Here is a 72,089-nt window from a genome sequence, read left to right on the forward strand (position 1 = left end):
GGCTGCCTCCACCCTTGGCCATGACCACCTTCCAGAATCCTCGAGCAGGATCTGGATCCCAACCACGTGACTTCCCTAGCCCTCACTTGGGGCCCCTTTGTCAACTCGCCCTTAAATAATAGAACAAAACAAACAACCCGTTAGTGTGCACCAACAAATAAATACTTCAACCCATCTATACAATATATACAATATATACAAAAACCGATGAGTCTTTTATCGAGTCCTTGTGGCCAGGCTCCCAGGAGAGGTGGGCGTACTCTCCTCGCGGGTCGCAGGGGGAATTTCAAAATGTCCCATCGAGCAAAGAGCAGTCGGCCGGGCAGACGAGCCTTCCGCTCCCGAAGCTTGTTAAGACGGCGCAGGTGGCGGCTTGGGGGATGTTAAACGTGCGGCATCTGAGGATGGGATCACATGACTCCCCTGAGGACCAACCTCAGTGGGTACACACCTCAGCTCGCCAGACACATATGACACTTGGCCCCTGTGTAGTGTAGATGGGATGAATTCACACAGCGTGATGAAAGGCTTGAGGCGAGAGGGATGTACAAACCAACTCCGCCGACCCAAGCAAATTTTTTTCACACTGGAGCCAAACGACCCAAATCACGCCAAACGGCCCCCTCCAGGGTTTAAACAATTTCGGTGATGTACCCACCAGTATGTGGGGACAGTGCAGCCAGGCTCTGTCGCCTGAAGCCCACTCATGTCCGGAAAGATGGAGACCCCTCAGCTGCTCATTTGACAATTCGCATGAATTGTAATTTTCTCTGGAAGCCTCGCGTGCTTCTGAAAGCCTCTGAAGAGTAAAGCGCATGGACTCCGAAATTTTTAATATTTAGCCTTGTTTAGCTCGGCTCATAATTGGACATAAATCTGGGGGTCGTGTTCTTTTCCATACATTCAAAAAATGGTGGGAAGCCGGTGGATGGGTGAGGGGCCATTCTATAGGCAGCCAGGACCCCGGTAACATGCAAGTCCCAGTCAAGCCGGGACTCGCTGACTTGATGGCTCAACATGGAGGTCAGAGTCCTCTGCAGCCGCTCCACCATTCCATCCGTCTGAGGGTGGTATGGTGACGTTCGTATTTTATTTGTTCCCAACAAGTCATACACCTCCCGCAGCAATTTTGAAGAAAATTCATTGCCCTGATCGGTCAGAAGATGCTCAGGGCCCCCCTTGTCCATCACATAGCAATCAAGGAATGCCTCGGTGATGGCCACATCCGATTGGTTGGGCGGCGGCCAAGCCATCGGCCAAAATATTCGATGCCCACCAGTAAATACTTATTGCCACGAGGGGTGGTAGGAAATGGACCAAGGATAACAAGAGCGACCAGCTCATTTATGCGGGAAACCTGAATGGATTGCAATGGTGGACAGCAGAGTTTGGACGGGGGTTTCCGCCGTGCACACTGCACACACCCCTTGAATACAATAGCGACATCTTCCACCATGCCAGGCGAGAAAAAGTCGAGCTTAAGTGTGGCTAGCATCTTATGCACCCCAAGGTGCAACAGTCGCTCATGCACAGCCCAGATGACTTTACTCCGTAGGGCAGTAGGCACGACAATGTTGTAACGTGTCAACCCTCCATTCCAATGCATGAGCAATCTGCCTCTGAGGATGACAGAGGCTACACCCCATCGATTCCAACCCCCGTCCACCTCCTTGACACGGCGTTGTAACTTGAACAGGGAAGCGTCTTCCACCTGAAGGGGTCCGAAGTCTGCATGGTTCATGCCAATAACGGCGTCATGCGCCACAGGACCGTCGGCTTTCCTCAGAGATGTCAACCTCAGCCAATGCCGGAAGGGGATGAGGCGAGTCCTCAGCAGGTGCCTTACAGCGCCCCAGCCCGAGAAACACGTTCACCCGTCGCTCGTTGGTAATCGCGACAGGGCATCCGCGTTCGTGTGTTGGGTACCTTTACAAAAGGAAACAGTAAAGGAATAGTCCTGGAGGACTTCCAACCAACATGAAAATTGGTCAGATGGTTGCTCAATATGCAGCGCGTACTGTAGCGCTGCATGGTCAGAGAGCATCTCAAAGCGTCTGCCATAAAGATAGGCGCGATACTGTTGCATAAAAAAAACAGTTGCCAAAAGTTCCGCCGGAGACATCACTCTGCTGCCATATACTACAACACTTTCCATGCCATAACGACTTGAGACAGAACAGCACCAATTCCGGAGTTGCTAGCATACGTATCAAGGATGAACCGCAAGGAAAAGTCGGGGTAGTGGAGGGGAGAGGCGTTCACCAAGCCATCCCAGAGCACAACAAATGTGCCCTCCTCCTACTCCCCCCAATGGAACTTCTGACCTTTTGCCGTCAGGGCGTGGAGAGGTTTGGCGATCGTGGCAAACCCGGTGACAAAACGGCGGTAATAGGATGCAAATCCATTGAAACTCTGCACCTCCTTCCCCACCGACGTGGGGGTCAGCCAAGTACGGACACATGTGGTTTTGTTCAGGTCCATCGCTATCCCTGATTTACTGACTATGTGGCCAAGATACCGAACCCAGTTTTAGAGCAGGTTGAAACTTCTGCAGTTTAAATTTGAGATTCGCCGCAGGCATTTTAAGAAAGACAGCACGTAACCATTCCAGATGTTTTTTAAACGTACGGCTAAAAATGATAACATCGTCCAGATATATTAGGCATGAGTCCCACTGAAGGCCTGCCAGAACTAGTTCCGTCAATCGCTGGAACGTAGCCGAGTGGAGTGAAGACCCATCGGAAGCTGATTTAATTCAAATAAGCCTTCTGATGTGCAAAAAGCTGTCTTAGGTTTAGAGGATTCATTCAAGGGCAACTGCGAAAATCAAGATAGGTCAATAGTCGAAAAATAATATGCCCCTGCGAGAGCGTCCAGGGAATCGTCCATCCGAGGAAGAGGGTACGGGTCAGCTACAGAGATCTTATTAAGCTTACGGAAGTCAACACAGAAGTGCAAACTACCATACTGCTTTTTAACAAGAGCAATCGGGGCTCCCCACGGGCTGGTGGACGGTGAGATAATATTGGCGGCCAACGTTTCATCAACTGCCAACTGTACGTGTTCTTTTTCCTTAGGGCTCAGCCGGGAGGGGTTCTGCTGGATGGGAGCGGCGTCGCCCATATCGATGTGGTGACTCTGGGACTCATACAATTCCGAATTTTCAGAACAAAGCGTATCCATCCATTTTCATAAGAAACCTGTTGCGGCTTCGTATTCAACGTGACCCCCACACCGCCAACGATGTTTCCCTCGTGAAGCATGGACGACACGTGAGCTAGCACGGTGCCCTCCTGAATGACAAACATGTCCAACCCTGCATTCAGGACTTGAATGAGCGGTTCCTGGTAATTGGATATGATAGTTTGGGCCCCCACCAACGGCAAACCACGAATGTCTTTGTTTGAGGATCCTAGAAGAATTCCCCCCTCAGTCGCCTCCTGGTCTAGCGGCCTGCGCAATCGTAAAGGAACTAACATTTGTGTGCCGGGGGGAATCTTTACGGTCTTACTCGCAAGCGCTTGTACAGTAGTGTTGGCAAAGAACAATCGAGTGGGAGAAGGCAAAAGGCCATTCGATGACCCAATGGTAACTCAAGGGAACCTTGATCGATCAAAATTTTCAGGGGCATCTTCCTCAAGAAGTCAGTCCTGAGCAAGCAAGGAACAGCAAGCGACGTTGATAAAAGAACTGGCCCCGTCAATTTGATATCTCCAATACACACCACCGCTGTTATTTTCCCAGTGAGGCCCAATGAGCAGCCATTTGCATAAAAGCACGGAACTCTGACGGGACATAGGGTACGACATTTAGGGGGCAGAATGTTAAAAATCAACTTGGAAATGATAGTCGCGGATGCACCAGTATTGACGAACATTCTGATTTCAACCCCCTCTATCAATCCGATAATAGCGGATGAACCTGCGGTCACAGCAATCGCTCTATGGACCAACTCCGATCACCGACCCGGTCGGAGCGGCCAGTCAGCCTGAGCAAAATCTGAACCCTCATGCACCGACACACGACGGGAATGAAAACCGACCGAACGTGATGAGTGCGGTGGATTCAGGAGCCGAAGGCGACTTGCCTTCGGGTGCAGTGGAGTGGTGGACAGTCAGGTGGATGACTGTGGTGCCCGCTCTCAGGATGAGGAGAGGTATCTTGCCGTCAAAGTTGTTCATCCTGTCACACCATGCCGCCCCCCCCCGCCAGCCTCCGCCTTGGGTTGAAGCACAGGCTTGGATGGGCTCTACATCTTTGGGTGTATCATGCATCTCACTAGGCACAGTATACACCGCCAACCCCTCATGTCGTTGCAAGAGCAGGTGCGCCTGGATGCATCTTGCAACTTTGAGAGAAGACAAGTCGTCTTTGTCGACGGATGGCAGGACGATGTGGAGGTTGTTGTATATGTGGGTTATGAAAATTTGATGAAAATAAAAATATTAAATGAAGTTAGAAATGTGCATAATTTATCTGCAATTATGTTAATTTGGGTAATCATGCATATAAATTATGCTAATGTTGTATTAATTTATGCGAGTGGGTGTGGTTATGTTAATGACAGCCTTTATGATAATCAGGCCCCGCCTCGTTGACGAGGGTTGGTTATCAATCGGGATAATATAATTAATCGTATGCAGTTATGCTAGTGTGATGCGAGTATGCCAGAGTCAACTCGGCTTCGTTGTTTAACTTCGTATTATCGATCAGTATAATACAATTATTCTTGCTTTAACATTTACTGAGTATGGATTAGAGTGTTTATGTAAGGTCACCAAGTTCATATCTCAACGCAGAACCAGTTTTTATGCATAGATTTCAGGAAAGAATCACACAATCACTTATGCGTTAATCAATTTTATTTTCTAACTAAACTTTAATTCTAACATAATATGCGAACTCTCGATCTTGGAATTTCAACACATTATCATCACAGTAACCATCACGACTGCGTTGTTTCACTTTGACAACAGCACCTGTGGTTAATTCCGCCGCATAACGCGAGCTCAGTTGGTGAGAGAGAGAGTCGTTAAACATCTAAACAAAACAAACCTTGATAACTCTATTATGAAAGATTATACTGGAATTTGCACACACAGTATGGCGTTCATTCAGAGATCCATAAGAAACCCTTATCACGTTGTTAGCACATTGGGTCATGGAACAGTTGAGTATTCTGTAGAGTACGCGAGTACGTGCGGCGATCATTAACGAAGGTGCTTAAAGATTATATGACGAAATTCATACGAAAAGGCGATCAAAACAGTTATTATTCCCAAAGGCACAAATATATCAATAGATCCATTGGCAAGATCAGATGATTACAGAAATGGCTTGGATTGAGGTTGTGTGATGGGGTGCATGCTGTCTCACGGGAGATTATTTAATTCGTGGACGGAATTGTTTAAGGAAACCGGTTTAATACGATTTCTCCCCGTGAGCGAAGCTCCGTGGCGAAGGTGTCAGGAATTAATTCGGATTGATGGATCTGTTGGTAATTTATGCGATTAGAAGTACAATCCAAAACAAATAGTTAAGATGGAAAAATTATTACTATACTTATAAACGACGGATGGTTATCACTCGGTCTGTCACGATACCTTCACGGCCACCGATGGTTCCCGTCTTGAGAATTAGGCCTTTGTCAATGACGCGTGTGTTTTTAGTGATATGGATGGTGTACAGTAGGCCAGTGTTTCGCCACGGAGCTTCGCTCACGGGGAGAAATCGTATTAAACCGGTTTCCTTAAACAATTCCGTCCACGAATTAATTAATCTCCCGTGCTGCTGCTGCTGTCGCGGTCTCCGCGTGGCGCCACGGCTCCCCCCCCTCCCGCTCCTGGCCCCTCGTCCCTCCTGGCCCCTCCCCCTCGTCCCTCCTGGCCCCTCCCCCTCATCCCTCCTGGCCCCTCCCCCTCGTTCCAACTGGCCCCTCCCCCTCGTCCCTGCTGGCCCCTCCCCCTAGTCCCTCCTCCTCCCGCTCGCGACATGGAGTGATCTCGCCCCCCCACCGCCCATTGCAAGAATGGCGGGAAGCGGTCGCGGGGCCGACCGTGCGCCGCCTCTCGCGTGATTGGCTCGCTTCGCGTCACGTGGGGCAGGCGGAAGAAGAGTATGGGGGAGGAGCTGCGCGGTTAGGGGCGGGGCCGTGGAGTCACGTGGTTGGCAATGATTGACAATAAGTGGGCAGGGATGACTGTTACGTCAAAGCGTACGTCACATCCGGTAATGAAGTTATATAAATAACGCCCCTTCGTGACTTGCCTCACACTTGCTTCTGTCCCGCGTGCCGTCAACACGAGCTGAGCATGGCGCTGCTGATCGTTGGCGTTCTGCTCTTGGCCCTGCTTGGGATGGGGATCTTCATTTATCTTCGTTTTACGCTTGCCATCTCAGACTTTCACCGCGAGACCACGACGCCCCATCTGAAGCTACAGCAGCAGCAGGAGGAGTTGATGGATAACCGAGAGACTCTCCAGAGAGAGAACAGGGGCCTGGTTCAACAGCTTAAAGAGCACCAGTTGGAGCTGGAGTCCACGAGAGTGCCTTGCTGCGAGCGTGCGTCTCTCCGTGCGGATTTTCTCCAAGACTGCAATGCAGCACGGCGGCAAATGTCGCTGCGCTGTAAAAAGGAAGGTCTCCGTAGGTCGCTGCGCATCCACCTGAGGGAGTTGAACTTCCTGAATCCACAGAGAGGGCAGAAGCAGTTTAGGCTGCGCGGGAAGCTGGCGCGTCACGAGGAAAAGTGGCACGGCGAAGAGAAGATGCGCAAAGAGTGCCGGCATCTCAGTAGACAGCTAAAAGAGCTGAAATGCGCCATTTCTCAAATTTACAAAGATGCCACCACCACCAACGCCACTGCCACCGCCGCTGCCACAGCTGCCACCACCGCCACCAAGCTCAAGAAATGAAGAGATGTATTAATTGGGTCCGAAAATGGCTGAAACGCAAGTCGACCATTTAAAAACATTGGGGCAATTTTGAAAATGACACCGCCCCAATTAAAACATTATTCACAAAGACAAACGTTCCCCGTATAGAATCAAGAGACTATTGGGGCAAGTGCTATTAGCAAGGAGCAGCACCGAAGAAGGCCTCCACAATACAATCACAAGCACAAACACAAAGGTCCCCCATGTAGCCTCAACACACTGTTGGGGAAAGTGTTGTACAATATATATTTATCTATGTTTGACTTATTTTGCATCACATGTAGTCAACCATACCAATGGGAGGTGTTGTTAATGAATAGTACAACTTTTGGATTCCATTACAGAGAATTTTTTAGTAAGTCGAACAGTTCATAAGTCTGAATAAAATAGTGTACTGTATTTAAATTCACATACTGGAAGTGTTGTAAAATGTATTACGGTTTAACAAAAAATTGGAAGCATTGTTAAAGTCATAACACTGAATATTATACATTTGCAAATAATACTGTAATAAATACTGTATGGTAAACAAAAAATAAAGTTACGTAAATAGAAAAAAAAATGTTTTATTGTCACTTACCTTGAGTCTGGATGTGGGCCCGTTTGTCGGGAGGGGGCATAATGAGTCCCCATAACTGCACACGGGGGGGTTGAGGGTGAACGCCTGCAAGCACACACACACACAACAGCGACAGTCATCCCCCGAATAGCCTAACCAGAATGTTGGGGCAAGTGCTGTTAGCCAGCAGCGCCTATGAAGGCTGGAATGTCGCACGAGGGGGTGCGTGGACAGAACCACGCCCGGCTGCCTTTGTCTCGCCAGTGGTGATATCTACACACCACACCAGGCACTTATTTGAGGCTGAGTCGATCGACGGAAAGCCCAGCAACCATTAATATAATCGTTAAAGGTGTTGGTCGTGAGTGGGAATCGAACTGGGATCGGTGGGATGGTAGACAGTGTTCACCATTGCACTATCTCTCCCCACACACACACTCACAGGGGTATATGTGTCCGTGCACACACGCACAACAAGAAGACAATAATCGCCGTTTGCCCCTAAGTGGCAGTGACATCACCACAGCACTTTTGTGCGGTGCTTGGTGCATTTTGAGGTCACTTGAAGTGTCGAAGGATGGCTGGCAGGAAGTCATGAATAGACACAGGTACCATGGGTTGACTTAAGGTGATGACGGGCAGATGGAAAAGTCGTGCTCCCCACTGTGCCAACTTTCAGTGTTTCAGTCGTATAGCGCTCTGCTCATTGTTATGAGTGTCGCTCCGCTGCCCTACGCTATTGCTGGAGGGCAACTGCCTCCACCTCCCCAGTAGAGTCTTTCATGAACCTCCTCCACATAGGCCTATCGCGACACTGCTGCTACCAGTCATCAGCAAGTTCAATCAGCTCCACATCCTTCTGTACCACATCAGTCCATCTCTTCTGTAGCCCATGCCGCGCCTGTTTAGCATGATCTATCCGCCCAAATTGAAGCTGCTTGGGGATGCGGTGACAGTGCATATAGACTTCATGACCTAGCCAATGGAGCCTGACTTGCCGGAAGAGCCCACTGATGAGCCTTTGTCCAGATATTTCAGGAAATTTTGGCCTCCTCACAAAGTCCAGTCTGGTTAAACCCTGGATAGATCGTAGGCAGGCTAGACCAAATGTTTCAAACCATTGCAGATAATCCTATAGAGAGAAATAAGGGAAGGCATAACTGTGGTCCAGAAGACATGAAGGTTTGTATGGAGTAACAGATCAGGTAGCTTCCATACAATGTTACGCAGCTGATGAAAATATAATGCCGCTCGAATGAATCGAAGTGAGACCTCGGCTCCCAAAACAGAGTTGGTCATGAGCACACTGCCCAAGTACGGAAATATCTCCACTCTCTCCACAACTGCCTCAAAATACATGGGGAATTGAGGGAGGGGAGCATTTTGATGATGTAAAATACCCAGGGAGGTGATTTGATTTTGTGGGGCTGATGGTAACGGCCCATATTTTTGTAGCATGTTCCGTGTTTAGATGGAGTTTCTCCAACTCCTTAGAGTGTGCAGTAATCACCAGATCATCCGCATTCATAATATGGTTTAACTATAGAGAGCCATACCATGACCGGACTCGTGCATCGATCAGCCTCCCATTATATCTATACCAGATATAAATTCTACTGGTACATCCATGGAAATCGTCTCATTACTAAGTAGTCAAAGAAAATGTTAAGTCGTGTAGGGGCCAGAGGACATCCATGTCGCACATTACTCACATATTCTATCATCCCTTAACTCCATTATATCGATTTCCCATGAGACACAGCAGTTGTTTTTCTATTGTTTATATATGCTTTTCATTACTGTAACTCTGTGTTTTTATTTAGCTTTTGTTATTTTGGTGATCCAGGTCTCTCTTGCAAATGAGAATCATCCTAGTCTCTTTAGTTCTCGCCTGTTTTAACTAAATAAATTACTACTTACTCCATTATGAACTCACCCACTTCCCTTACTTTATGACTCACATAAATACGTCCTCTCCTTCCTCATGAGTCATATATTGACCTGATAACCCAGGCAACCACCTAATCATTCACTGTGCCAACATCACTCACGCACTATTTCACAATCTCACCAACGACCTACTCATCCCATCACTCACTACCTTACTCACCATCCGCTTCCCTCATTGACCCACTGGTAAAATGGAAATACGCAGTCTAACACTCACGTGTTTAAAGAAGCTCCTTCGCAGGTTAGATTGTCTAGATGATTTATTTCACGATAACGTATTTACAACGCAAAAGTACGACTCACATGAACCTTCCCTCGTACAGTACCCTGCATCTGTTTCCACCCATCAACACTGACACCACTATATCCTTTGCCATCTAAGAGAAAGGAAGTAGAAGACGGTTGAGTCTGCTGGAAGAATGTACCAGGGAAACTGCTGGAAGCTGCCAGGGCGAGGCTGAGTGGGTAGAAAAGGGAGAGCGAGGCCCGCAATTGGGGCGCTAGCTCGGAGACTGAAGGACGACTGCAGGTGGATGACATCGGGGCCGACTGTTGTACATGGTGGAAACCATTAAGAAAGATTGTTCGAGATGAATGTAGTGGAAAACACTGGGGCTGCAGATAGTCATACCCTTGTGAAGCGTGTGAGTTGCACTCTCTTCTCAAAAATGGAACCTGCAAAGAAGCTTCTGGTGGCAGTGGTGGGATACAGTCTACAAGTTCAAGAAGGAAGACCCGCCGAAGAGCTCCTGCAGAGGACGAGTTATCAACCCTAAGCGCTCCAGGTTTTTGAGACTCGGCAAATGGCGGGAGTGAGAGCCGGACCCCGTTGGCAGCCAAGTTCCCGATGGAAGTGGATGCTCTGCCAAAGACCCAAGAACCAGCATCGCCGAACAAAGAAAATTGGCGGCAGCTGTTGGACAGGTTGGACCACCTTACCTCAGTGGTGGATCGACTGATAATTTCGATGATGAAGAAAAGAGAAGAGGAAGGAACAGGTAGTGCGCGGCTGAAGCCAGATCCATCTCCACCATGGACCGCAATGGCGAGGAGAAAGCGCCATAGGGCAGCAGCCATCGCTTCCCCCCGTCGAGCAGCAGGCGGGAACCAATCAAATGACTCAACCACAACTAGAAGCTGTTCAACAGACCTTGACCACCATGCATAAAAATACGGGAGGCGATTGGATTGCATTCATCAAAAGATTTGAAGCAGCTGTCAGAGTCAGCCGATTGATTGACGATGAAGTGCTACGACTGCTGCCTACGGTGTTGGATGACAGAGCACTATTGGCCTTCTTTATGATCCCGGAAAATCAACCTGCCACAACCCAACAAGGTTGTCAAGGGATGGCCGATGTTTTCTGTCCTGCGTCCAGCGCAAGGCAGCAATTTTCATCCTGGAGAAGAGGAGATAGCGAGCCACTGATGGCTTATAGAAGTACCTTGCATGCGGTTGCAGATGTGGCATTTCCAAGGATGGACATGACAACCTGAGACGTGCTAGTGGCGGAGCGGCTACAAACTCTCCTCTATCAAAGTGGCATTACATTGCCGATTTTGCCAGAGAGTGAGCAAACTTCAATGTAGTTTGCTAAATGCCTCTGGGCACACACAGATCCCAGGGCACCATGTGAAGTAGCAGCCCATGTGACAAGGGTGATGGAGAATGGAGGAGCAGAAGGACCAATGGAGCCAACAGGGACAGCAACAACAGGGACCGCCGCAATGCCCAGCATGGAGGGTGATCTGCAGGCGACCTTGGAAGAGATGGCTGTGGCCATCCAGGGGTTCAACGATTCAAGGTGTCAACTACAGCATCAGCGACCATGGCACAACCACGGAGGAATTCAGGACCATGCGGTGATGTACTGCTACCACTGCGGGAGGTCGGGCCACATCGCGAGAGGTTGCCGAGGGGAAGTCATCCCGAGACAACCAAGAAACACCCAGGCGTGTCGCCTGTACACCCAGCCAGTTCACACGTGCACCTCATTTCCAAAACCCTCATCACCAACATCACTAGCACACCACTCGATCACATCGACCTAGAGTGAAACAACAGGGAAAATTCGGCCAACATCTCGGGCTAAGTGGAAAAAGTTAGTGAGATCGGTCGTAGCAGCAGCGACAGGAGCAGCATGGTGTAAACCGACCCTCCCTGACTCGCCGAGACAGGTGATGTCAATAAACACAGCAACCTTAGAAAATGATGTACCATCCACAGATCATGATCTTGGGCTGATAAGGACCGAATGAATCCGATTGCAAAAACAGGATGAAATTATACAGTCATTGGCTGCACAGGCAGCTGAATGTGCTCAAACTGGTCAAAATGGGGAGCCATTCATCCCATGGCGAGGACTCCTGATGAGGTGGGACATGAAGATGCAGCGTTGTTGCCTAGTGGTGCAAAAACCCTTGCAAAAACAGTTGCTACTAGAAGTGCACGCCAAACAACAAATCCACTTGGGCCACCGAAACACATTGCTCACACTGCAGGCTCGATATTTTTGGCCAGTGATGTCAAAAGATGTACGCGAGCGGGTAATCATTGTCAGGAGTGTGCAAAAAGGAAACCTGCTCCCCATCCTATACAGGCTCCACTGCAGTCGATCGCAGTGGTGAGGGTAAACGAACTAGTAGCGTTGGATATCCTGGGTGCATTTCCTAAAACAGCAAGGATAAAATAAATATTTGCTCGAGGGGATGGAGTATTGCACACACTGGCTCGTTGCATGGCCGATACATGACCAAACGGCTGCAATAATAGCAGAAGCCTTTCTCCATGGCTATGTATTGGAGAAGGGCCCCACTGAGAAACGTCTAGCAGGCCAGGGTCAGAATTTTTCTACTAACCTGTTGCGAGAGGTTTGTAATATCGTGGGCACTAAGAAAAATTCGAACGCCACCATACCACCTGCAGTGTGATGGACAAGTAGATAGGCTTAACCGCACGCTGTCCGCAATGTTGTGCCATGTTGTAAATGGTGATCAGATGGACTGGGACTTGCACATCCCAGGGGTCCTAGGGGCATATTGTAGAGTGCCACATGCATCGGCCGGGCTCTTCCCCTTCTTTTTGATGTATGGGAGAGAACCTGAGCCACCTATTGAGGACCAACTGGTGGCTTTCCCTGCTAAAGTTGTGTCGTCACCAGCCTCCCTCAGACTGCCACTAAAAAAGCTCTGTGAAGCTCGTGAAGCCGCGATAGCAGAGTCAGGCAGATCGCAAATAGCAAACAAACGGTTGCGGAAAAGAACGGAGACGCCTGTACCCTTTGAACAGGGTGATCGGGCCTGGTTACACTGTCCTGAGGTCCGGGTTAGAAAATCCGCCAAACTACACCATCCTTGGCAAAGCCCAGTGGAATTGTTAAAATCCTCTGCCCGCAAAGTGTTCGCATCCAAATGGGACGCCAGAGATGGGTGGTTAATCCGAGTCGCCCTAAACCATATAGAGAACTGACGTCACAAGGGATCGTTCAGGCTCACAAAGCCGTGTCCAGGGGCGTCGTGATGAATGCCAGGGAGGGGAGCATCCTCCTCACAGAAATACTGCCCCCGCACTCTCCTCTCAGGATCGACCGGAATGAAGATGGCCACGATGAGGGAGGCCGACGGACTAATTTAGAGAGGTGCCGAGAAGGAGTGTCACCGGGTCGAATGTGCTGCTCGACCACACCTACAGTACATATTGATGGCTTGTTGTAAATGTAGGGCTAATGATGTTGCGTATTGTTTGCCTAAGAATGTACACCTTCAATAGGGCAGCCCACGTAAGAGTTTGGTGATGATACTGAATGGTCAAGTTGGGTTGTAATGCCTTCCCCCCCTTGATTCAAGCGCCTATGTTAAGCATTAACCCAGAGGTTAAATGTTTTGTACTCCATGCCCACATCACTGAATCCCGTGTGCGATCCCATTGATTCCCACATAGAGTTCCCTATTACTGGTAGGAACGAAGTTGTAAACTGAGTGTACCAGCCTGCAATAGATGAGTGTACCAGCTTGCAATAGATTAATGCGTCCGTCCGTCCCCTTTCAATACTTTAACGAAGTGAAATCTCGTGCTATTGGGGTGTAAAAATAAAATTGCGCAAAATTCCAATGTTCCTACCAGCCCACCCTGCAGGGACATGTTAAATTAGAGTTTTAGCCGGGACAGATATTTTTTATGGGCAGAAGAGGGTGATGTAGGGTACTGTACATGGCAAAAGTTATAGTGGTGTCAGTGGAGATGGGTGGAAACAGGTGCATGGTACCGTACGAGGGAAGGTTCGAGGTAGAAGACGGTAAAGTTTGCTGGAATAATCTTAAATTAAAGCTTTCATGAATGCAGGGATTCATACTCTTTGGTGGAGACGATAGCACAGAGTGGTGTACCTTCTTTATGATTCTGATATTTACATCCTACCTGCCTATGTCAGCTGTTATTTCCGACTCTTTGTGTCTCTCTCTATGCCTCTCTCTTAGATCTCTCATGCTTACATGTCCTTTGGATTGCACTCTCATGCCTTTGGATTCCACCACTCTTCGATATTACTTTAACATGCTAATCTCTCACATTAACATGGCCACTTTGATGCCCTCTACGAGGAGGCCGCTCTCCGTTCTTACATTTACATGCTAATTTCTCACATTAACATCACTGGCCCCGCCCACTTATTTATGGCCCTTGGGCTACACCCATTTCAAACTCTTTTAAACATTCTGCCTCAACAGCAGATCATGCTTTGCCATCTCATGACGGACGCTTGTGTTGCACCCGAAACGTCGTGATTTATTTTATTTTATACCTACGTGACTTTACCGAAAGAACCAAAGAGTATGGAAGATACCAAGTCAGCTTCATCCCAATGGTGGTGTTTAGGCGAAAGTTTATCTATGAGTATATATAGGCTGGCTAACAGGTATGAAGTTACTCCTTTGGTGGTAATGTACAACAAAAACAATAATAAATGTATAACCATTGTCATGGGTGAAGTCTTCCCATACTGGATCAGTCATGGAGATTGTTTCACCATACGCCATCATGCTTCTCAACGTGGGTTGATAACGAAAAGGCTCATGGCCAGTTTGTTTGATGTTAACTATAACCGAGAATCAAACTCAAGTGGCCTGATTCATAGTGCAATGCACAAACCATTGTGACACCGTTCCACTCGTATGTACAAGTTAACAGGGAAATTAAAAACTATGCCATGTTTTTTGTTTACTGTCAATAAAATGAGAAAATAACATTGCCACGTTGGTCAACCCGTCGTCTGAAAATTACGAGATGTACAAGTCAAAAGTCTTAGGTATAATGCAGACAAGGGTTTTGGTAGTTGGACGATTTCAGAATGGGTTGCAGGTGACAATCCTAATCAAATGCCATTTTCAAGATCGTGTGCATACACTAAAAAAAATGATATGTTGGACTAACTTAACTTTTTTATGTCAACAGGATGCACACAACTGGGTTATGTTGCATTTAAGTAACATTATTTATTTCGGTAAACGTAAGTGAATTACTTAAGGTAAATGCAATGTTGTTTAGTTGAATCAACTTAACAGTCTTGGTTTTGTTTTAAACAATAAAGTTAATTAACTACAATGATCCTAAAATTAATACTTTTAAATTCATCCAAAATAAATAATCCATTTTCATTCTGTTCCAGTTTTTTTATTGAATCCATTCAATAACAATTCTGAAAACTTTCACAAAAAAATTAGGGCTAATGGTTACTCCGACTATACAATCCGCAAAGCTATCACTCAAACCATGAAGAAGAACCCTCTTGAGGAGCCTTTCAAAACCATCACTTTACCCTACATTGCTGGGATCACAAAAAAGATCTCCAAAATCTTGAACAAACACAAGATCCAGGTCCGTTTCAACACATTACATAAAATCCGTGATCTGGTTCCGTCTGTAAAAGATGTGATTCCGGACATACAATACCCTGGTGTTTACAAACTAAGTTGCCTCTGTGGTAGTAGTTACATTGGAGAAACCAAACGCCATATCTCGGACCGCATTCGTGAACATAAAGCAGACCTTAAACACGGTAGGACCAACACCTCGGCCGTAGCAGATCATTGTTCTAATTCAGTAGGCTCACATGCCATTGACTTTTCTAAGACGGAGGTTCTTTGTAAGCCATCTGGCTTCCATGAGAGATTCGTTCATGAGGCTATCCACATATACAAACACAGAGACAATTTCAACCGAGAAGATGGATTCTATCTTAGCAATCATTGGAAAGATTTGATAAATCATTTCAGTTCTTGATTGATTGTTCACGCTTACAGTGGCTTTCAGACAGCATACATAAAAACAAATTTCGTCTCCCCCCTCCTCTTTTCAAAAAATAGATGGACTAGTCCTGGGCAAACTGCCAATCGTTGCGCGTGACGCAAACGTTATTTTTTTAAATATATATAAATAAATAAATATGCCGTTTTCTAAATAAATTTATGCAAACCGACACACCTGATGATGACCGTTTGAGTTATGGTCGAAACGTCGTGAGAATTTTTTATTGTTTTATATATATTTTGTTATTTTGTTGTTTCTCTTCAACGTGACTTTACCGAAAAAACTAAGAATATGAATAAGAATAACTTGCACAAAATCTGTAATCTAAAAAAAACTAACTTTACTTTTCAAAATCAAAGGGATCTACTTTACACATTTTTCCAAAAAGAATAACTGGTACAAAATCTGTAATCTCAAAAGACTAACTTTACTTTAAAAAATGAAAAGAATCTGCTTATTACAAGAAAATTAAAATAAATAAAAGCATACTGTCTTTAAATTAAAGGATTAATAAAATATGCACATACAAGTATTATACTTGAAAAATAATAGCAGTCTTCTTTTGCTTCCTTTTAATTGCACAAGAACAAAAATAAAAAAACAGTATTATGTACATAAATATATGTACTGCAACAGCCAAACCAACAGTGCAACATTATGGAGAAAACATAAGTCCTGGGTCTTGGTCCTGACCTCAAGTTACAGCGTTTACGAAAGGAGTTTATTTTTCAGGACCTGGACCTTGTTTGACAGCTTGTTTGCATCTAGCTCCATAAAAATCTTTTGAAATACTTCAAAAGTGTACCGCAGGTCTTGTGGGTAAGCCAAGTTTAAAGCGTAACTTAGACCAAGCATCACAGAACAAGCATTTGCCACATTGTTCAGGTCTTCAAGTATTTGGACGCCTTTAATGATAATGCCAACATCTTCATAAGGGTCTGTAGCATCTGCCCCTTCATGTACGATGACATGTCGAGGGTGGTGTTGCACATTGAAGTTTGGGCTTCATCATGTTCAACGTCCTAAAAAAGTAAAATACAAATATAAACAATTAATAACAGATCAGGGCTGAAAGTGGGAGTTGGTTTTAAAGAAACATACAATAGGTTTTAAAAAAAGTAAATAACTTACCAAGTACTCCTTCACAAGGTTTGAGGGGTCTTCGTTCATCTAAACAGTAAGGGCTTTCAAGATGCATTCACGTTTTTTTTCGATGGTGTCATTCTGAAAAAAATTGAAATGAGCATTAGTTAGCACTTTGCTTTTTAGACTTGTTATTGTACCATTATAAGTAGCATTATACAGATTATCCCACTGTGTTGTTTTCATTCAAGTCAAGTTTGTCATTCTTGTGATTACATGAAGAAACAGAAAAACTGAAAAAGATTAAATCCAGAAGAACTGCGTCAACATCTCCAAGACACCTGAATAAACCTTCCTGCAAAGCTACCTGAAAAACTATGAGCAAGTGTACCTGGACAAAAGCTTTTTTAAACGCAAAGGCTGGTCACACCGAGTATTGATTTTATGTAGTTAATAGAAGTTAAGTAAATAAAATCTATTTATGGCATTGTTTTAAAGCAGTACAAAAAGTACTGTAGCTTCGCAGGAAGGCTTCTTCAGGTGTCTTGGAGATGTTGACGCAGTTCTTCTGGATTTAATCTTTCTCAGTTTTTCTGTTTCTTCATGTAATCACAGACAGACTTGATGATGATGAGATCGAATCTCTGTGTGGATCATACTGGCTATTGTCAGACTCCTTGTGTATATAAAAATGTCACTGGATTATTACAATTAATGGCAAAAGGAATGTTTGGAAATGTAAAACGATATTTTGTACTGACACACTGCAGTAAAAGATTTAAATAACTGGCTTAAAACCATTTCTTTTTGGGGTGAAAATATTAACATGCCTAAGACTTTTGCAGAGTACTGTATATACCAGACTTTAAAGGGATACTTAACCCAAAAATTAACCACCTCGATAACATGAGGCTATACATAATGACTGAATTTCCATCTTTGGGTTAAATATTCTTAAAATATAATATTAATTATTGTCAGATTTAAAATTATGAATTTAGAGAACATACCCGATCCATAACTGACAGGATGTTTGTCATCTTCTGTGTTGCTCTTCCTCCTTTCTTTCTGAAGATTCTGAGGAGCTGGGTTGAGAAATTATCCAGCTGACCCATAAATTTGGACACCAAAGGGATAGTTGTAATCCTACTGAATTCTGCAGATACCTAATACAATTTTGAAAGGACAAATCATGTTGGCTGCTGATAAACATGTTTTAAAAACATTGAACATTTTTTTTCCAGCACTTACAGATGACATACAAAATAACAAATGAACATTTTCATATTTTAGAATTATAAAAACCATCCAAGTATTTAATCATAACTGGCATTACATCAAAGACTTACCTCTCTCTCAGTAAAGAGTGCTGGCCATCTGTTCCTAAACTCAACGATGAACGGCAAATCTTCTACCACCTCATGCCTCCGGAGCACAAATGTTCTCTCCATCAGGACCTTGATAACCTGCTCATTGTTTATTTTAGTCACCTCAGACAGTAGTGTCATCCTTTGCTTTTCAAGCGTATCCTTTGTTCTACCCAATGGGTAATCTGGACAGTAATTAACCGCGGCTTTTCTAGGTTTCTTCACTTGGTTGGGACTTCCCATGGATCCTTTTCGCTTGTGGGAGTTGATGTTTAACTCAGAACATCCTATGTTCCTCAATTTTGTTCTGTAGTTTGCCATCTTATATTTCAGACTTATTTTCCAGCCAAAGTAGCCGCTCACAGAGCCTTTTTCTTTGAGGCATGGGTGCTTCTGTACCAAAGCAGCAGCAACATCATCAAGATCTGCACTTGTAGGGTATGCCTTGTACTTTATTATTTCTGAAGCTAAAGCATCCAAAATATCAGACTTCAGTTTGGCATTGGGGCTCAGGACAATACCATCAGCCTGATGAGCAAGTTAAGCTTTTTGCAGTTGAATCTCAGCATCAAAACTAAACTGTGGTATTGGGAAACGTTCAGGCCATGCCTGACTTCTGAGGACACAGATTCTGGACTTGAAAGTAAAGATGACTGTGAGTATGAGATTATGTCTGTGTCACAGGATGATACTGAAGAGGTCTCATTTATTTCTGGCACAGATGAAGTATTTGGGAAACTTGTAGATGAAGGTAACTGAATGACCTTGAGTGTAGCTTTATCCTGTATGTCTGAAGTTGAAGTGAGGTTGACAAAATCATTAAAGTCCGGATCTTTGAATTGAAGTCGAAAATCTTCAAGTACTGTCAGTTGTGTTTGGATTTCTCTTTTAAGTTCATTCAACGAGTTTGGTATACCAGTTGGGAGATTTAACCTTTCACAATTATTTTCTCCCAAGATTACTAGAAGTTTGGCTGGGGTACCCATCCTGTCAAATTTTTCTGAAAGAGAGATAGAGGGGATGAATATATGAATATAATACCAGAAGACCAATCCAAACTATTGACATTAAATAGATGTTTAGTATAAAATGAAATATACATAAAATATACAAGTCCACAGAGGACTTCAGTGGCTGGTTATTACACCTCATCTATTAGTATGTGTCGTTTTAGGGTAATCATTCGGACACCGCAAACCTTATAATCTGCAAGAGGGTATGTGTCTTTCAACTCATTGAGGGTAATTAAGCACATTTCAAGAGTTGGTACCAATTCAAACGCCCTGAAGTGCTCTCGATACCATGAACACATTTTTTTGGCAATGAAAGCAAGGTTGTCTTCGATTATACAAATTTGAGCAATTTCTGCAAATTCTGGAAGTCCACCAAGAGACCCATGGGCAATTATCATGCCATTTCGATACATAATGCCATCATAAGAAACATTCTGAGCAACATTGACAGTGGTGATGCCAGGATATCTAGAATTAAGGCAACGTACGACATCCTCTTTCATGACCTCAACCGTGATGGTAGAGACACGTCTGACCTGTAAGGTGGTCTTTTCAGGGCTGGGTATGTGGAGGTTATATCCAACCATCAATTGGTGTTTTCTTACCAAAGTTAGTGTTATGTTCTTGAAGCAATTTGTGTGCCTAACTACTTGTTTGAAGTAGCTATGCTTAGCTTCAAAACGCAATGTCCAAAGAAAAACTAAAGGACCAAAGCAGCGAATCATTTCTGGATAGTGCTCCAAAAAGTGATGCTTTGGAAGCAGCTGTTTAAGTGGGAAAAGCTCCTGATACATCTGACGGTGTTCAGAGATCTTGCATTCCAAATATGCAATGGTCTCATCTGTATGAACTGAAGACACAACCAGTTCCACAATATCCTTCAAGTTTAAAATCAAAAGCCACACAGGTTTCATCTGCAGGCACCAAATGCCAAATAATAAATGGCAGCAGTCTTAACAGACACCAATTTTCATGCGCATTGCCATCAACTGATTTTCTCCTTGCAAATATCTGTGGCACCAATTGAGGTCGATTTGTCTTATCACCCCACTTGTACGGAAAATTATGGATGAGTTCATTGAGCAGATCAAGAGACAAGATCTTATTTGAAATAAGTACAGAAAAGCACTCTGCCAGCTCAACTGGTACTATGCCTTCAAAAAGATCATGAGCCAAATCAGGAGGATAGCCTGTTGTAACATTAAAGTAGCTAAGGCTGTCACTGAAAACACATGCTTTTTTCACAGCCATGACATTTACACCTTTCTCCTTTGCAAGTTTCACATGTCCCTGGTGTTCTTCTGCAGTCCTTAGTGTAAATTCACCTGCCTTCACTTCATTGGTCTGAGAATCTGCACGAGAAGCTGTACAAAATCGACAACAGTACTCTCCTGAAAAGTTCTCAATGAAGCCAGTCATTGAATGTGCAGCAAGATTATCGGCCACAACAAATTGAACTGTTCCTTTAAGGAATGTTCCCAGCTGGTGGACAAAAACACCTTGCTGTTCCAAAGTTTGGAGATCTTGCAAAAGAGGTTGCAAGATTTTCTCAAATCCGTATGTTATCACGTCTTCTGTTTTGCACAAAACGGTAAGATAAATTGAAGACAAAGTTGACTGAAACATGGATGGTGCATTACCCAAAATCCAGTAGATTGCACAAATCTTGTGCTTCTTTCTTGATGTCCCGAGAGGGTTGCAAATTTCAAAGTCATCGACATATAAGCACAGATATCTTCAACTCATCTGAGAAGAAATTATTTGCTTTAAAAAACTGACCATCCTGAATTGACCTGTACTGATGGACATCTCTTCTTAACTGTTGAGAACTGTGACTTTCGACCACTTTGTCTAGTAGGTCATTCTGACCAAGTAGATTATGTAAAGACTCAAGTATTGGAACATATTCAAAAGTTGTTTCCCTTGGCCTCAAGAACATACTCCACGGAGTCTACAACTTTAAAATGTTCCCTGTAATATTCTTTACGCTTAAATGCAGAGGCGAGTGGACCACCATGCTTTATTGCAGTGAGTAAAGGATTTGTTGTACTTAAAGATGTAACAAGGTCTTTGACTAGAAACTCATCATTGTCAATCCTGTGCTTTTGTAAGGTGTCTACAATAATTCTGTATGACAAATAGAAAGAAGCATCACTCAGTAAATAATGCAAGTCCTCCAACAACTCATCGACAGCTGTGCCTGGGACATGATAGTGATTCTCCAGCTTCAACAGCAAAGAAGCAAATTTAAGCTCTACCAACTTTGGCAAGTTCTCTGGAACCTCTCCTGTATCAATACAACTGGAATCCTCCTCTAACTTAGATGTATTGATTTCTTCGTTTGAAAGAGTGTCATCAGATATTCCTCTTACCTCTTGTTTTCACTATTCCTTCCTTAAAATCAGTCAACGAACACTGACAATGTTTTCGCCTCTTATGTGATTTGAATGTGCTATACACATTTGATTTAAACGAGCAGTCAAACATAAAACTTACTGTCTCATGACTGCGCAAATGCTTATTTATGTGGAGAAAGTAATCATTTACTGAACGAATGTCAGTAACACCACAAACATGACAATTTATCTTTGTACTTTCACTAGAATTTTGCTTTTGAGGTTGCTGCTCACTACCATGTGATCTGCATAAGTGGGACCGCAGTGCATTCCAGGTTTTAAAAGTGCATGGACAGTAAGAATATGCGCATGGATATGCGTGTCTGCCGCCATATTGTCCATGTACCAACCTTAAGTGTTTTAAAAGTTTTGATCTAGATGTGAGACGAGCCACAATCTCTGCACAGCCACATGTAGGACTCTAGAACTCCAAAACTCTGTGAGAAAAAAAGATGTAAGTCACCAAAGAATAATAATATAAACAACACTGTAACACTTTATAATAACGTTCAGTTATAAGTGACTTATAAGTAATTAGTTAATGATAAACTAATAATTTACAAAACATGTCTACATTCATAAATGATTAATAAGTAATGTGCTAACATTTTATGAATGTTTTGTTAAATTAGTTGTAAGGTTATTAATGATGAACTAATCATTTACAAAACATGACTATACATTCATAAATGACTAATAAGTGATATGCAAAATTTTTCTATTCTTTTGTTAATTCAGATATGTCATTTATAAATTATTAGTTAATAGGTTAATAAATTATTAATAAGTGGTATGCTATACAGTAAAAATCTGTATATATCCTTGGTAAATAGTTTACACTTTAGATTAGGCCTAACCGCTAAGCTTACATTACTTGTTAGCTAACATCAATGCCATTTTATTCATGTGTCAAATGTGTTTATAGCTGTTATTTGGGTCTTCCAAAGTTTGAATGTTAACATTTTACATTAAATAAAAATGCTCAACACCATTATTTGAGACAGTTATTAAAACTGACATTACTAAAATGTGAAAAAGTGCTTTGCTTTATACAGTAACATCACACACAACAATCCGTTAACACATAAGTGGAGAAACTCTTATTAACTAGCAATTTAATAAGTAATTTGTGTCTTTGTGTGGGGAAATTCACATCAAAGTTCAACAAGCATATATTATATAAGATCGAAACACACGAATGTAACGTTATAGGCCTAACAAAAATGCGAAAACCACACGAATGCGGCAACTTCATTAAAATACCATACAAAACACGATATCCGCGATAAACCATCTACTGACAGCCTCTAGCCTATATAAATGCATAAAAAGTAAAATACCTCACCTCTGTGTCCACAAAGACAAAACGTTGTGAAATGTTGCATTTGACTGCACAAAATGGCGATGAGGGAATTTGAGTGAGCTGAAGGATCAAAGTTGATCGTTGGATGTGCTTTCCATCTGCGCATGCGCATATATCGCTTCACCTGCTGACCAAAGTGCGGTACTGCAGAAGCAACACAACTGAATTTCATTCATTTAACACAAGTGAGCTGTGTAAATGGGAAATATCACTTTTTCCAATTTTGTCAACACAACTGTTTTAATTTTAATGCACAAACGTTAGAGCATTATTTAATTTAAACATAATTACATTCTTTGGACCAACAACTACCAATTATCATTTTTTTGAGTGTAGGTCTGTTGTAGACAAAAACAACGGCCTGCTGATAAAGCATGTCCTGCATTCTTACATGTGTAAAGAAGCTCCTTCGCAGGTTTCATTTTCTAGATGATTTATTCCCGACGATAACATATTTACAAGGTGAGAGTGCAACTCACACGTTGCACAAGGCTATGACTATCTGCAGTCCCGGTGGTTTATAATAGAGTAGGTTAATCTCGAACAGTCTTTCTTGATGGTTTCCACCATGTTGGTTTCCAACAGTCGGCCCCGATGTCGTCCACCTGCAGTTGTTCTTCAGTCCCCAAGGCATCACCCCATTTGCGGGCCATGCTCCCCCTTATATACCCGCACGGCCACGCCCTGGTAACTTCCAGCAGTTTTCCCCGGTAGATTCTCTCAGCAGACTCTATTGTCTTCTACTTCACTTCTCTTGGATGGCAAAGTTTATAGTGGGGGCAGTGGAGATGGGTTGAAACAGGTACAGGTTACTGTACGGGGGAAGGTTCGTGTGAGTCGTACTCTTGCGTTGTAAATACGTTATCGTGAAATAAATCATCTATCAAATGGAACCTGCAAAGGAGCTTCTTTACACATGTGAGTGTAAGCCTGAGTACAATCTCACGTGTTGTTGCTGTCGAGTATTTTAATTTTACCAGTGGGTCAATGAGGGAAGGGGATGATGATTAATGTAGTGATAGAATGGGTGGGTCATTCTTGAGAGCATGAAAAAATGCGTGAGGTTGACACAGTGAATGATCGGGTGATTGTGTGATCAGGTAAATATATGACTCATGAGGAGAGAGAGGGAGTATTTACGTGAGTCATAGATTTAAGGAAGTGGGTGAGTTCATAATGGAGTGAGTACCAGTTTATTGAGTTGAACAAGGCGAGAACTAAAGCGACCAGGATGAGTCTCATTTGCAAGAGAGACCTGGATCACCCAAATTACCAAAGCTAAATAAAACACAGAGTTACAGTAATTAAAGCAAACATACTATTTTCTTCTTTCGATAAAGCATATATAAACAATAGAAAGACAACTGCTGTCTCATGAAAAATCGACGTAATGAAGCTAAGGGATGATAGAATGTGTGAGTAATGTGCGACATGGATGTCCTCTGCCCCCAACACGACTGAACATTTTCTTTGACTACGTAGTTTGAGACGATTTCCATGGATGTACCAGTAGAATTTATCTGGTATAGATATAATGGGAGGCTGATCGATGCCTGAGCCGGTCATGGTATGGCTCTCTATTGTTAAACCATATTATGAATGCAAATGATCTGGTGATTACTGCCCACTCTAAGGAGAAGTTGGAGACACTACAGCTAAACATGAAGCATGCTACTAAAATATGGGCCGTTACCATCAGCCCCACGAAAACAAATCACCTCCCTGGGTATTTTACATCATAAAAATGCTCCCTTCCTCAATTCCCCATGTATTTGGGGCACCTGAGGAGAGAGTGGAGTGGGCAGTGTGCTGATGATCAAGTCCGTTTTGGGAGCCGAGGTCTCATTTAAAATAATTCGAGCAGCATTATATTTTCATCAGCTGCTCAACAGTGTGGAAGCTACCTGGCATGTCACTCCATAAAAATCTTCATGTCTTCTCGGCCACAGTTATACCCTTCCTTATCTCTCTCGAAAGGAACATTAAGGTTAGCTTGCCCACGATCTATTCAGGGTTTAACCAGACTGGACTTTGTAAGCTCACAGATTCCTAGAATATCTGGACAAATGCCCATCTGTGGGCTCCTCCAGCAAGCGAGGCTGCGTTGATTGTGTCATGCAGTCCGTATGCAGTCACGGCATCCCCAAGCAGCTTCAATTTGGCTGGACAGATGGTGCTAAATGGGCGTGGTACGGGGTAGAGAAGAGATGGACTGATGTGGTGCAGAAGGATGTGGAGCTGATTGGACTTATTGATGACTGGTATCAGCAGTGTCACGATCGGCTTCTGTGGAGGAGGTTCATGAAAGGCGCTGCTGGGGAAGTGGAGGCAGTTGCCCTCCAGCAACAGCATAGGGCAGAGGAGCGAGGCTCAAAACAACGAGCAGAGCGCCAAACAACTGACACAAATAAAGATGGCACAGTGGGGAGCACGGCTGTTGCATCTGCCCATCATCTGCCTAAGTCAATCCATGGCACCTGCGTCTATTACATGACCTCCTGCCAGCCAGCCTTCGACACTTCACGTGGCCTCAAAATGCACCGAGCATGGCACAAGTGCTGTGGTAATGTCACCGCCACTTAGGGGTGAACGACGGTTGTTGCGTTGTTGTTGTGCGTGTGTGCACGGACGCATGTACGCCTGTGAGTCTCGTGTATGGAGAGATAAAGAGAGGCAGCCGGGCGGGGTGCTGGCCATTCACCCTGTGTGCCATTCAGAGCTTCATAGGCGCTTGCCCCAACATTCTGGTAAGGCTATACAGCGGATGATTGTCGCTGTTGTGTGTGTGTATGGACGTTCACCCCCCTCCCACCGCCCCCGTGTGTGCAGGGACTCATTACGCCCCCTCCCGACAAGCAGACCGGCATCCGGACTAAAGGTAAGTGACAATAACAGATTTTTTTTCCATTTAAGTAACTTTATGTTTTGCTCACAATACAGTATTTATTAGAGTGTTGCATGCAAATGTACGATATTTTGTCTTATATACGACTTTGTTGATGTTCTATGGGGTATGTTTGTCTTTCTGAGTAATGTTTTAATTAGGGTGGTGTCATTTTCACAATTTCCCCAATATTTTTAAATGGCCGACTTGCGCTTCAGCAATTTTCGGAACCAATGGCTAAATCTCTTCATCTTCTTGGGCTTGGTGGTGGTGGCAGAAGTGGTGGTGGAAACGGTTGCGGTGGTGGAAGCTGTGGCAGCGGCGGTGGAAGTGGCGTCGGTGGTGGTGGCATCATTGTACATTTGAGACACGGTCCATATTAGCTCTTTCAGCTGGCTACGGAGATGCAGGTTCTCTTCTTGCAGCCTCTTTTCCCCATGCCACATGTCCTCGTGACGCACCAGCTTCCCGCGCAGCCTAAACTGTTCCTGCCCTCTCTGCGGATTCAGGAAGTTCAACTTCCTCAGGTGGGCGTGCAGCGACCTCCGGAGATCTTCGTTTTCACAGCGCAGCGACATTTGCCGCTGTGCTGCATTGCAGTCTCGGAGAAAATCCGCATGGAGAGACTTGCTCTCCCTGCAAGGCACTCTCGTGGGCTCCAGCTCCAACTGGCGCTCTTTAAGCTGTTGAACCAGGCTCCTGATCTCTCTCTGGAGAGTCTCTCGGTTCTCCATGAACTCCTCCAGCTGATGCTGTAGCTCCAGACGGAGCATCTTGCTCTTCTGACAGAGCTCCACATTCTGCAGGCCCATCCTCTCCGTAGACAGCGTCGTGGTCTCATGGTCAAAGTCTGAAATGGAAAGCGTAAAAAGAAGATATATGAAGATCCCCATCCCAAGCATGGCCAAGACCAGAACGCCAACGATCAGCAGCACCATGCTCAGTTCGAGTTGACGGCACGCGGGACAGAAGCAAGTGTGAGACACGTCACGAAGGGGCGTGTTATTTATCGTGACGTCATTACCGGATGTGACGTACACATGACGTAACAGCCATCTCTGCCCACTTATTGTCAATCATTGCCCACCACGTGACTCCACGGCCCCGCCCCTAACCGCGCAGCTCCTCCCCCATACTTCTCTTCCGCCTTCCCCACGTGACGCGAAGCGAGCCAATCACGCGAGAGGCGGCGCGCGGTCGGCCCCGCGTCCGCTTCCCGCCATTCTTGCAATGGGCGGCGGGGCCGCTCAGGGTGGGGCGCGGGGCGCGGGGGCGAGTTCACTCCACGTCGCGAGTCGGGAGGAGGGACGAGGGGGAGGGGCCAGGAGGGACGAGGGGGAGGGGCCAGGAGGGACGAGGGGGAGGGGCCAGGAGCGGGAGGGGGGGGGAGCTGAGAGCTGCGAAAGTTTGGGGTACCACTACTTGAAAAATATACTGTACCACAGAAATGAGTTTATGTTTAGTTCGATTTAGAACATCTTTCCAATGGTTGCTTAATTTGAAACCAACTTCTCGGTTGAAATTGTGTCTGTGTTTGTAGATCTGAATTGCCTCGTGAACAAATCTCTGATAAAAACCCGTGGGTTTGCAAAGAACCTTGGTATCGGAGAAAATTATATCGTGATCACCCACATGGTTGTAACAGTGATCAGCAAAGAATTCGTTTTGCTGTGTTTCAAATCTGATTTGTGCTCGCGAATTCGGTCAGAGACATGTCGCTTTGTCTCCCCGATATAGCAATCACCGCAGGTACAACTCAATTTGTAAACCCCGGGGTACTGTAAGTCAGGAATGCCATCCTTCACGGATGGGATCAGATCACGAATTTTGTGTACTGTATTGAACCGGACCTGGATCTTGTGTTTGTTTAGAATTTTGGAAATCTTTTTAGTAACGCCTGCTATATATGGTAGTGTGATGGTTTTGGCCGGAGTATCAAGTGGTTGTTTCTGTATGGAGGGAGAAACAGCTTGGCGGATGGTACGGTCAGAGTAACCATTCCTTTTGAGGGCCAGGTGTACATGTTTTAATTCACTGGTCAGGTGGTGTTGGTCCTAAATGCAATGAGCCCTATGGTATGAAGTTTTGATGAGAGAATTCTTTTGGGCTGGGTGGTGGTGGGAATCAGGTTTCAAGTAGGAATCTGTGTGGGTGGGTTTCCTGTAGACAGAATGCCCCAATGAGCCATCAGGTCTCCTCTCAAACAGAACATCTAAGAATGGTAGCTTAAATTTCGATTTAAAGTTTTTGTGACTGCAAGGATTCATCTTCTTTGGTTCTTTCGGTAAAGTCACGTAGAATGAGAATAAAATAATAAATTGATAAAATAAAATAACACAATAATATTCTCACGACGTTTCGGCCACAACACAAGCGGCCTTCATCAGGTGAAGGGGATGAGACTGTCTGGAGGACAGCGCTGGAGTGAGAAAGCCACGCTGAGATCACGACCTTTAAGCTGTGTGAGAAGAAACAAAGCGCCTGACAAAGGAATTAGCATTTAATTTAGCATTGAAATGGCTGAGTGATTAGCTTGTGACTGGTCACAGAAAAGGCTATATTAAAGTTAAAGCATACACATCTGCAAAGGCACCCCTTGACAAAGGAATTAGCATAGAATTTAGCATTGAAATAGCTAAGTTAAAGTATACACATCCGCAGAGGCACTCCTTGACAAAGGAATTAGCATAGAATTTAGCATTGAAATAGCTGAATGATTAGCTTGTAACTGGTCACAGAAATAGCTATGTTAAAGTCAGAGCATATACATTCACCGAGGCACCTAGTACAAATCAAACAGGAGAATTTAGCATTGAAATAACTAGGCGAATTTAGCATTGAAATAACTGAGTGATTAGCTTGTGACTGGTCACAGAAATGGCTGTTGAAGTTAAGGCCTACACATCTGAGCTATTCACTGTAACTGGGTATACAATACAATATATAATGAATACTATATCATGAACCAAAAAAAATACTAAAATATAAATTACCTCAATGTTATCAATAAACTCTATATTCTCCAATCAGCTAAGCTACCAACAATAAGTCGTTATATATCACAATGCTATATGGCGAAAAATGGGTGGATTCTTACCCTCAACTTTAGCAACACGGATAGCTTAACCGTGGTTAATGGTATGGTTTACAACATGGAGTATAACAGCACCTCGCAGCTGTCTCTCTCCCCCTCCTCTGTTCCGACCATCGATGAACTCGTCCGTCTGAACGGGACCCGTAGCTATCCGTGGTGCTAAAGTTGAGGGTAAGAATCCACCCATTTTTCGCCATATAGCATTGTGATATATAAAGACTTATTGTTGGTAGCTTAGCTGATTGGAGAATATAGAGTTTATTGATAACATTGAGGTAATTTAAATTTTTGTGTTTTTTATTGGTTCAGTATATAGTATTCATTATATATTGTATACCCAGTTACTGTGAATAGCTCAGATGTGTAGGCCTTAACTTCAACATAGCCATTTCTGTGACCAGTCACAAGCTAATCACTCAGTTATATCAATGCTAAATTCGCCTAGTTATTTCAATGCTAAATTCTCCTGTTTGATTTGTACTAGGTGCCTCGGTGAATGTATATGCTCTGACTTTAACATAGCTATTTCTGTGACCAGTTACAAGCTAATCACTCAGCTATTTCAATGCTAAATTCTACGCTAATTCCTTTGTCAAGGGGTGCCTTTGCGGATGTGTATGCTTTAACTTTAACATAGCCTTTTCTGTGACCAGTCACAAGCTAATCACTCAGCCATTTCAATGCTAAATTATATGTTAATTCCTTTGTCAAGGCGCTTTGTTTCTTCTCACACAGCTTAAAGATCGCGATCTCAGCGTGGCTTTCTCACTCCAGCGCTGTCCTCCAGACAGTCTCGTCCCCTTCACCTGATGAAGGCCGCTTGTGTTGTGGCCGAAACGTCGTGAGAATATTATTGTGTTATTTTATTTTATCAATTTATTATTTTATTCTCATTCTACGTGACTTTACCGAAAGAACCAAAGAAAATGGTAGCTTACCATCTTTCTCCACTTCCATGGTCTTGTTCTTCTGACAGAGCTCCACATTCTGCAGGCCCATCCTCTCCGTTTGCAGCGTCGTGGTCTCGCGGTAAAAGTATGAGATGGAAAGCTTAAAACGAAGATAAATGAAGATCTCCATCCCAAGCATGGCTAACAGAACGCCAACGGTCAGCAGTGCCATGATCAGCTCGTGTTGACGGCACGCAGGACGGAAGGAAGTGTGAGGCCACGTCACGAAGGGGCGTGTCCTATATCACCGGATGTGACGTACAGCCATCCCTGCCCACTTATTGGCAACCATTGCCCACCACGTGACTCCACGGCCCCGCCCCTTACCGCGCAGCTCCTCCCCCATACTCTTCTTCCGCCTTCCCCACGTGACGCGAAGCGAGCCAATCACGCGAGAGGCGGCGCGCGGTAGGCCCCGCGACCGCTTCCCGCCATTCTTGCAATGGGCAGCGGGGCCGCGCAGGGGGGGGGCGGTGGGGGCGGGGGGGGCGGGGCTGAGTTCACTCCACGTCGCGAGCGGGAGGAGGATTGACGAGGGGGAGGGGCCAGGAGGGACGAGGGGGAGGGGCCAGGAAGGACGAGGGGGAGGGGCCAGGAGGGACGAGGGGGAGGGGCCAGGAGGGACGAGGGGGAGGAGCCAGGAGGGACGAGGGGGAGGGGCCAGGAGCGGGAGGGGGGGAGCCGTGGCGCCGCTCTTGGGCCGCGAGGCCTCCCCCTGGACCCGCGGCGCCACGCGGAGACCGCGACAGCAGCAGCAGCAGGAGGTGGTGGTGGTGGTGGTGTTTGTGGTTGTAGGCACGGGAGAGGTGGTGGTGGTGTTTGTGGTTGTAGGCACGGGAGAGGTGGTGGTGGTGTTTGTGGTTGTAGGCACGGGAGAGGTGGTGGTGGTGTTTGTGGTTGTAGGCACGGGAGAGGTGGTGGTGGTGTTTGTGGTTGTAGGCACGGGAGAGGTGGTGGTGGTGTTTGTGGTTGTAGGCACGGGAGAGGTGGTGGTGGTGTTTGTGGTTGTAGGCACGGGAGAGGTGGTGGTGGTGTTTGTGGTTGTAGGCACGGGAGAGGTGGTCACGGACAGGCGGTGAGTGCCGGGTGATGGAGGGGGGGTGAGGGAGTGGATTGCAGGGTGAGTGAGTTAATGAGGAGAATTAATAGGTGAGGAGGGTGAGTGAGTTGAAGGGTGAGGTGAGTGAGTGGGTGAGTGGTGAGTTCACGACAGGGAGATTGGGGCTGAGTGAGTGAACGCAGCGCACGGTAAAGATCCCCTGAGAGCATTCGCAAGAGTTGGACATTGAGTGCCGCTGTCAGGGTCCACACGCAAATTACTCACTTGGCATGATATACAAATTAACAATTGTAAACGATAACTTTAAAAAAGTCCGCTATTTGTCAGAGCTAATGCGATGTGCGTTTACCATATTTGTAGCACGTTATAACCAACGTCAACATCGTCATTTAGAGTAACCATTAGTCCATACGTGTCACTTGCTAATAGTCCCCGGGTCAATCACAACTTTGCCGTGCGTGCAGGCTTTGTCTCTGGCTGCTCGCTAGGGCTGCGATGCCTTTCCATGCCACAAGATGACGTTCATTGCTCCTTCCACACCGCGACAATATTTACTGCAGTGTTCTATAACGCGGTAGTTGCGTTGCTGAATAACACCGCGTTGTGTAAACTCCCTCGTTACAATGACTAATACAGGGTAAAGCACAGTCCGTGATAACAGCGTGAGATGCGTGTGTCGGCTGAACAAAGACCGAGGCGCGTGGGGAGCATCAGGAAGCATCCAGCAGCATCCCAATGCCTCGTGTGACGCTGTGCCCAGGCAGCCGTACAACCGCACATTCCTACTCGCGCGACGTGGTTCTGTTGACTCAATCGCGTTATATCCACTTAGCATCCGTGTCATAAAACGTGTTCCCTAATACATCCATCGTGCTATATCCAATTGGCGTTATGAAAACACGCGTTGAAGCAGAACGAACTCTATAAACTATTTTTATTTTACCAGGTGAGACCCACTGAGCTATGTGGCTGTTTTCCAGAAGCGACCTGTCCACAAATGATAGATCAGCTAAATGGCTAATCACGTTAGAAATGTGTAGCACCAGCCACAAATACTCTAGACATGGATCCCCTTTGACAGGGTCAGTGTCTACTTAGATTCACTCACTCCGCCTATTGTCATGCGGCGTGTGCAGCTGCGTCGTGACACTTGGTAGAGTGCTGTCTTTGAGGCAGAGAGCTTTACAACCGTGTGCAGTGGTTAATTTGCTTAACAGCTTTACACCGAACTCCTTGCTTGTGGTAAAACATGTTTGCGACTTTGCTGATCGAGAACTATGCAGATTTAGATTCATAGTAACATGTACTTGGTGTGAGATGAACTTCCAAATAATTTCCTTTGCTCAACATCTTGCAATTAATGTCTTTTTAAATGGTCAGCTTAAGTGATTCCGTGATGTTTATGTAACTTTACCATTAAGATAACCTATGGAGCACAATTATTTCAGTATTATTTTTCATAAGTAAACTTTAAACTGAACCCATATGTGATATTATATTGCCTGATTATTTTATTTTTTAATGTAGTCTACATGCTCTTCTGGGGATATTACCCCACATTTACCATTCATTGATGTTCCCTTTGACATTGGTAATTGGCATTGTCACACCATAGTAATTCATGGGCAATTATGTAATTCTCTCTGTCTATCTCTCTCTGCATCTGTCTGTGTGGGTGTCTCTCTCTGCCGGTGTGTTTTTCTTTGTATGCGTCTTTCGTGTGTCTCTTTGTGTATGACTCTCTCTGTGTGTGGATGTCTCTCGGTGTCTGTGTCTCTCTTTCCTTTTCCACGATGTGGTGTTGTATTTACATGCAAATTCTACCTCTAGCCCCGCCCACTTACTCTTGGGCTGAGCTTATCTCAAGCCAATATAACTTCGTGTTTCAGCAGCTTTCTCGTTATATTTTTTCACCTGATGATGGTTGCTTGTGTTGCGATCACAACGTCGTGATCTATTATTTTTTCTACCTACGTGACTTTACCGAAAGAACCAAAGAGTATTGTGATTGTAATTTTGATTGTGATTGTTGTGGTGGAGGTGGTGATATTGATGGTGGTGTTAACGATAGCGGTGATTTTGGTGGTTGTAATGGTGGTATTGATGGTGGTAATGGTGGTTGACTATTACCCCTCTCGTGTCCTTCCACCACCAGGTTTAAGAATCTGCTGGTGTCTGTGCTGGAGGTGGACGTCGGATATCTGTGCAGTCTGGAGTGGTGGACAATAGACTTCTGCAGCTCAACCAGGTGGACGCACTGGGCAGGGAGCAAGATGGTGGTGGCCTTAGAGACCCACTTACTCCCACAGAGAGCCATAGACTCACTCACAGAGTGCACTCACACAGAGAGCCAAAGTCTCACTGACACAGAGCCATAGGCTCACTCACATGGAGACACATAGACTCACTCACACAGAGAACCATTGATTAACTCATTGTTTTTTTCGGTAAAGTCACATATGTAGAAATACCATAAAATTATATTAAAATAAATCAAGCACGACGTTTCGACTGCAACACAAGCGATCTTCATCAGGTGTAAAAACAAATAGCACTTAAGGTGACATCAACGCAACACATAGAGAGTGTTAAACTGCACGGAGGTAAATACAACAAGAAGATGAGAGACGAGAATTCAAAAAACCTAAGAAAATTTTACGTGATGCAATACCAGTCGGCCAACGACACAGTTAGACACTTGCCTGGCAGACCACGAATTTCAGAAGAGTGCTAAATTTCGTGTTCATCCTCTGGGTTGAACATACCAGCATAGACAGAGTGAACAAATACGAGGTATAAGATAGCAGAAATACATATACAGGGACACAAGAGGTAAGAAGAGGAAAGACGGACAGAGAAGCAAGAAAAAAGGGGCCGGAGGGATGAACAGACAGAGGCTTAAAATAAGTAGCAGAGGTGGGGGGAGGGGCCGAAGAAAGCAAGGGGCACCCCACCCACCCCACCCATCCCACCCCACCCACCCCACCCAACCACCCCACCCCACCCACCCACCCCACCCCACCCACCCCACCCCACCCCTCCCACCCCTCCCACCGATCCTCCCCCCAACCCTCCCCTCAACGCTCCTTTCACTCCTCCCGTCACCCCTCCACCCCTCTCCTTTCTGCTGCGTAAGGGCCAGAGGCTGAGAGCACAGCAGAGGAGGCTACACGGGGAACTGGGCCGCGTCAGGGGCGAGAGACGCGGGGCGACTCGACACTTCACAGCGGCCTTCATAGATGTGTACTGCTTCATTCATAGGAGCTCAATAACAGCACTTGCCCCACCAGTCTGTGGAGCTCCATGGGGGATGTTTGTGTCGGAGCTCGTGCTGTAGGCATAGACGACGCGCGACCGTGGATCCTCTATAGGGAGCGCTCGTCTGCTGTGGGTCGCATGGAGCTGCACGAGCGGACACCGCCGCAGCGATTCCCATACCGAGTCACGAGATAGGCGCTGGGAAACAATTGCGCTGAAGTGTGTTGCTGGGTGGATGAAGCGAGCACCACCATGGTGTGCTTGCCTTGTATGGTCAGTCGTGTGACTGATTATTATAATATATTAATTCACACCTGTGCACCGTGTCATGGCAGTTTCTCTGTTTTCCTTCATTGCATTTTTATTTCAATAAATATTTCACCTGCAAAATAGATTGAGTTTGAATATCTCATGCGAAAGGGTGCCCAGGGCATGTGGGGTCGTCCAATTGCACAGTGTTTAGCGCACATCACTACACACCCATGGACTAAATCCAGAGGCGAGTGACAAATGAATCAGTTCTGCCCCCCTCGCTTCACCAACCCGCACTAGTCGGCGTGGTGAAATATGGTAAAAAATCAACACGACCGACAGGGCATAGGGTGTCCATTATCCAGAAGGGCTTTACTTTATTATCACATCCACATCTAATTGTGGATTTGGTTATTTTTCTTTAGTTATCTTTGTTGTATAAATACAACTTGACAAGATGTGTACTGCTTCATTCTGGTACATTTACTGTTTTTCAGTGCATTTCAGCACTGGGTGTGTTTGTTGGATTTATTGTTTGTCGATTTTTCATTGAACTGACAAATGGTGTAACCTGGTCCCTTGGGTACCCAGGCCTTCCTATAGTATAACTCCAGGAATCGGCAGATTTTTATTTTATTGTACCAAGTAAGGACCACTGAGCTCTATAGCTGTTTTTCAAAAGCAACCTGGCCACAAATCATAGCTCAACGAAGTGGCTTATCACGTGGAAATTTGTAGCAGCCAAATACTGTAAACGCATATTTCTAAATGTGGAGGGAAAAAAACTCGAGGATCCAGAGAAAAACCCACGCCACCACGGGGAGAATATGCAAACTCCAAATATCCAGGCGTCGGGGTAGGAATCGAACCCACGAACTCCTGCATTCCAGGCGAAGGGGATAACTTGTTGCCACCACTGAGCCCCTTGTTAATCTGATGTGGTATACTGGTACAGCACCTGGTGGCCTCGGTCACTTTACTGACCTTTGCACCATTGTGTAGTCGGTTCAATTGAGTCGCAGACACTCTTTGGAGGCAACAAATTTATTTATACCAACACGAAGGGGTAACTTCCCTTTTACCAGATAACAACCTATGGTGGTGGACCACCAGGCTATCTGCGCTAACACTCTGGGATAGCTACAACGAGCAGGACTCCAGCTTGAGTCCTGCCCATGTGTTGGTGACTCTTCACGGACGTTGAATGTAGATCTTTCAGAAGACAACAGCAAAGCTGAACCCCGGTCCCTCTGGGGACCCGGTTTATATGCTTACCAGTCGTGGCCGGCTCCGCCCTTGGCCACGACTACCTTCTCGATTCCTATTGCAAGATCTCGCCCTGACACGTGACTACCCACTAACCCCAACTTGTGGCCCCTGTGTAGAATTTACCCGTCATGTACCTTCCAGGGTCAAACAAAATGCAATGGCCCACATTAACCTCATTCATGGCTGACACTTTCACACCCCTCCTATAGAGAACAGCACTGCACGCCACACGTGGTGCCACTCAGCGCCATGACTCAGCGCTCACCAAGCCCCACTAAGGCTGGTACTACACCCACATATATGGGGTGTCGGTGATGTAATTACATCGCACGCCGTGCCTCTCAGGCCGGCACTACACAGTGGCATTCCCGATGTCACTACATTACCCCCCTCCCCCCCCCCCATTCGTAGCATTCAGCCGTCTTGGCTGTCAACTCCCCCTTAAAACTAACCAAGTGAATAAGTTCTAGATTTGAAGCTTTCGTGACTGCAAGGATCCATACTGTTTGGTTCTATTCGGTAAAGTCACGTAGGTAAAAAATAAAACAACAAAATTCATGACGTTTCGGCCACAACACAAGTGGCCTTCATCAGGTGAAGGGGACCGTACTGTCATGAGGACAGCGTTGGAGTGAAGACAGTCCAGCCCAGGTCGCGTCCTTTTAGGCTGTGTGGGAGGAAACAAAATACTTTGACAAAGGAATTAGCATAAAATGACCGTAACGCACAAGAGGACCGGCACGGGGGGGGAGGGGGTGTTAAGTGGAACGTAGAGGACCGGCACGGGGCGGGAGTTTACAAATGTAGGTGTGAAGTGAAATAAGCTTCTATGAAAGTTTGGTATATCACTATTTGGATAAATACCATTGAAAATTAGTTTAATGTTTGGTATGATTTAGAACATCTTTCCAATGGTTGCTTAAGTGAATAAGGTGATAAAAAGCGAGTAAAAGTGACTAAACGCTATGTGTGCCTCAATAATTAACAATAACAAATAGCATATAAATACCCAAGCCCACTTATACAATATATACACTAGCTACAAATGTACAGAACAACACGAGAAAGTATAAAACGCGAATGCACGGAATCCCCTCCATCACCAACAACTCCCATCCTCACTGTGTAACAATACCCATAAGCACAACAAAGGCTAGGTTCAGCCAATAACCGATATGGCCTACTGAGTGTGACAAGCAACTGATGGTGTGGGAGTGTGTGTGCATGGGTGTCACAAAATCCGAAGAGTTTTTGAGCAAGTCCTCGTGGCTGGGCCTCCAGTGGAGGTGGGCTCACTCTCTCTGGAGGTCCCAGGGGGAATATGCAACTGTCCAGTCGAAGAGCAGTAGGCCGGGTCGACGGGTTTTCCTCTCCCGAATCAAGTGAAGACAGCGCAGGCGGCGGCTTGGGGGACATCAGGCGCGCGGCACCTGAGGGAGGAAGCACACAACTCCGCTGAGGACCAACCTCAACGTGCACACATGCCAGCTCGCCGGACACATCTGTCCCTCGGCGCCCACAGTGTGGAGATGGAACAAACTCACAGGGAGCAATAAAGGGCTTAGGGCAAGAGGAGTGTACAAACCAACTCCGCCGCCCCAAGCGGATCTGGACACACTGCAGTCGAATGACCCGAATCACATCAACCAGCCCTCTCCAGGGTTTGAGCAAATTGGGCGATGTACCCAACGGTACCTGTGGACAGTGCAACCAAGCTCTATCCCCAGAGCTTGGTTGCACTGAAGTACGGAAGCCCCTCAGACATTCATTGGCCAATCGGCACAAATCAGAATTTACCCTGGAAGTCTCCCGCACTTCGCAGCACACGGAGTCAGAGATTTAAGATTTTGCCTTGTTGGGTGCGGCTTGTAACTGAACATGAATCAGGGGGTCGTGTTCTCGCTGACCTGATGACTCAACATGGAGGTCAGAGTCCTGTGCAGCCACCTCAACCATACCATCCGTCTGCGGATTGTGCGGTGACATGCGTACTTTCTTGGTTCACAACTAACGCACACCTCTTGCAATAATTTTGAAGAAAATGTTTTGCCCTGATTGTTCAGAAGACGTTCGGGAGCACTCTTGTCCATAATGTAGTGGGTAATAAACTGGAGGAAGCTTACTCTGAGGCAACACATTTATTATAACATTAACAGGTTATTACACAATGGGGTAATGGCCCCTTTCACCCGATACTCTATGGAGGTAGTCCCTCCAGACTAGCTTGCCTCTCACTGGCTATCACGGCATCTATACTGCTGGGGCTTGAGTCTTCCCTTGAGTCTTCACTGGTTATCAGCTGGAGCTTTCACTGGTACAAGCTCGAGCCGACCCTAGCCAGGGGTTCGGCTCTGCCCATTGGGCTCTTCTCTTCAGGGCTCCAGGATGCTCTTCAGTCTTCGGCCGGACAACAACTGCTGGGACCACTCAGGGACCTGACTTATATATAGGCTCCTGGCTCACTCCGCCCCTGGCCACGCCTTCCTTCTAGGACCGTCTCCGAGGGTCTGGAGAATGACATCATCTCCCCAGCCCCCTTCCCGGGATCTGGGGTCCCGACCGTTGGTCACGATGCTCCCCCAGGGATTGCCTTGGCCAACGGCCCGTCATCATTAATCCAGCAGGTTCAGCCTCCCCTCTGCTCCCTACTGACACAAGCTAGTACTGACGGCTATGATTAGTGGCGATCATGTTCAACCATGCCACTACAATTACGTAGCCATTGAGGAATGCCTCAGTGATCTTTGCCGCCAACTGTTTGGGAAGCGGCCAGGCCACAGCCCATCATGAGAAATACTCGACTCCCACCAGAAAATATTTATTCCCACAAGCGGCTTTTACCGCGTGCACTGCACACACCCCTTCAACAAATTGGCAGCATCCTCAGCCATGCCAGGCCAGAAGAAATCCGACTTACGTGTGGCCAATGCTAGTTTATGCACACCCAAGTGCAACAGACGCTCGTGCACCACCCAAATGACCTTACTCCGCAGGGCGGTGGGCACAACAATGTTGGAACATCGCATCTCTCCGCCCCAATGCATGAGCAATCCGCCTCTGAGAATGAAAGAGGCGACACCCCATCGATCCTCGCCCCCATCAGTCTCTTTGACACGGCATCGCAATTTAAGCAGGGAAGCGTCCTCAACCTGGAGGCGCCCCCATTCGTCGTGGTCCAATCCAATGACAGCATCACGCGCCACTGGATCCCCAGCCCCCTCAGATGTTACAACCTCGGCCGATGCCGTAAGGGTAGGGGGCGAGTTTTCGTTGCGCGGCTTACAGCGACCGGAGCCCGAAAAGCTTGCGCAACTCTCGTTCGTGGGTAATCGCGACAGGGCGTCCGCGTTCGTGTGATGGGAACCTTTGCGATAGGTAACCTGAAAAGAGTAGTCCTGGAGGACCTCCAACCAGCGTGAAAGTTCGCCAGATGGCTGGTCAACCTGCAGCGCGTACTGCAGCGCCGCGTGGTCCGAGCGCATCTCAAAGTCTCTCCCATACAAATATGGAAGATACTGTTGCAAGAAAAACACGATAGCTAACAGTTATCAGCGTGTGACACAGTACCGCTGTTCAGCCGGAGACAGCACTCTGCTTCCTTATGCGATAACACTCTCGACGCCATTGACAACTTGAAACAGAACAGCTCCAATGCCAGTGTTACTAGCATCTGTATCAAGGACAAAGGGCAAGGAAAAGTCGGGGTAGTGGCAGGGAGGGGCGTTCACCAAGCCATCTTGGAGTGCAACAAATGCGGCCTCCTCATGGGTGGTGCCGATGTCACAAGTCGAGGAGACTGAAGTGCTGTGACAAAAGGGCCATTGCCTGAATCGTCTCTTACTATAAACATTTCATTTCAAAGCGGTGTTATCGAAGAAGTTTTTTTGGAAGATAAATAACATCGCGATGGGGGGAGGGGGACATAGCGGGATTGAGGGGGAGCGATTAGGGGGGTTATAGAGGTGGGTGTTGAGTAAAATAGTATCAGTGTCTTGTGCTCGAGCCTAGGGGCTATGCCAAGGGGCTAGGACATTCGAATGAACGTCTCATCTTGCCACATGCTTTTTTTACTATCTCCATCAGTAACAAAATCAATCTACAAAGCAACGCTGCTTCTAAAATCGGTATAGTACTCTGAAGCATGTAAAAATGGTAATGTACTGTCAATCGTATTTTAACAGGAGCATTGTCTCTTTAAAGGTCACGGTTTTTGTTGTTGACATGAACTCTATTGGCTTCCACCTCCCTGTTCACAGAGAACGTCAATAGAAGCTGAAGTATGTTACTCGCGCACAGTTAGTCGAGGGAGTGATAGCCCCCACTGTGCCCTTCAGCCCGTGGCGTTGCCTATGGGACTCATTGTCCCGTAACATCCCGAGTTCACAATGTCGATTAAAGCGACACCTTTGTTTAATAACGATCCATGAAATGAGTGGGACTTCATATAGTGTGACAGTCTTGTCTTTGGTAATGCTGTACTCATGTTTGTTTCTGTTGCCTGGTTTTTAATTGGTAAAGCTGTGATCGTGTTTGATACCTCCACTGGTATCCGATTAATTTCTGCATCAAGCACAATATCCCCTTTGCTGTCTTCAAGTTCCACCATGGACACGCTCCTGTTTGCCTCTCCCATCATCTCATTCCCCTCCCAATGTTCTCCTATATCGTCCCTACCATCTCGCTTTACTCCCCTTCACTCATTCTCCGCCCAGCAACCAAGGCTTCCAGTTGGAACTTCTAATCAACCTTTACTCATTCGGAGGTCACTCATTCCCTTTTCTTTTGATGCAATTATTTGGGCCTGTCACTTACCATCCACAGATTTCTCCTGTGATCATCACTGTATGTTCTCTCTTTAGAAATGTAGGCTGAATGTACACCACCTTGTTCCCAATGATGATTGTATCTCACTGATGTGCACATCACCTTGACAGAGGCTCTTTTTAAAGGCACTCTAATTGATTATTTCTCATTTCACAGCCTCCACTACACTACTCAGCAGATTATGCCCCACTTTGTTCGTCAAGACTTGCTTGAGGCAAATATAAGCATGGTCCAACAACTTCTATGACTGACACGGCACGAGTAAGACTGCCTGCAGTCCAACCAAAAAGGCTGCATCATTGAAAGCTGGTTTCAAGCCTGCCCTCCACGTGTGTTAAAAGATCTTACTCACCCATGTGATGATAGTTGAGCCTCTGGGTGTCAGCATTTCTGCTCTGATATTGCAAGTGTTGGATACTAGTGATTTCTTTCATTTTTCTTAGGGTACCTCTCACTTTATACTCAAATGGCTCAATGCAGAAGGTGTAGGGTCTTTGGTTGCTGTGGCTTGCATGAGCTCTTTAAAGGGATATGACGAAGAGCGATTCTGCATTTGGGAGCATAATTACTTCTAGCATGCTAGTTTCTGCCTTCAACTGCTGAGGAGCTTGCCACTGGCATTTGCAATTGCGCAGGAAATATTGAAGTAGGCTCCCCTGAGCTGACTGAAGTTTGCAAAGTCATCCTTTATTTGACTGAGAGTTATTATTCAACTGCTGCAGCTTTTCCATCAGGCCCCCTCTGTTCATGCCAGATCTGAGTTTTGCATTGCCTTCTTAGGCCCTTGTAGCAGTTTTTACGTTCTTTTTTCAATTAAACACCACGTTTAATCACTAATCCATTCATTTCCAATATTGCAACAGGTTGTTGGGCAGGTCTTGGCGGCGTTGTTTACATAATCTTGAAATTGTCCCAAACTGTTGGTTCCTCATTAGACAGGAGTGTGCATTACCACTGCCCACCTCCACATTACAACCATCCCCACCATAAGAATTATATCCAGTATGAGCTGGAGAAGCTTTTGTTGAACTTCGAGAGTACTACTAAGAAATGGGGTTTACGTTCATCCCCACATAAAACAAAGCACCTGCCTGGGTATTCTGTGTCATCGTATTCTCCCATCCCTCCACTCCCCATGAGCAGTGGGGCAGTTTTTGACAGAGCAGAACAATTTTCCATACCTGGAAAGGGTGCATGTGACTAGCTCCAGTTTGGCAGCAGAGGTCATGCTCCGAATCGGTTGAACATAATTATCTCAGCTGCGTAACACACTGTGAATGCTGCATTGCCTGTCGCTCCATGTAAAGCTCTGGGTCTTCTCAGCCAGATATTCCCTCCCTTCTCTACATTTGAGAAATTTGGATCCCTTTTAAAGGAACATCCACACTGGTTTTGCATATTCAAGTTGTCTACGATCCACCGTGGGCTTAACAAACTAGATTATGTGAGCAGCTTAGATCCTTGAATGATCTGGACAAATGCCCATCAGTGAGATACTAAGGCAGGTGAGGCAGCATTGGCTGAGTCATGTAGCCCAAATGCCCAGTCACTGTGTACCCAAACATCTTCTGTTTGTCCAGATATAAGGGGCTTATCGCTATAGGCAAGAGTTTGACTGCTGTGTAACAGAAGGATGGTGGAGCTGTTTGGGCTTGCCAACAGCTCGACCAGTGGTTTCAAGATCAGCGTCTCTGGAGGAGTTTTGTGAAGGATGTCCGCCTCCAGCAATAACGGAGGGCGGAGGAGTGATGCTCACAACAACGAGCGGAGTGCAGAATGAGTAAAATGCAGCAAGGTGGAACAGTAGGGAGCACAGGTGGTAGATCTGCCAGTCATCCCTGTCACTCAACCCATGACACCTTTATCTATCCTGTAACCTCCTGCCCATGAACCTTCGACAGTCCACATGACCTCAATGTGCACTTAGCCTGGCACAAACACTTTGTTGACGTCACCAATTTTGAGTGGCGAATGGCTTTTATTGTTATTGTGTTTATGTACCCACCCCTTCATGTGCCGTACTGGCCTTCTTAGGTGCTCGCTAGCAGAACTTATCCCAATAATGTAAAAAACGATATGGGAGATTTTTCTCATTTGTATCTTGTATGTTTGTGTACATCGCCTATGTGTGTTTGTGGCGAGCCATGCTGCACAACAAACTCAGCCACAGTTATCAATAGCACGTGATATCTACACTGGTTTTGGGTCCTCTAGGTTGTGTCTGCATTAAATGAGTGCCTGGTACAATGGGTAATCAGTATAACCTATGAGACAAACGTGGCCAGGTGTGGTGCTGGCCATTTCTACCCCACTTTGCGTGCGGGTCTTCAAAGGGGCTCACTAACAGCACTTGACCCACCAGTCTGTGGAGCTACATGGGGGATGTTTGTGTTGAAGCTCGTGCTGTCGGCGTAGAAGACGCTCGACAGTTTATCCTCTGTAGGGAGCACGCGTCTGCTGTGTGTAGCGTGGAGCTATACGATAGTGAAACGAATAGAGTTGTTGCGCCTTGGGCGTAAACATCAATGTACGTCCATTTGCCAGGTGTTATTTTTTTCATTTCCTGTGGAGATGTGTGCTGTATGAGAGAAAAAGCGACTGAGCCCACGCCCTCACCCCCTTCTCCCTATTGCATTATCTCCTCGTACTATTTGACTAATCATAAAATCATACGTATATAGTGACACCCCAGGGATAAATTAATATTGCTTGTTATAGCACATTCTTGTAGAAAGAACGCTGGTTAAGTCAGACCGGCCTGTATATGTACAGTTTAGATATTTAGTTTGCAGCAATGCAATACACACAGCTCAATACACAAAGAGTTAAATGTATAAATATCTCATACTAAAGAATGGATTACTTGGGTTTACAAACATGATGTACAAAACTCGTTATAGTCTCATGCTCTGCATGCTGTTGTAAATGCACGTGGTGCATACTCACTGACCAGATGCTTCGTTATTATTGATACTAATAAAAAATGTCAAATTAAGAATTTTTTTCATTAATTTCTCACGTTAAACAAATATAGGGAGGCGTTCATCCAGCGGTAGAGAGACAATGGCTGCTGATGATGATGATGTAACGTGCCGCTCATTTTCAAGGATTCCTAAGAGACAGTGCAAGTGGAGATTCAAAGGCATAGGAAGGTGGTTGCACAGACACCTGGACCACTGCTGTCCTGTATAAGTGATTTATTTAACATAATGAACATTATAGTAACATTGACGCTGCCTCATGTGTGTACTTTAAGTTTTGGCTTCCCCACACAAACACACTACCTCCACAAAAGGTCATGTTTACTCATTTGTGTGAAGCGTATTCAAGTTTAATTTATTAGGTATAGCCTTGTGAGCCATGCGGCTCTTAAGTCGGGTGCAACCGCAACAAACAAAATATGAATCTACATTGCAGAAAACTATTAAACCACAACCAGACCAAAATAAAGCTACAAAAACAATGTAACAGCAGTAATCATAGGAACTGTGATTTTAAAATTAACAATAAACGATATACATAACATGTACGACAAAACCTGCAGCCATAGCTGGCAGCACGACACTCCCAGTGTATGATGTGTGAGTGAGTCAGCAGCAGCGTGAGTGAGTGTATGATGTGCGAGTCAACGTATGATGTGCGAGTCAGCGTATGATGATTGAGTCAGTATTAGGTTGAGTGAGTATATGATGTGTGAGTCAGCGCACAATGTGTTAGTCAGCGCATGATGAGTGAGTCAGTGTATGATGTGTGAGCAAGTCAGCGGCAGAGTGAGTGTATGATGTGCGAGTGAGCCAGCACACGATGAGTGAACCTATGTATGATGAGTGAATGGGTCAGTGGTTGTGCGAGTGTATGATGTGTGAGTGAGTAAGCGCATGATGAGCGAGTCAGTGCATGATGTGTGAGCGAGTCAGTGCATGATGTGTGAGTGAGTCAGTGCATGATGTGTGAGTGAGTCAGTGCATGGTGTGAGTGAGTCAGTGTATGATGTATGAGAAAGTCAGTGTCGGCTCCCTCTGCTCGCACTGTCGCCCCCCCCCCCCCCGGCTCCCCCGGCCCCGTCGGCCCCCTGGCTCAATCGGCTCCCTCTGTCGGCTCCCCCGGCCCCCTCACAAACGGCCCCGCCAGCCGCTGCTGGGAGCGCGGTATGTGACGTCATACCACTGCTAGACAACCTCAGAGCACCCTCTACCTATACATTGAGAGCATGGGAGTGCCCACTACATAGGGACTACCCAAGATCAAACCTGGCTCCCACCCTCTAATCGTCACTCAACTAGAGGTGACGCTATCCCGATCATTGCACATTACAACGCAATTTGCCTTCTGCGTGGCATCACGATGGTCGAGGCAGAGCACGTGGTGTCACGCAGCTGCTTAATCTGCTAAAACTGTGTGGCGTTTTGAATTAGGTTCACATTTTACTTTTTTTATCGTAGTGTTGTGTTGATGTGAATGTTCAAATACTTGCACTGAAGAGTGTTTTGAGATGCCTAAAGTGTTTTGATGCAATTTTATGTATTTATATATATATTCCAATAACAATTTTAAGCTTTCATTACAATTTAAATAAGTCAATGTATTCACAATCAAATACCTAAAGTCACAATTGTACCTAACCGAGACCTCTCAGATTTTAGTAGCAACATTTTATTTTTTTATAATTATTCTTCCCTGTACCTGGATAAAATTACACGACTATGCTTACAGGTGACACGTGGTTTGTTTTCATTTTCTTCAGGTGACTCGATGCATTTGTCGTGATGGCATCAAAAGATCCTGCATATGAGATCATTAAAACCAACAAAGTGAATCTGCAGAAATACCTCCAGGCGAAGTCTTCAGAAGTGCTTGACCATTCCTATCAAACAGGGATAGTCCTGGACAGTGAATACGCGTCTCTTAACAGCGAGAATGACCCCGTTGTGCAAACACGGCCTCTGGTTAACCTGGTGCTCATAAAGGGAGAACAAGTCTGCATGATATTTCTTGAAGATGTGCTCGTGCGACTGAGATCCGAGATCCCTCTCTTGGATCAGTGGATCTCACAGCATGAGCACCAGCTCAACGTGATCGGTGTCGATCTGAGCAGAACTGCGGGTAAAGCCATCCCTGGAGCAGCTTCTCGTGAGTGATGCTAAACTTCACATAGCCATTCACATGTCTCTGGCAAGTTTAGGTGAAGGAATTGCTTTGAACTGAGATTGTCATTTAATATTAGCAAACTGCACCACCCTTGCATGACAACATTCCTTTCAGAAGGAGGACATTTCTATTCCATTCCATAGCAGGGAAACTACAATTTATCAGCAATTGGGAGGAAAGGATAGATGGATAATGAAAATGTGTAAATATCAAAAACTTACATCCACACTGGACCCCAACATTCATTAATTCGTCATATCCTACACCTCCCTGTCCTTGGAAAAGACGTAAACATGGTGATTTTCTACCTCCTCTTCAGACAGACATGGTATTTAAGCTGTAATAATGTAATGACCTATGAAGCTTTCTTTCAAGTGTCAAGCCCAAGATGTTTGGCAATGGCAGCAAACCCATCTGCTGCCATGGTCTCCATGACTTGGTACAATCTGGATTCCACCAAGGCCATGTCATTGAAACTGTTCCCCTATGCAGGGCAAATTACCATTTCTGTTAAACTATGGATGCTGCTTCTAGTTCTTGACCTTTGGGCTGCTTTTGACACCACTCCATCCTCTTGAATCTTCATGGCGATGCAAGTGTTGTCTGACAAACTTATTTCCTGGTTCTGCTTCAACCCCTGGAATTGATTAATATTTTTCCATGCAAGCACTGTCTTCTGTTCAGAAGCCCTAATTCTGTGGTGTTCCACATGGCGCAGTCCTGTGCCATCTTTTCTTCTCAGTACAATCTCCTCGTTTTGAGAAAAAAATACGTTTTTATTATCGACTATCACTGCTATTTCTAATGACACCCAGCCTTATATTGCCATTGACTCATATAACGGAACCTACTTTCCTCTTACACCCTGACTTGAATTGGTTAAAACTTCCTCCAAATAAAATGTCAATATTTAAGCCCTCATCGTTTGTAAAAAGTCCACTCTAACTCATGACTCCAAGTATTTTATTATGGAGAGATTACGGAGAGATTAAAATAACACCATCAAAGTTATGAGCCATCGAGTTAGATGTTAACTTGAAAAGCTGTGATGAAAGATGTCGAGCAAATCTGTCATTAGGGAAATCTCCACTCTCCCCAATCTAGGGGATGCCACAGTGCTTGCTGATGATGCAGTAGCCAGGTTAGTTGAAGTTCAAGTGAACCTACGATGCATCACGTGGGATGCTACGAGTTCTGTGATTTATGTGGCTGTTATTGTGGAGGTGCAGTCACAATGGCGGAGCCAGGATTTTCAGGTAGGGGGGTAACTCCTCCAGCAATATTTTTTTTATATATAGGAGTTGTTATTACGTAAAGACTTGTCCCTTGCTTTTTATTCGACGCGTGTGCGGCGATGGCGCAGCCAACAACCGTGTGTGATCGGCATCGCGCTCGCTGAAGGTGTCCCTTCAGGGAAGTCGTGCACTGTATACGCAACTGCGTACACTTATGTGAATCACTTATAACTGCTTTGCCGTTACTTATTGCCAATTATGGACTCAGACTATTGTCCTATCATCTCATAGAGTCTCTGGCACATAGTAATATGCTACACAGTGGCGGTCGCAAAATGCTGATTTATCGATCGAAATTAAGGATTTCGATCGGATCAGGGGAGGCACGTGCCACCCCCCACAACTGGCTCCGCCAGTTAGCAAACACTGCATCTTCTCTACCTGCAGAGGACCGTGCCTGGTGTACTGCACTCCTCCACCACAGTGTAGCCCCCGTGCTACGTGATATAGGCCAGCTTGAGATGGGAGAGGAAACACAGCCCCAATACTAGTGAAATATAAAAAGTTAAATTCAACATCCTAAACAACAAAAATCAATAATTGTAGGACAAGGCAGGATTGAAATTTACACCCAAATTGATGGAATTCGTTTTTGATATTGCTGATGTACATCGTAATGCTAAATGTGGTACTATCTTTTCACAGGCAAAACAAACAAGACAAGTGTTTGGAACATTTTTGTCATGATAAAAAAAATATTTTACAAAGGTACAGTGTTTATAAAAATTGCATTTGTAGAATACGCATCGTGAAAACTTCCACGCAATAATTCGTGATGTACATGATGTTGCTGCATTATCCATAGTGAACGAATTCGCTACGCTTTTTTTAACTACATAGTTTATTTAATCATATTTTTCTGCTATAGCAATGTTTTTTAGTATAAATGAAACTAATTTGTTAAATCATTTCTGTTGAATTTAGATAACCCTGGTGAGGATTACAGAGAATTCTTGCTGAAGCTGACATCATTAACACGAGACTACGACGCACGACCTGGAGAACCTGCAGTGTTTTTGTCAGAGAGGATGCTGAAGCCAATTCTGGTTCCCTACTACCGCCATCAAGAAACCAAGGAGCACGAGTTACTAGCGAGAGGCAAACAGCACAAGGAGCCGATGGAGAGAGCACATAGAGAAGGGATGACTCACAAGAAGCTCTTTGATCCCATCAGTTCCATTGGAAAAAAAACACACCCTCGACTGGTTATTGTGGTGGGGACTCCAGGCAGCGGTAAAACCATGTTGAGCAAATTCATTGTGCACAGCCTTCTGTCAGGTGAGAGAGTGTTTGCACAATGCTTTGAGCACATCGTGCTCATCACGTTCAGGGAGATAAATGATGTTGGAGAGGTGTCACTCGCAGAGCTGTTTTCTGTGATGCACTCATGTTTGGGAAACAAAGCGGATGAGGTTTTCACAAACCAAGAGAGAACCATTTTTGTTATGGATGGGTTGGACGAGTTTGGAAAGCGCCTTCACTATGCCAATACTTGCACTGATCCACGTAAGACGGCAACAGTAGAAGCCATCATTGCTGCCCTAGTGAATGGAAATCTCTTGCCCAAGGCCTCGGTCTTGATAACGACCAGACCCATTGCCATGGAGCAGCTGAGTGAAGTCAATTTTGATCGAGCTGTTGAAATCACTGGGTTTTCCAACGACGATAAACTATCATTCTTAAACAAATTTTACCAAGACAGGAGTCTAGCAGAAACGGCACTCAAGCTCCTGCAGGAAAATGAAATGGTGAATACATTGTCCCAGAACCCTTCATTCTGCCATATAGCAGCCATTACACTGAAGGAACATTTACAAAAGTCTGATCATTCTGAGATTATCCTCAAATCAATGACTGACCTCTTCACGCAATACGTGTGTGGGCTCATAAAACACCATGGACGTGGCAGCCGCGGAACCAAGGAAGTCTCTTGCCAATATGGCTCTGAAGGGGGTTCAGCAAAACATCCAGATGTTCAGCCAAAAAGATCTAGAAGAGTGTGTTGTTAGTTCTTCTGAACTAGGAAGTACATTCATCAACAAAGTGTTCACATGTGAGGGCATTCAACAAGGGAGTTGTTATTCATTTTCACACTTGACAATGCAGGAATTTTTTGCAGCAATAGCCGTGCATCTGTCACATTCAACACGGCCAGTGAGTGACGTCATCAAGGCTATTAAGGACAGCAAAGATGGGAGGTTTGATGTGTTTCGGAGGTTTTTTTGTGGACTAGCATCAAGCACTCCATGGAAGTTCTTTGAGGGTATCTTGGATCCTCCATCTGCTGATTCTCAAAAGGAAATAATCGAGTGGCTCAATCACAGCATGGAGACTCAGAATGTTGACAGACACAGGCTCATCAGTCTCCTGCACTGCTTGCACGAGCTGCATGACCGCAAGTCCCTGAGTGATGCCACTCGGTCCATGACTGAGATAGACCTGTCATTCACAAGGCTGTACCTGCCAGACTGCTCTGCCATCTGGATCCTGCTGCAGCGAGAAGAACCTGTGGAGACACTCAATCTGTCGGGCTGCGACATCGGCACCGAGGAAATGAAGAGGCTTCAGCCTGGACTGCACAGATGTAAAGAGCTACTGTAAGACTTGCACACCTCGCCTTCACTACTTCACAAATTGTGTGTGCATGTGTGTGTGTGTGATATCAACTTAGTTTCAATTGAGTACCAGGTGCGGTGTGTAAAGCATCGCTACTCGGGAGACAAAAGCAGCCGGGCGTGATACTGGCCACCCACTCCATCATATGCCATGCCGGCCTTCATAGGTGCTCCCTAACAGCACTTTCTCCAGCAGTCTGTTAAGGCTATACGGCAGATCTTTGTCTATAAGAATCAGTACAATATAACTCCATTCTCACGTAAACACTCGGTCTTGCGTAGCCCAAGCATGAACACAAATTTTGACAAATTCTTCCCCTTGCCACTGCCATCATTGTCCTCACTCACTTCACTCCTCTCCCCGCACGCCACGCTCACCCCTCCCTTGATACCTCCCATTAACCCCCAATCTGCTCCTGCCTTCACTTTTTCCATAACCCATCCCCCACCCTTGCCCATACCTTCACTCTCCAGCCGCATACCCACTCCCACTCATCCACTGAGGGATAAGGTTCGGTGAGTGAGTGCGTGCGTGCCTGCTTGAGTTAGTGGGTGACTTGGTGGGTGGATCGATGAGTGAATATGTGGAGTTAAGTGAGGATGTGAGTGGCGTGTAAGTGGGTTGGTGAATGAGTGAATTAGTGTGTGAGTGGGTTGGTGAATGAGTGAATTATTGTGTGAGTGGGTTGGTGAATGAGTGAATTAGTGTGAGTGGGTAAGTAAATGTACAGTGAGTAGGTGGGTCCACAGTGAATGCTGCACTCACTGTACGTTAAAGTACAAAAGGAAAAAAAGTTATGCATATTCATGGATGCTGTAAAGTTTTCCATCATCTTCAGCAACATTTAATTAGCGATAATGATAGCCCTCACACTATATGCAGGGAGTGAGGTGACCTTAGGCCATACTGAGAAAATGTAGCCCTGATTGCGACTGCGGTGGAGAGTGAGGGTAACGGTTTGATCTACGTGTCCGATTCAAGCCCCTGGTTCACAGTGGATCATGGTCAGTGATTGTGCTCACCACTACAGAGACAGCTAATTGGTAATGGGTGTTAATCTTAGTTGTAAAGCATTAAAGAGACAATGATCCCCCAAGTAGCCCATATAAACTGGTGGGGAAAGTGAAGCCAGTGACAGGGAACAAGCACACACTATTACACTGCACTTTAGAGCACAAAGACAATCTCCCCGTGGAGCCTGCACACACTTTTGAGGCAAGTGCTGATCGGACTTCCCTGACCAGCACCGTCCTTGGCTGTCTTTCTCTCCCCATTGCTGATGTTGACACACCATACCAGGTACTCATTAAAGGCTGAGTCACCCTACGGGAGTCCAGGACCAGAATTTTTTTTATCACTCACCACTGATGCTGTTTACAGATATTGAACCCAGGTCACTTCGTTTGTAATGTAATGTGCCAACGACTTTCCCACCATTCCCCTAAACGCATATAAATACACAATCAAAGACACTCGTATATACACACAGACATGTACACACACAAACGTACACAGTGTACATATAAACTCACACACTCCTACACATGTACAAGTACAGCCTTTGGTCAGTCTACTGCTGGATAAGGCACTCCCACACCATGCAGGTCTTGGGGGTTATTTGACCAGACATCACCAATCTTGTCAGTGTGGGTTGGTGTAGAGCATAGAGATGAATGTTGTTCCATTGCCATTACGCAGCTCCGCAGGCTACAACAACTGTTGTTATACATGTTAGTCTTGGGTAGAAGCACCATCCAGCCTCGAGCCTATTTAGATTTTCAGATTTATTAGACCTTACATGTGTAGTGTTCGATTTCACTCGGACAACTTTTGTCTTTCTTTGAACACCGTTTTATTTACAACTCTCAGCATGTCCTCAATATTTTACAGTATCCATGTCACCACGGCTCGCTCGTCGTGCTTCACTCGACTCGCTCGCCACCTTTGTCTCTCCACTCCCCACGATTACGTCGCTTACTCTGATGCTAACTTCTTCATCTCCGCTCTCAGATATCACCGTCACTATGCTCTCTCCAGTGCTAACTGCTTCGTCTCTGTTCAGCTTCGCTATCGCTACGCTCTCTCCACTGCTGGCTGCTTCTCTTCTTCAGCTCCGCTATCGCTACGCTCTCTCCACTGCTGGCTGCTTCTCTTCTTCAGCTCCGCTATCGCTACGCTATCGCTACGCTATTTCCAAGCACAGTCTCCAACTCTGTCTCTCCAACTCTCTGTCTCCAAGCTCTCCACACTTCAATTCCCCGCTGTTCACTCCAAGCTCTCCAACTTCAACAACCTTGCTCCAATTGCCGACCCCCCAATTTATCCCCGCTCTCATTACTCCCCAATTAATTAGTCCGCGTCCCAACGACGCTCCGCATCGTTCGAACCTGTTTCTCCTCCAGACCTTTAGGTGCCACTCTAGCCTTGGCAACAGCTCCAGCCAATCACAGCCGTCCTTGGTTCACCCAGCTTAATTGCCCTAATATAACCTGCACTGTATTTACCTTCGCTACAGGCTGACCCAACATAACCCGTAGTGTCTGTGTTATCATGTAATCACGCTGAACACATCTTTGAATTCAAAGGGAAACCCATGGAGACGCGACCGCTGCACAGGCGTTAGTTCGGGGTTTTGCATATATAGATCTCGCAACCAGTCCGGATCATCTCCATCACCCGGCAACATCTCACTCTGTCCCGTTGCCAAACACGCCTCCCCTTCCGGACCCGGCGCTGTCGTTGCATGCGCCAATGTTGTACCCTCCAGAATGACGACCGGTTCGTGTCCCACATTTACAATTTGTATTAAAGGGTCGCAATTTGCCGGTACAATAGTCAAAGCCCCTACCAAAGTGGGCATCCGTGATACAGCATTTGAGGGCGTCAGCAATATACCCTCCTGTTGCTCGCCGAAAGGCAACTGTTTTTTAAAGCGCAGCGGCACAAGCATCTGCGTGCCAGGCGGAACGCGAACGGTGCGGCTCACCACGGCCTGCACCACGGCATTCGCAACCGCAAGCTTAGAAGGCGTTCCCAAAAATTTTAGACATTTTCCCGATGGCAATTCCAAACACCCCTTTCTCTATAGAAATTCTAAGTGGCATCCTTTGCAAATAATCCGTTCCCAACAAACACGGTACCGCCAAGGCCTTGGAAACCAAAACATTCCCCGTAACGCTCACTTCGCCAATTTGATTCGTCGCGACCATACAACCCATAATACCGAGACTGCCACCATTTGCTACTATGCACGGCCCGTCAACCGGTTCTAGGGCCTGAGGCGAAGTTGGCAATAAGCAAAAAGTTTGTAACGAGATAAGGGTCGCAGAAGCCCCCGTGTCAACAATAACTCTGACCATCACCCCTTGAATAAGTGCCATCACATCCGACGACCCCGGCGCAGCTCCCAAAACACGATGCACCAACGCGCCCCACACGTCCTGACCGTGCGCAACATACGAATGAGATGTGAATGGGTGAGATGACGCAGATGGGTGATGTGGAAAGCGCGGCCGTGTATTGAATGTATCGCGACTCACCCGGAATCCTCGGTCCTGGGGGAATCCTCGGTTGTAGCTGGTCGGCGCCCTTGGAAGGCCACCCCTGCGCCACCAGCAGTCGCGGGCAAGATGTCCTCTCCGTCCGCACTCGTAGCACATCCATACACCGCGGGGCGACGCAGCATGCCCGCGGGTGGCACCCCAGGCGCCGCTGCAATCGGCGGTGCCTCGCCCACCGCCACCGCGCTCTCGGACACGGCAGCGCTCAGCAACAGCGGCTGCGCACCCACCACCGCTGGCTCATCGCGGAGGTCCAGGTTGACTTTGATGTTCCTGGCGATCTGTAGAGACAACATGTCATCGTCGTTGTTGCTGTCAGGAAGCGAAAGGACGACTCGTAGCTCCTTGGCCAACTGCAAAAGCTTCTCCTGCAGCAAGGAATCCAGGGCCTCCTGGTCCATCTCCAGGTATGCTACTTGAGCGAGGGCCAACAGCGCGCTGCGGAATGCAAGAGGGGATTCCGTGCCCTCCCGCTTCCTTTGCTGGAATCTACGTTTGGCGACCGACCGCGGCTCGTACACCTTGCTCATTGCCGCGAATGCCCCATCCAGTGTTGACCTGACGGTGGCAGGGAATCCATTAAATGTCGCCAAGGTATCATCATCGAGGGCCGTCGGCAGTGCCCGTAGAGCGGCACCCTCAGTCCACTCCAGAGATTGATAAGCTGCTCGGAACCGTCTTGTAAATGCCGTCCAATCCCCAACTTTGGCCTCGAACCGCTGCACATGAAGTCGCCGTGCTGTTCCGATGGTGGTGCTTCATCGTCGTCGGATTTCTCCAATCGCTCCGACCCCGCGGCAACATCTGCTGGTCGACTTGACACCGTCGGTTGCACCTGGTCCGATGTCACAAAGCGGTTAAACGCCTCCGTCAATGTCGCCATCCTGGCCTCCCACTGGGCCATGAGGACTCTCCAATCACTCGACGGTGCGGGGGTCTCGGCCTCGCTCGAACTGCTGTCTCATTCTCTAGACTCTCGTTCAACCAGGCCCTCCGGAGGAGTATCGGCCACTTGGCAGGACACGGGCAGCACGTCCTCGTCGTTGCTGTCGTCGGATGAGTCCACCGGCACGTTCTTCTTCTTGGCCGCCTTCCTTGGCATCTCGGCATGGTTCGTAGTCACTCTGACACCAAATGTAGTGTTCGATTTCACTCGGACAACTTTTGTCTTTCTTCGAACACCGCTTTATTTACAACTTTCAGCATGTCCTCAATATTTTACAGTATCCATGTCGTCATGGCTCGCTCACCGTGCTTCACTCGACTCGCTCACCACCTTTGTCTCTCCACTCCCCATGATTACTTCGCTTACTCCGCCGCTAACTTCTTTGTCTCCGCTCTCCGCTATCACCGTCGCTATGCTCACTCCACTGCTAATTGCTTTGTCTCTGTTCACTGCTATCACCATCACTATGCTCTCTCCACTGCTAACTGCTTCGTCTCTGTTCAGCTTCGCTATGCTCTCTCCACTGCTGGCTGCTTCTCTTCTTCAGCTCTGCCATCGCTACGCTCTCTCCACTGCTGGCTGCTTCTCTTCTTCAGCTCCGCTATTGCTATGCTGTTTCCAAGCTCCATCTCCAACTCTGTCTCTCAAACTCTGTCTCTCCACTCTCTGTCTCCAAGCTCTCCACACTTCAATTCCCTGCTGTTGACTCCAACTTCACTTCCCCGCTGTTCACTCCAAGCTCTCCAACTTCCACAACCTCGCTCCAATTGCCGACCCCCCAATTTATCCCCGCTCTCATTACTCCCCAATTAATTAGTCCGCGTCCCAACCACGCTCCTCGTCGTTCGCACCTGCTTCTCCTCCAGACCTTTAGGTGCGACTCTAGCCTTGGCAACAGCTCCAGCCAATCACAGCTGTCCTAGGCTCACCCAGCTTAATTGCCCTAATATAACCTGCACTGTATTTGCCTTCGCTACAGGCTGACCCAACATAACCCGTACTGTCTGTGTTATGTAATCACGCTGTTTCCACTATGCACCTTCCTACTCCACTACACATGTACACTAATATACACACTCTCATATATGAATATACACACACTCACTCACATGTACACACTTTACACACCCCTGTTTGAGTCTGCAGTTTTAATGTGACAGTATTTTTTTACTTGAAAATGAATGCAAAGAATCTTCATATAATAAGGATTCACATTCATGAGGCGCAATTCATCCAGTGATATGAGTGCGCCATGGACAAATTAGTGAATATACGCATGTATGTGCGTTTTTTACTTTCGTTACTGTGTGTGTATGTAGGTGTGTAGACGAGGAGTAGTAGTGTCGTGATTAGCGCTACGCTACGCTATGAACCCGGCGTCCCGGGTTCGATTCCCGCTCACAACCAACACCGGTGACGATTATCTGAACCGGACCTGAGCCTCCCTCTAGGTCGACTCAGCCTCAAGTGAGGACCTGGTGCAGTGTGTAAACATTGCCACTAAGGAGACAAAGGCGGTCGGGCGTGGTGTAGGTCACTGTTGTATATGTTGGTTGTGAAAATTTTGATGAAAATAATAAAAATTAAATGAAATTTGGAATTTGCGTAATTATCCGCAATTATGTTAGGTGATGCAATTATGCGCATAAATTATGCTAATTCGAGATATAATCATATTCATTAATGCTCGTGTGTGTGATTATGCTAATGCAATCCGTTATTATGATTAGGCCCCGCCTCGCTGACGAGGGTCGGATTATCAATCGGAATAATACAATTCTTCGTATGAAGTTATGCAGGTGCTGTGAGCATGCCAGAGTCAGCTCGGCTTCCTTGTTTAACTTCGTATTATCGATCGGTATAATACAATTATTCTCGTTTTAACATTTACTGAGTGTATTAGTGTGTTTATGTCAGGTCTCCAAATTGAGATCTCAACGCAGAATACAGTTCTTATAAATAAGATTATTACGCACGAAATCAGGAAGGACACACGCAACGACTTCTGCGTTAATCAATTTTATTCTAAACAAAACTTTAACATAAGGATATGCGAACTCTCAAGCTCGGAATTTTCAACACAGCATCAACACAGTAAACATAAACGATTGCGTTGTTTCACTTTGACAACTGCACATATAATTAATTCCACTGCGTAAAGCGAGCTTAATTGGTGATAGGGAGAGTCGTTAAAACATGCAGGCACGCTATTCTACACAAAAACCTTAACACTCTAATATGGAAATTTTTGTACTTGAAATTGTCAGCATAGTACTACAGGCAATGTTAATTTCATTGATCCATCTCTTCAACCCTCAATAATCACGTTAATTGGGTAACGGAACAATTGATTGCTTCCTCTGGGTACCACGAGCATATGGAAAATACGAATAAAACGTCCTTAGGAGTTCATCCGACGATATTCATGCGAAAAGGCAGTCAAAAATTATTATTCTCAAAGGCAAAAGTATACGTCAATGGATTCATCGGCAAGATTATGCCATTAAAAGAAAACGAACGACTGAGATACTTCTAAATGACCGTATCCACGTAACTCAATAGGCAGCAATGTTCTTCACGATCAGCACCTTGGAATGTCACTCTTCTTGATTGTCCCGATATGCGTGTTGTGTGTCTTCGTGAAACAGACGCAGGGTGATGCGTCGTGAGGGTGAGAGTGTGGGGGGAGGGTTATACGAACTGCTTTGTTCTCTTGCTCGGGGCGTCGGCTTGGCTGCTCGTGCTGGCAGATACGGTCTCTTTCCACTGATGTAGTAGCTGTGCCGCACATGCTCTCTGTGGAGATGCTCGAACGTGCTCTTTGCTGGTTCGCTGACTCTTTTGCTCACGGGCGGCTGGTCAGGCTCTTTCCGATGCTGGATGAGCCAAGTCAGCACATGCTTCGCTGCTGGCAGCTGGCACTCAATGTAGAATAAAAGTCTTTTAGCGATACTTCTTTCAGCTCTGAACTCACACTCGGTGGCACATCGCTACTCTGCCAGCCTCGCATCCTCGGTTGATCGCGGGGCCCCCTTGGAGCCTGCCGCTCGCCACCCTCTTCTGGCGCTTGCCGAGCTGTTGTCTTGTTGAACTGTTGAGTGTGCTATTATCGCTCACTCTCAAAACTTGAAAATTGTATTTGCACACCTCTTACACAACTCTGATAGCTTAGTACGATACAGCTTATCGCAATCCTCGATTCTGCAAGCGACTCAAAACATCAGGATGAATGTATAATAACTTTCAGCGATACTCTGTCTGCCCATGCCGAACTCAGCACCTAACATCCCCTCGCCCCTCTTCTCTGCGGGACACAGCACCCATTGCTAATGTCTCGAGGCCATGCCTCGGAGCTGGCTTGATGTCTTCTTCCGAACGCTGTCTCGCTGTCCTTTGCGGAGCTTAAATGTGAAATTCCCTCTCCTCTCTCCGCGTCTCTTGCGAGAGAGAAAAAAACAGATGCCCTCCCCGTCCGCTGTCTCACCGCGGTCGCGCGCGTGATTGCCCCCCTCCCCTCTTGGTGACCCCGGGCGGCTGTGTTACATCAAACAGGTTTGTTTGTGAATTGTCCTTTGGCAATCTGGAGATTTTGCAGATAGTCGCTAACTTCTCTTTGCCCCGGAGTTTTATTTATTTATTTTAACGACCTTTTCACGATCTCCAGTTGCTGTTTGCTGGTCCTTGTCGTAGCGATGTTACTATTTCAAAAATATCGGCAAATATTATTATTGATTTTAATTGTGGAAAAAAGGGCCGTATACAACACCACCCACCCCCTCGTGTGCCGTTCCGTCCTTCATAGGTGCTCACTAACAGCACTTGCCCCTACAGTCTGTTAAGGCTACACGGGGGATCTTTGTCTTTTTTGTAAGATGAGGTCTTGCAAAACAACACCCTTATGAACACAAACACGTTTCAGATTATAAAGGTACAGTGCAGTATAAATGAATGGATGATTGTGAGTAAACTCCTTTTTGTGAATGCCACCTATGATATATAAAATGTCTAACACAGAAGCATTAAACAATGAGCAGCTTTGCTCATGAACGTGTGTGCTCTGGTCATGTTCACCACCATTGTGAGTGTCCCTCACTCACCGCGTGTTTGACTCCGCGGTTCCCGTGGGCTCAGTGAGTCAGCGCTGTCCCTTCCCCTGTCCACCCGGGTTTAGGCTGAGTGAGAACGAGATCAGAGACAGCGGACTCCAACTTTTAGCCGACGGGATGTTGGAGAGAGAAGGGAGTTTGGAGACGTTAGTGTGAGTAATTTCCTGATGCACACACACTAATATAGGTACACCTAAACAAATATATACACATATACGGACACAAAACACAAATATACTCACTATACCATAATAATGTATTTAAACGTCGATTATAACTTAATTTATATGCACTCATCAATTAAGTTATTAGCCACACTTATTACAGCACTGTTAACCACTTAAATAACAATACAATTACATATTGACTTAAAGCTTTCGTGACTGCAGGAATTCATACTCTTTAGGTCTTTCGGTAAAGTCATGTAGATAGAAAATAATATTTGATTATTTTTCTAGAAAATAATATTTGATTATTTTTCTATCTACGTGACTTTACCGAAAGACCCAAAGAATAACAATACAATTACCATTGTCACATTACCTACTATAACCAATGATATTGTTTCAACTATATTGTGTTAATACAGTAGATCATCGATTATCCAGCAGCATCGGAGGGGAGGGGTACTGGATTTTCAAAAAACACAGGATGATCACATCATTATTTAAAATAGCTTGTTTTTGCACATTCTTGAATAAGATTATGTTTTTAGGTGTTCTGCATATATATTGACTGTTTCAAATAGTTTACGATATAAAAATCGCTTAACTAAATATACAAAGACAAAATAAATATCTTGCTGTAAATAGTGACTATTTACTGTACCGCACTCAGCACTCCAATATCGAAGACTCTGCATGGGGTGATGTGCGTACAACGCTCTTGTTCAACAACTTGTGTTAGACATCGACTTGTGTTTGACAACTTGTGTTTGACAACAACTTGTGTTTGACAACAACTTGTGTTAGACATCGACTTGTGTTTGACAACTTGTGTTTGACAACTTGTGTTTGACAACAACAACATGTGTTTGACAACAACATGTTTTTGACAACGCCAGCTTGTGTTTGACAACAACTACTTGTGTTTGACAACAACAACTTGTGGTTGACAACAACAACTTGTGTTTGTGTTTGACAATCGCCGGACTGATGCAGCCTTCAGACCGATGCTCTGGCGAACGTCGAACTGCACGCAATTTTCGCCGGATCAAGCTGTATATTTACTCTTTCTATTACTGTAGTTGTTAGTCATGAAAATGTATATAAGTGCGGTATTTGCATTGTTTAAGTTGTTGTATGTAGTGTATAATGTACTGTATATATTTTTTGATGCGGAAATGGGAGGATGTTCTGAGGAAATTAGGAATGAGAGGCTACTGGAACAGTTGTAGTGGAAATGCCGATTTGCAGGCCAGGTGCTAAGTTACCTTGTGCCAGACAGTTGTCACTGGGGGTTTCCTTTAATTACATTGTGATGAGATGTTAAATGAAACGCTTTCAGGTGTGACCGCTTACAGAATGATGCAATATCGAAGATAAATCATGATTATTTGATCTTTATATACATACACAGAGATTCTACAGATAACTTTTAGCAGACTTTTGGGTCATATACTGTTCGGGAACACCTAATGAAGACCATAACGGCACATGAGGGGTTAGGAGGCCAGCACCACACTCAGCCAACTGATGTTTACTTACTACACCAGGTAGTAATTTATGGCTGAGTCGACCTATGTGAGGTCCGCGGCCGTTTTAGATATTCATCAATGAAGTTCGCCGTAAGCGGCAATCGAGCCATGTTTGTGGCTCACTGTGCTAACCACTGCACCACTACTTCCCACGTGCATGCACACAAATATGCATGCACTAAGATACACATGTACCAAACAGCCATAGAGATGGACTTACACAAATGCACACATAGTAGACATTCACACACACATCACATTCAACCCAAAAATCTAAACAGCAGTTGCTATTTGCAAGCTCCTATTAAAGTTGACACGAGGTTAATTTGTGCAGTCTCCACAAACACGACCCTCAACCACTATCCCATCAACCACCTCTCACCATCCCTCACCATCCCCCACTCTGTGCCCCGACCCTCCACCCATCCCCTCTGCCCCGACTAACCACCTCTTCTCTTCCTGCAGTCTGTATCTTTGTTCACTGACGGATAAGTCGGGTTCCTCTCTCAGTGTCATCCTCAAGGCCAACACAGGTTTGAAGATTCTCAGGTAAGCTCTGCTGTTCGTTTCTCACTTGCGCTCTGTGCACTAACTGCTAATTAATGGTGCAACGCGTTGACAAGTAAACATTTGAATGTGAACACATTTAATCTTGCTGTCCTGCTTAATCGAGTCCACTTTAAAAATGTTTTACTGTAATCTTAACACATTTGTTTAGTTTAACACATAGGTTAAAGCAATATTCATATTCACAACATTGTTAGCAGATACATTAATTGAAAACATCTCCCTGTGTTCTCGATGAAAATGTACTTCACTTGTGTGTGATCCTCTCTTGTAACGTTGTGTTTATATAAACACAAACACTTCATATTATAAAGGTACAGTGCAGTATAATTGAATGGATGATCGTGAGTAAACTGATATTTGTGAATGCCACCTATTATATATAAAATGTCTAACAGAAGCATTAAACAATGAGCAGCTTTGCTCATGAACGTGTGTGCTGTGGTCACGTGCACCGCCATTGTGAGTGTCCCTCACTCACCGCGTGTTTCACTCCGCGGTTCCCGTGGGCTCAGTGAGTCAGCGCTGTCCCTTTTCCCGTCCACCCGGGTTTAGGCTGCGTCGCAACGAGATCGGAGACAGCGGCCTCCGACTTCTAGCAGACGGGATGTTGGAGAGAGAAGGGAGGTTGGAGACGTTAGTGTGAGTAATGTCCTGATGCACACACACTTATATAAGTACACCTAAACAAATATATACACATATACAGACACAAAACACCAAGATATTCAGTATAGCATAATAATGTTGTATTTTAACGTCGATTATAACTTAATTTTTATGCACTTATCAATTAAGTTATTAGCCACACTTATTACAGCACTGTTAACCACTATTAAATAACAATACAATTACAATTGTCACATAACCAACTCTAACCAATGATATTGTTTTAAATTATATTATGTTTATATTAGATCATCGATTATCCGGCAGCCAGATTTTCAAACACAACCAGATAATCGCATAATTATTTAAAATAGCTTATTTTTGCATATTCTTAAATACGATTATATTTTGATTTAAAGCTTTCGTGACTGCACTAATTCATATTTTTAGCTCTTTCAGTAAAGTCACGTTGAAGGGAAACAATAAATTAATAAAATATATAAAACAATATATTTTTTTATTGTTTTATATATATTTTATTATTTATTGTTTCCCTTCAACGTGACTTTACCGAAAGAGCTAAAAATACGATTATATTTTTAGGTGTTCTGTATATATATTTAGTGTTATTAAATAGTTTGCGATCTAAAAATCGCTAAAAGTAAATATACAAAGACAAAATGAATATCCTGCTGTAAAAAGTGACTATTTACTCTTCTTGGTTCTTTCGGTAAAGTCACGTAGGATGGAAATAATAAAATAATAAAAATAAAACATTATAAAATTATCACGACGTTTCGGCCACAACATTTACTAACCGCACTCACCACTCCAATATCAAAGACTCTGCATGGGGTGATGTGTGTACTATGCTCTTGTTAAACAACTTGTGTTTGACAACAACAACAACTTGTGTTTGTCAATAGTTGGACTGATGCAGCCTTCAGACCGGTGCTCTGGTGAATGCCGAATTCCACTCAATTTTCGCCAGATCGCACTTTATACTTTCTGTTTCTATGACTAGTTATTAGTCATGAAACATGTATATACGTGGAGTATTTTCATTGTTTAAGTTGTTGTATGTAGTGTGTAATGAACTGTATATATTATTTGACACTGAAATAAAGCATAGCTGCTTGTTTTGTCACGCACTTTGTGCCGATCGCCGGACTGGTTCAGCCTTTGGAGCGGTTTTACCGGTTTCATCGGATGTTGGAACCCAGATAGGCACGCTCTGGATATAATCAATGATCATCTGTATTTAATGTCATAGATTACAATTAAGAATTTTATATAATGAACGGCTGCAATCTTGACATTAATTGCCCACCCATACGTTTACATTAATAACACCACAACCTGACTCTTATTAAAGCCATAAATCACCAATGGCTCTTATTCGCCAACCCGATACATTTGAACATTATTTGATCCTTACCCAATATCCTTACCCAATATACAGTTTAAACCAGCCTTTGCCTCGTGATAGGTTACGTGGACATCTGTGAAAAAGACCTTTTTAGCTTTTCAGATTCTCTAATATAAATAAATATTCAGATTTATATTCTGGCTCCTCTGCCTGTATCTAGTGGCCTTGCATGGACAAACGCGATTTTTAATACAAAATATTGCAGACCTCGCCAAATGCGGTGGGTTACGTTCCTGTAAAATGCTGTGTTGGACAAAGCCACATTAAACAATTAATAGACAAATAGGATTGCGTTCCTGGGTCCGAAATGATTACTCCTTCTGTTTAGCTGATTCTACGAGATTTCCACCCTTATTGTACTAAAAGGTGTTGAGTTGCTCACCATTTATTGTGAGTGTGTACACTTTTATTTTCCAGTTTCACCCCACTCAGTGCCTCTTCTCTCCCTGTAGTCTGATAGAGTGCTCACTGACGGACAAATCGATCCCAGCTCTCCATGACATCATGATCACCAACAAAGCATTGAGGAAGCTCGGGTAAGTTATGCAGCTTGTGTCTCATACGCGCTCTGATTGTTGCTATAAACAAAACAACTTAGATTTGTCAGTAACACTGTGGCCTTAGCAGGAGAAAATATGGAAAAGGCAACGTTTTGGAAATTGACCTTCACACCATGTTTGTGTGCTATGAGAGCCATTGCCAGAAGTGGAGTGAGTAGTGGAGTGTATTCCAGTGCATTTAATATTCTCTTTGGTTATTTCGGCAAAGTCACGTAGAAAATAAAATCAAATAATAATAGAATAGACGTTCCGATTGCAACACAAGCAACCATCATCAGGTAAGAATGAAAAAAATAGCAAACTTAGAAACACAATGCAACACAACACAGAACCGAACAGCACAACAGCCAACACCCCACCTGGCTGACCCCGCTCCTCCAAATAATGACAATATTCATTATCAGACCAATGAACATGACCAAACGACTGGAAATGCGCCTGATCTTAAATCTGAAAGATAAGCAGGCTTTAGCCTGGAGTGCTGAGACGGGTGACCACCGCGCATAACCACAGGAGTTATAGGCAGCAGAGCTAAGTTGCAGACAACAGACTGCAGTGTGCAGCACAATCCACCGTTGTACTTCACTACGATCCTAGATCTGCAGTCCTTGCCATCACAGGCCTGCACTGACCCGCGTGGTGAAGTATGGTGAAGCAGCTCTCATGGCATGGGGAGACCTTCATCCAGCATGGCTGTTGTGGGGGCTGCGTGGGTCTTTGTGTGAACCCGCGTCAGCGTGAACCTCTCTCTGTGCTGCAGGGTGGATGGCAATCGCTTCAGTGAGGAAGGGGGAGCAGATGGACTCACCGAGGAGGCCTGGATATTTAGATATAAGCTGAGAGGCCGTGCTGGCCCTGCAGCAGATGGAGCTGGTCCACGCACGACTTGAACAGCAGCCCGGCTCATTTTACCTCCACCGCTCCGATCGTCGACCCTGACTCTGAGACGACAATGAGCTGGGAGCTTTCTCTGTGAGCTCCACATGGAGCCAAGGGTGAACGCGACTCCAAGATGCTGATGAGTGTGGTGATTCCAATAATGTGTAATAATGTGTAAGTGTATTTATGAATATGTTGTATAGGGAAGCGATGTTGGTGGCATGCGGAAGGGGTGTCGGTGGCTTTTAAATGGTCTGGCAGCTCACCATTGTTTCACTGAGTAGGAATGTTTTTCATGAATGTGCGTACATAGGGGTGTGTATCACACTCATGCAGATATCCTCGTCTATTTATGTATGACTTCAATATTCACCCTCTATCTTTTTTATAATCATGTATTTTAACTTTCAGTTGCGCTATGATCGGTCTAAAAATAATCTTCCAAGCCGACTTCAGATAGAATAAATTTATTAACGATTGTTTTAAAGTTGTTTTACTCTGAATTCTCTTTCATTGCTCTAATTGATTAGTTTTCGATTTTGGTGCCTCGGATCACACTTGCAATTGAAACTATCCAGGTTAAAAACCTGGCTAAACAAATACACTTGATATTTCTTATCTTTGATTATACACATCTGTATACCAAATAACAGCACTTCAACAGCCTCGAAATGCTTAACAATGTATCAATAATTACATTTTAATGTATACATTTATTGGCAGACTGTCATTGTCTGGGTGTGGTCTGGGAATGTTTATTGCTGTTGTTTTACTGCCTTTCCCAAGCTTGGGAACTGATGCAATTTGAACTTGCATACTTTTAGGTATTTGTTTAAGTAACGCCATGGTGGTGTGATGTCATCTTCCTCGCCTGGTATGCAAGAGTTCAGGGGTTGGATTTCGACCCTGACACCTGCTGTATAGTTGGAGTCTGCATATTCTCTCCGTGGTCACTTGTTTTTTTTTCCTCTGGGTTCTCCAGTTTTTCTCTCCATATTTAGAAACATCCGTTTAGATGTATTTGCTGCTATAAATTTTCACGTGATAATCCACTTCCTCGAGCTATTATTAGTGGCTTGCTTCTGAAAAATTAGATAATAGCTCTGGGCCTTTCCTGGTAAGATAAAAAAAAAGAGTTTAGTTTCATTTGTATATTTTAAGTGATTTGTTCACCTTTACTTTACTGTGCACTCTTATCGTGTTGTATTGTATTGGTTGTTGTAACTTTTGTCCTGTCTCTACTGCACTCATTGCATTACTCCAGTATACATGTTCAGATTCTGCTATTAGGTGTAGATTCATATTTATATACTCAGCCTTAACTGAGTATCCATCGCAGTGTGTAAACATCAGCACTGGGGAGACAAAGGTGGCTGAGCGTGGCACTGGCCACACCACACCCTCGTGTGCCATGTCAGCCTGAATAGGTGCTAACTAACTGGACTTTCCCATACAGCTTGTGGAGGCTACATGGGGAATCTGTGTATGTTTCCTCGTGTGTGTGTGTGTGTATTGTATATGGGGGATCTGTGTTGTACTTGTGTGTGGGGGTAGCCGTGGTTTAGATGGTGATGATGAAACACGGGAACAGAGAAGAGACTCCCAGCGACTCCACTCCTCCGCTCCCAGTGTCAGCGCGTTGAGCTTTTGATGCAGGAGGTTTAGGAAATGTCCATTTGTCTGACTCCACTTGCTTCTCTTGCTTGTCAAGCATTCTAACTTCTCGCATGGACTACGTGCTGGAGAATACAAACTCGGTGTAACTCACAAGAGGACTCTCCTGGTTACTCATGCGGCGTTGCCATTTAAATATTTAAATGTTATTGAATAGTTTTGATATTGTGCCCAATGCTATCATCGACCGTACTAATGGTGTCACGAGACTAATAACATAATGTTTGGATATCTCACGGTGCAGTGCAAGCATTTGTGTTCGATAGCGGCCCACAAAAGTGGATATCACAGAGCTACCAGTCAAATGCATTCCACTAACACTCGGTTTCAGACAGACCCATAAACTGAGATATCCGCAGACTCACATTTAGATATAAAGACTCATATAGACACAAAAAGACAAACAGAGAAATGTACTCACACTGAGCTAGAGACTTACAGGGATGCATAGACTCACACAAGGCACACAGTCTCGCTTCGACAAACACACTCACAAAGAGACTCATCAACTCAAAGCTACAGACTCACGAAAACGTCCAGAGAATCATACAGAGAGCCCCCCCCCCCCCCAACTAGCACCGCCCACTCTACCACTAGGGATGCCCATTCCATCATGAGACCCGCACACTCCCCAACGAGGCCCGCCTACTCCCTCACTTAGCCCAACCCACTTCATCACTAACCCAGCCCACTACCATTAAGATCTGCCAATTTCACAGCTTGCCACGCCCACTATACCACTAATCCCTCCCACTATTATCCCACTCCTAGTTAATTTTCTGATCTTTAACCGTCTGGACCATTGTTATTCTCGTCGTCTTGGTCTCCCTGAATCAACCCTCACTCTCCTCCACAAATACAAAATTCTTCCGCACCTCACTCTCCTCCACAAATACAAAATTCTTCCGCACAAGTTATTTTCAATCTGCCATTTATTTTTTACATTTTGCCTCTCCTACTTCAACTTCACTGGCTTCCCGTTCACTACCGCTGCCTTTTAAAATGCCTGATGCTCATCTTCAAATCTCTCTAGGGCCTTGCCCCACCTCATCTTGCCCCTCATCTCCTTCCATGTGCCCTCTCGTCCTCTCCGTTCCCAATCTTCCCTGTCCCTCCATCTCCCTACGCCCAATCCTTCTCTCTGGACACCTCCACTGGAATAACCTTCCCCAGCACATTAAGCAGTCCCCCTCCTTAACCTCATTCTGTTCCTCTCTTAAAGCCTCACCGCTTCTCCATTTCCCATTCTCTACCCCTCCCTCCCCTGTCATTTTGTCTTCTGTTTTCAGATGGCTGATGTAGATGCAGAGTAACAACTACAATTTCACATTCAGGTGGTCAAGCCAGATAACTACGTAAAGAGTAGCGCAGTGTGTCATTGTCATGTGGATCAGACATTGCTTCATTGTATGTTGATTGGTCTGTTCTGGATGACCACAGTTGAACACTGGAGAGTTTTTAATTTTCCATTTGTGCATCAGGTATCTGAATCTGCCATGGTTTGTGCAGTGGATGCGGTTTAGGGTGGACCATGAGCTTCTTGGAAGATCAAACCCAGGGATCTGCCTTGGGCCTTTCACAAGGTGTTCGTTAACATCTCGCCACCAGATGAAGTGAACACCACTACGGTGTGCTCGGCATGGGTGTTCAGTCGTGATCATTTTAATCCATTCTATCTCACACCTGCCCACCGTGTCGTGGCAGTTTTTCTGTTTTTCCTGCATTGCATTTTTTATTTTAGAAAATATTTAATCTGGAAAATCTATTGCGATAGAATATCTTACGTGCAACGGTGCAAAGGAATATCAGGTGGAGCAGTTGCAGTGCTTAGATGCACTACACGACAAACCCATGGCCTGAAAGCAGTCGAGTGAAGAAGAATCAGGCCTGCCCCCCCTCGCTTCACCAACCCATACAGGGCGTAATGGTGAAATATAGAAAAAAAGCATTATTCTCTTTGGTTCTATTCGGTAAAGTCACGTAGGTAAAAAAGAAAATAACAAAAATCACGACGTTTCGGCCACAACACAAGTGGCCTTTCAGGTGAAGGGACCGTGCTGTCATGAGGACAGCGTTGGAGTGAAGACAGCCAAGCCCAGGTCGCGTTCTTTAAGCTATGTGGGAGGAAGCAAAACGCTTGACAAAGGAATTAGCATAAAAATGAGCATGATGTACGTAGGAGGTGCATGGGCCATGATGGACCAGGAGCGGGTGGGGACCATGACGGACCAGCAGCGGGGGGGGGGTGGGGGGAGGAGAGTGAGTGGGTGGAGTGAGTGGGTGGAGTGAGTGGGTGGAGTGAGTGGGTGGAGTGAGTGGGTGGAGTGAGTGGGTGGAGTGAGTGGGTGGAGTGAGTGGGTGGAGTGAGTGGGTGGAGTGAGTGGGTGGAGTGAGTGGGTGGAGTGAGTGGGTGGAGTGAGTGGGTGGAGTGAGTGGGTGGAGTGAGTGGGTGGAGTGAGTGGGTGGAGTGAGTGGGTGGGTGGAGTGAGTGAGTGGGTGGGTGGAGTGAGTGGTGGGTGGAGTGAGTGAGTGGAGTGAGTGAGCGGGTGGAGTGAGCGGGTGGAGTGAGCGGGTGGAGTGAGCGGGTGGAGTGAGCGGGTGGAGTGAGCGGGTGGAGTGAGCGGGTGGAGTGAGCGGGTGGAGTGAGCGGGTGAGTGAGCGGGTGACGTGAGCGGGTGGAGTGAGCGGGTGGAGTGAGCGGGTGGAGTGAGCGGGTGGAGTGAGCGGGTGGAGTGAGCGGGTGGAGTGAGCGGGTGGAGTGAGCGGGTGGAGTGAGCGGGTGGAGTGAGCGGGTGGAGTGAGCGGGTGAGTGAGCGGGTGGAGTGAGCGGGTGGAGTGGCGGGTGGAGTGAGCGGGTGGAGTGAGCGGGTGGAGTGAGCGGGTGGAGTGAGCGGGTGGAGTGAGCGGGTGGAGTGAGCGGGTGGAGTGAGCGGGTGGAGTGAGCGGGTGGAGTGAGCGGGTGGAGTGAGCGGGTGGAGTGAGCGGGTGGAGTGAGCGGGTGGAGTGAGCGGGTGGAGTGAGCGGGTGGAGTGAGCGGGTGGTGTGAGCGGTGGAGTGAGCGGGTGGAGTGAGAGCGGGTGGAGTGAGCGGGTGGAGTGAGCGGTGGAGTGAGCGGGTGGAGTGAGCGGGTGGAGTGAGCGGGTGGAGTGAGCGGGTGGAGTGAGCGGGTGGAGTGAGCGGGTGGAGTGAGCGGGTGGAGTGAGCGGGTGGAGTGAGCGGGTGGAGTGAGCGGGTGGAGTGAGCGTGATGAGGCGGTGGAGTGAGCGGGTGGAGTGAGCGGGTGGAGTGAGCGGGTGGAGTGAGCGGGTGGAGTGAGCGGGTGGAGTGAGCGGGTGGAGTGAGCGGGTGGAGTGAGTGGGTGGAGTGAGTGGGTGGAGTGAGTGGGTGGAGTGAGTGGGTGGAGTGAGTGGGTGGAGTGAGTGGGTGGGAGTGGGTGGAGGGTGGTGGTGATGGTGGTGGAGTGAGTGGGTGGAGTGAGTGGGTGGAGTGAGTGGGTGGAGTGAGTGAGTGGGTGGAGTGAGTGAGTGGGTGGAGTGAGTGAGTGGGTGGAGGTGAGTGAGTGGGTGGAGTGAGTGAGTGGGTGGAGTGAGTGGGTGGGTGGAGTGAGTGGGTGGGTGGAGTGAGCTGGTGGAGTGAGCGGGTGGAGTGAGCGGGTGGAGTGAGTGGGTGGAGTGAGTGGGTGAGTGAGTGGGTGGAGTGAGTGAGTGGGTGGAGTGAGTGAGTGGGTGGAGTGAGTGAGTGGGTGGAGTGAGTGAGTGGGTGGAGTGAGTGAGTGGGTGGAGTGAGTGGGTGGGTGGAGTGAGTGGGTGGGTGGAGTGAGTGGGTGGAGTGAGTGAGTGGGTGGAGTGAGTGAGTGGGTGGAGTGAGTGAGTGGGTGGAGTGAGTGAGTGGGTGGAGTGAGTGAGTGGGTGGAGTGAGTGAGTGGGTGGAGTGAGTGAGTGGGTGGAGTGAGTGGAGTGAGTGAGTGGGTGGAGTGAGTGGGTGGAGTGAGTGGGTGGAGTGAGTGGGTGGAGTGAGTGGGTGGAGTGAGTGGGTGGAGTGAGTGGGTGGGTGGAGTGAGTGGGTGGGTGAGTGAGTGGTGGTGGAGTGAGTGGGTGGGTGGAGTGAGTGGGTGGGTGGGTGAGTGAGTGAGTGGGTGAGTGAGTGAGTGGGTGGAGTGAGTGGGTGGAGTGAGTGGGTGGGTGAGTGGGTGGAGTGAGTGGGTGGAGTGAGTGGGTGGAGTGAGTGGGTGGAGTGAGTGGGTGGAGTGAGTGGGTGGAGAGAAATAAGCAGCTGTGAAAGTTTGGGATACCACTACTTGAAAAAAAAATACTGTACCATTGAAAATTAGTTTAATGTTTGTCTCTGACCGAATTCGCGAGCACAAATCAGATTTGAAACACGGCAGAACGAATTCTGCCGTAGCTGACCACTGTTACAACGCTGTGGGTGATCACGATATAGTTTTCTCCGATACCAAGGTTCTCTGCAAACCCACGGGTTTTTATCAGAGATTTGTCCACGAGGCAATTCAGATTTACAAACACAGACACAATTTCAACCGAGTGGATGATTTCAAATTAAGCAATCACTGAAAATAATGTTCTAAATCAAACCACAAAATTAAACTAATTTTCAATGGTACAGTAATTTTTTCTTCTTCAAGTAGTGTATTCCAAACTTTCACAGCTGCATATTTCACTCCACACACTCACTCCACTCACTCCACTCACTCACTCCACTCACTCACTCCGCTCACTCACTCCACTCACTCCACTCACTCACTCCACTCACTCACTCCACTCACTCACTCCACTCACTCACTCCACTCACTCACTCACTCACTCACTCCACTCACTCGCTCCTGGTCCATTATGGCCCATGCACCTCCTACGTACATCATGCTCATTTTTATGCTAATTCCTTTGTCAAGCGTTTTGCCTTCCTCCCACATAGCTTAAAGGACGCGACCTGGGCTTGGCTGTTTTCACTCCAATGCTGTCCTCATGACAGCACAGTCCCTTCACCTGATGAAGGCCACTTGTGTTGTGGCCGAAACGTCGTGATTTTTGTTATTTTCTTTTTACCTACGTGACTTTACCGAATAGAACCAAAGAGTATGGATCCTTGCAGTCACGAAAGCTTCAAATCTAGAATTGATAACCTCTACGGGGAGGGCTTTCACCTATCTGTTAGCGCTTTCAACAGACAACGGGACAATAAGTCAAAGCTCATCGAGACGCTGACCTTCCTCAAAAGATGCCGCGACAACAAGGTAATACCCATCGCTTTCACACTAACATCTGCTGCTGTATCCTCACCGAATTCTAAACAGATTCTGTTTAAGGCCAGCCTATCTTTAATCTCAGAGAGGATAAGACTACTCCGTTTTGACTCGATACTTAGACAGGACTCTCCTACAAGCTCATTTAACGCTAACACAAAAAATGTCACCTGCTGATTGGAACCACGTAGACAACATGACTGCTTCTTCTGCCGATTCACTTTCAGTCAAATACAAAGCTAACCTGATTTCTAAATTCAACCACCTATCGAAGAAGAACCCAGTCCCACATATAACAAAACTAGACGTTAACAAAATCGTCATTAATCAGAGTAGCACCCCGATTTCGGACAATCTGAAAACAGTACTGGCTAGAGGGCTAAATTTTGCTGTCACCCCGAAACATATTCCTGTAGATATCATCTCTCAGGTCGATGCGGCCCTTAAAGGCATAGGACACATCCAAGCAGACGTTGCGAGAGCTGAAATATCCACTATTCCTAAGAATGCTAAGAAATTTTGATTTAAAGATTTCGTGACTGCAGTAATTCATATTCTTAGCTCTTTCGGTAAAGTCACGTTGAAGGGAAACAATAAAATAATAAAATATATATAAAACAAGAAAACAATTCTCACGACGTTTCGACCATAACAAACCGTCGTCATCAGGTGTGTCGGTTTGCATACATTTATTTATTTTTAAACGGTGTATTTTAAACGGTGTTCTTTGTAAGCCATCTGGCTACCATGAGAGATTCGTTCATGAGGCTATCCACATATACAAGCACAGAGACAATTTCAACCGAGAAAATGGATTCTGGCTTAGCAATCATTGGAAAGATTTGATAAACCATTTCAGGTCTTAATTTATTGTTCACGCTTACAGTGGCTTTCAGACAGCATACATTAATTTTTCGTCTCCCCCCTCCTCTTTTCAGAACATAGATGGACTAGTCCTTCTAAATAAACTGCCAAATCGCTGCGCGTGGCGCTGACGTTTTTTATAAATATATAAATGCACCGTTTAAAAATAAATACATTTATACAAACCGACACACCTGATGACGACCGTTTGTGTTATGGTCGAAACGTGAGAATTTTTTTATTGTTTTATATATTTTATTATTTTATTGTTTCCCTTCAACGTGACTTTACCGAAAGAGCTAAAAATAATGCTAAGA

At 45.7% G+C, this 72,089-nt stretch overlaps 2 protein-coding genes and 3 long non-coding RNA genes across 6 annotated transcripts; 3 read left to right on the forward strand and 2 right to left on the reverse strand.

Annotated features, from left to right (window-relative positions):
• Positions 1 to 14,665: 14,665 nt before the first annotated feature.
• LOC116936846 (uncharacterized) lies at positions 14,666 to 20,458 on the reverse strand. Of its 2 annotated transcripts, XR_012931796.1 has the most exons (4): positions 18,180 to 20,458; positions 17,841 to 17,996; positions 16,879 to 16,971; positions 14,666 to 16,769 (listed from the first exon to the last, which is right to left on the reverse strand). It is a non-coding gene; the product is annotated as an uncharacterized LOC116936846 (long non-coding RNA). The 2 variants fall into 2 exon arrangements; XR_012931795.1 differs by having other exon boundaries at positions 17,841 to 20,458.
• Positions 20,459 to 24,146: 3,688 nt separating this feature from the next.
• On the reverse strand, positions 24,147 to 30,120 carry LOC142908464 (uncharacterized). The gene is made up of 2 exons (XM_076059169.1): positions 29,886 to 30,120; positions 24,147 to 26,703 (listed from the first exon to the last, which is right to left on the reverse strand). Exons 1-2 carry the CDS (start codon positions 30,067 to 30,069, stop codon positions 26,048 to 26,050), a joined length of 840 nt encoding a protein of 279 aa, XP_075915284.1. The 5' UTR covers positions 30,070 to 30,120; the 3' UTR covers positions 24,147 to 26,047.
• Positions 30,121 to 33,072: 2,952 nt separating this feature from the next.
• On the forward strand, positions 33,073 to 34,925 carry LOC142908497 (uncharacterized). Its single transcript, XR_012931814.1, has 2 exons — positions 33,073 to 33,205; positions 34,094 to 34,925. It is a non-coding gene; the product is annotated as an uncharacterized LOC142908497 (long non-coding RNA).
• Positions 34,926 to 45,256: 10,331 nt separating this feature from the next.
• On the forward strand, positions 45,257 to 51,144 carry LOC142908465 (NACHT, LRR and PYD domains-containing protein 3-like). Its single transcript, XM_076059170.1, has 3 exons — positions 45,257 to 45,690; positions 47,649 to 47,711; positions 47,928 to 51,144. The coding sequence occupies exons 1-3, from the start codon at positions 45,327 to 45,329 to the stop codon at positions 49,010 to 49,012; spliced, it is 1,512 nt and encodes a 503-aa protein (XP_075915285.1). The 5' UTR covers positions 45,257 to 45,326; the 3' UTR covers positions 49,013 to 51,144.
• Positions 51,145 to 60,344: 9,200 nt separating this feature from the next.
• LOC142908466 (uncharacterized) lies at positions 60,345 to 63,883 on the forward strand. Its single transcript, XR_012931797.1, has 4 exons — positions 60,345 to 60,476; positions 61,050 to 61,136; positions 62,985 to 63,068; positions 63,853 to 63,883. It is a non-coding gene; the product is annotated as an uncharacterized LOC142908466 (long non-coding RNA).
• The last annotated feature ends 8,206 nt before the right edge of the window (positions 63,884 to 72,089 follow it).

The sequence above is a fragment of the Petromyzon marinus genome, assembly GCF_048934315.1.
Source record: "Petromyzon marinus isolate PM22_M1 ecotype Great Lakes invasive population chromosome 84 unlocalized genomic scaffold, UKy_Petmar_22M1.pri1.0 chr84_unloc.4, whole genome shotgun sequence".
Taxonomy (NCBI): Eukaryota; Metazoa; Chordata; class Hyperoartia; order Petromyzontiformes; family Petromyzontidae; genus Petromyzon; species Petromyzon marinus.

Coding starts and splice junctions, on each gene's coding strand:
- LOC142908464 (XM_076059169.1), bottom strand. CDS start 30,069: ATGGCACTGCTGACCGTTGGCGTTCTGTTAGCCATGCTTGGGATGGAG. Junction 26,704..29,885: donor CATGGAAGTGGAGAAAGATG/GTAAGCTACCAT, acceptor TTTCCATTTCAG/ACTTTGACCATGAGACCACG.
- LOC142908465 (XM_076059170.1), top strand. CDS start 45,327: ATGGCATCAAAAGATCCTGCATATGAGATCATTAAAACCAACAAAGTG. Junction 45,691..47,648: donor CATCCCTGGAGCAGCTTCTC/GTGAGTGATGCT, acceptor ATCTTTTCACAG/GCAAAACAAACAAGACAAGT. Junction 47,712..47,927: donor AAAAAAAATATTTTACAAAG/GTACAGTGTTTA, acceptor TGTTGAATTTAG/ATAACCCTGGTGAGGATTAC.